The sequence below is a fragment of the Antedon mediterranea genome, chromosome 9 (genome assembly GCF_964355755.1).
Source record: "Antedon mediterranea chromosome 9, ecAntMedi1.1, whole genome shotgun sequence".
NCBI classification, from domain to species: Eukaryota; Metazoa; Echinodermata; class Crinoidea; order Comatulida; family Antedonidae; genus Antedon; species Antedon mediterranea.
The window spans coordinates 20153848-20225936 of NC_092678.1; the positions used below are offsets into that span (position 1 = coordinate 20153848).

Consider the following 72089-nt stretch of genomic DNA (forward strand, 5'->3'; position numbering starts at 1 on the left):
CAAGGTGATATCAGAAGTCATGTATTATCAAATTCGTAAATTAAAATAATGAAAGTGTTTTAATAAAATCATAGATACGATAATACGTTTTTAAAAAGATTATAAATTATGAAGCGCATGAATATATTACATTTTATGCAAATTCAAACGATTAAGGGTACTTAGCTACGATCAAAGTAATTAAGAATACGATCTAGTGAATGCAAGAAGTAGGCAAATGGTTTACTGTAAACATTTATTTTTACGACCTAAGGCGTATTGTTGCTGTATTTCAATATTCGCGATACAAAAATATTTTTAGATTAGGCCTATTGTTAAAAATTGCAAAGAGTCTGTAACCCAATTTATATTTTGCGGATATTAATGTTTGCTATTTTATAAAATCATCAACGTTTTACGCGGTCTTTGATGTGTCACAATAATTTCATGATTTTGATAAAAAATATTATTATTAAGAATCCATTTATTTTCTTAAAGGTAAAAGGTAGGCCCTAAAGGTAATTATCTTAGTCCTCAAGCTTATGGAACTGAAGAGATTCGGATTAGGCCCTCTACGGACCCACGGCAGCCAGAAGTTTAGCGCCTACCACCAGATCAGCACACCGGGAGACGATCCCCATCTCTTTTCGAATAGTGTACTAAGTTTTTTAACGTGCACTGTTAAGTACACGGGACCTTTATGTTGGTCGCGCGGTGCGCAGATATTTTGCCAACGTTGTCATGTTCCAATTTTATGTATAAAAGGTGTTTATTGTGTTCATTTTCTAAATTTCACTGGGCAAATTCATTCAATAAAAGTATACCCAAAGTAAGGATCATACAAAAACAAACGGTGCATGCTGGGATGAGGTCTAAATGTATTTCGGAAATCTGTAGACTCTTAGTATACAACTGTGTGAATTGATGATAAGCACGCTCCCCTGGGTTATCAATTTAAACAAAATAAATAAATATTACAGTATAATGTTAATAGTAGTTCTACCTCGCACTATTCATGTGCATGCGTTAAGTTATGAGTGATAAAACAAAAGTACAGTTACGTAATAGTAATAGTACAATTCAGCCCTCTGTAGTTGTATGTCTTTCGAGTTTAGGGAATAATCAATAATGTGCACAACAAGCAAACAAATATGGCGGCTGGCTCGCGGAGAGGAAGCGTATCACTCATCGCTTAATTTATTAACTCATTAAGTAATTATCTTGTTATATAAAGTTATTTTTAGACGAATGACAGAAATACGGAAACGAGATAATAAGACTACTAATATATTTGGTTGACGTTCATGGGAGGCTGGGTTTCTGTTGTATGTATAACGATGTGGAAAACGTTCATCTCTGGTCCAGCCCGCTGGCTGAAGAGAAAAACACTTCGCAGCAATGGCAATGGAGATGATTCGCCTCCGCCCGGTAAAGATAAACGCAACAATAAATCGCTAGCTCGTGCAAAGGCTGCCCCATGGGTGAGGAAACGGAGAAGGTTAGTTTATCAACATGATTGTATTTAATGTATGCCAACATTTAAAAATGTATGAACAATCTTTGACTAATAATTATTTACATTTACATATAATTAACAGTCTAGCTAGGCATCTCTCTCTAGGCTAGGTAGTGGTAGGGGCCTAGCCTCTCTATTATATTATAGGCTGGTATGATAGAGAATAGATTATTCTAGAAACTAGACTAGGCTAGCCTATCTTTAGGCTGCTGTAGTTAGCGTAGCTAGTATCTACAGTACAGTAGTCCAGTCTATTATAAGGACTTTCCTAGATAGATAGATTGAATAGAATATTTTCACCTACAAATTAGGCCTAGGGTAGGGGGTGCGGTACTCGGACGGTTAACACTATAATGTACACAATTGCTAAAATTGTACATTTAGACAAACTTTTAGAATTTTAATAGAAACTTACAAATATAACTGTAATAATAATTTAGTGTCGCCAAAAACAGCAACTAAATTCATATCTAGAAGGGCCCTGGATTACCTAGGCCTTCAAGGATCGGTACTCGGACGCGTTTTTTGGTACTCGGACGCCCTCAATGTTTTGTTTATATTTCACATTATTTCATTAAAAAAAATTTTTTTTTTTTTAAATATACAAATATAATCATTTTATTCTTTATATTTACAAAAAATTATTTATAATATTTGATTTTTATAGAGATATTGAATTACTTTAAAAAATGCGATCCACTAATTAATTTTAGTGATTAATGAGCTTAATTCAATGTTTTTATATATAGCGCCACCTACTGTCCGACTTCTAAAACAGGGGTACCATTTTGGTTCTTGGTATTTGAAGCCCTCTATCAGCCATATCCACGTGTAGCGTGTAGTATTAAAATCAAATTTTGGGTTACTTTTATACATTTTAAATAAGTTTGGTGTAGATTTTATAGACCTATGACCTTATAAGTTTCTTTAAAAACCCAAAATCACGTGTGACCTTGAACTTTACCTTACATAAATTATTGGTTTTAGAAGCGATGTTCATGGAAAATTGTAATTTTTTTTGGTTACCCAGCGACGTGACATCGGTAATGAATAATTCATGAGGAAAAATTATTTGATTGGTCAATATTTTATACATATTCATAAGTAAACAGTGTCACGTGGCCGACTAACAACAATGTCCGAGTAGCGCGCCCTCTACCCTAGGCCTAATGCTTTTCTTTTAATAATAATTAATATATACTTTATTTTACAGTTATTTTTATAACAAAAAATGTGTAGACATTTTTACATTGTTTTTGTTTTGCATTTTTAACTCTACCAAGCACAAACAGGAAGATCCCTTTTATTTACAATCTTTACCTCAACTCTCCAATTTTTACTGACATCACTGCGGTGACAATTATATGTCTTTTGTGTCTAATTATTGCATATAATTATGACATTTAAAATCATGTTCTTTTACAGCAACATCATGTCAAGATGATTTATACACAATAATAGTCATTAGTTAATAAAGAATGTCCTTAAACTTGCTGTACAAAATCTCTTAGATGTTGTGTGGGTGGAAGTTGGCAATGTCCAATATAATGTCATTAGTCATTCTAAGTAGCAGTAGCCTGTTCACTATTTATGACTTTTAAAATACATTTAAAATGCATTGTTTATTAATAAAAATGTCAATTCTAATTACTTTTAAAATGAATAACGTTGTATGTACCCACTTCTATTAAAGTATTATGATGTCATGTCAGGGATGAGTTGAAAAATAGATTTAACCTTGCCTTGGTTGTTTACTTTTAGAATTGAATATTTTCATTAACCTCTGCCAAAATACTATCAAACTTTATGTGCAAAAACAAATTTGATGTGCCCATGGAAATGATGATGTCATGTCACTACCATATTTGGCTACATTACACTCTACTTTTTCTTTCAAAACTAGTTTGATAGTGTAGACAGAGCTTTAGGCTTACCATTATTTGATGGTTTTAAGATTTGGATGGCGCTTGACAACAAATTCCACATTGGTTCCTGTCTTAGTAACTGATTCCCAAAGATGGGATATCACCCAAGGATAAAAAATGTTGCCTTTACTCATGTGAGTCAATTAAACAACATCCCCCCCCCCTCACTTTGTTTTGCCATTCAAAATTACCAGTGTATGCTTTGTTTTATTTTATTCAATGCATAGCCAACATAGATCAAGACCTCTACTAACTCTGCTGGCGATGATGAAACAGAACAATGAATGCAATGAACCTTGGTGATCTTTTACCCCATCTTAAACTTAAACCCTATGATACAGTAGGCTAATAATAGTAGATTGATACTGTACTATAGAGATGCTTTTTGGATGTTAATTTTAAAAATAAACTTATGTCACATTTTGACAAGGAGCATCCTGTGTCCACTCTGTACAAAGTATCATCAGTTCTCCTTCAGATGTAATACTTTGTGTGATATCAGACTTTTCATAGAAAAGGGGAAATTATATTACCGTATTGACGCGGGTATAAGCCCACCCCCCTTGAACATGAAATCACGTAAAGTTTGGGGGGTGGGCTTATACCCGAGGATCCAAAAATGCAGATCGTCAAAAACAGCACATGTACACTGTGTATTCCACCATGCGAGCGAGCGCCCTCACGTGTACGACGTTGCCTCTAAAATACACGAGGTGTAGAGTGTCGGAAAATTTAGCTTATAGTTCGTGTAATTTATCGTAGAATACCTTATTTTAAACATCAATTGAACAAGAATTTATCAAGCAGAAAACCAAGTATACAATGTTCATTAAATAGAAATTTAATAAGCTTGTTTATGGCAGCCGATACCAAATAGTGGTTTTCCGTTTTGGCGACTTGTAGCGTCGTGTGTGAAGCGATCTTCGACCGCAATGGAGTGTAAACAAAACAGGACTGCTAGGCCTCATATGGCCTAGCGTATATTAGCCTAGCTTGGTTATGATCAAAGGTAGGTGTATTCGGTGTATGGACGTCGCCAAATACAAAATAATGTATTACGACACACACTGTAGATCTTCGAATTAATGGGTGAGCTTATACCCGAGTGCCTAATTTTTCATGAAAATTAGTCAAAAGTCGGGGGTGGGCTTATACCCGAGTATGGGCTTATACCCGCGTCAGTACGGTAATTACAATAATCAGGTCTAATTACAGTACTATTGGTGCCATTTTAATTTTGTTGGTAGGTTTCATGGCGACATATCAGAACAGTATTTTAACTGATATTCTGGGTTACGGTCAAGCATCAAATGTCAATGGCTTACAGTTAGATAACCATTAGCTGGACAGATGTGATTGTGAGAAAACATTGAACGTACTACAGTATACAGTACATCCCCTACTAACTGTACTAATGTGGTATTATTATTATTACTGTCTGTACAGTATAAAGACTAATAAAAAAAAAACGTTATTAGGTTTAATAGCATACTGTAAACATTAAGAACAAAAATTATCTGCTTAAAAGTAGACCCGTTATGTTTATTAATACTGTGCAGTGTTGTATGTGCAGAAGTACTATATATACTGTACAATTGTTTTTTCAATTTTTATTTAATTATAGATCTTTATTAAATACTTTGATTAAATGATCAGCAATTGTTGGATGGATTCACCCTCATTAAATATGGTAATATAAAAAACAGTATATGTTATTATTGTTATAAGTACTGTATGAGAGGTAACTGGCTCATTTTAATTACCTACAGCGAAATTTATTTTGCTTAAGCTACCGTACCCTTTCCCTGCATTTTTCCTTATTGCAATGTATTGATATTATTATTAGTATTATGCTTCAAGTCGAAAAATAAACGAAATGATTCTACTAGTGCTACTAAACAGAACCTACCTTGTTTTTTGAAAGTTGTAATTAACCAATAGGGTTATATCATACACCCTAATAACTATTATATTTCCCTGTGGAGAGATAACAGAGTTGTACATGCCTCCAAATGCATTCCCTATATGAAAGTAACATGAACGGCATTGTTATTAGTATTACTACAGTATACAGATTGCATGCACATTGTCTGCTGCTCCATTAACAGATCTATCTTCATCTTAATAACCAGTGAACCGGAACAAACGTGGCTCTATACCACCAACAAGCAAGACATTGATTTTTTATAATCAAATAAGTGTTGCAGTGATTGTATTACACGAATGCGAAAGGTTACATCTGTTAACAATGTATGTACATTTGTTGTGTCACCAGTGGATGATAACTTAACTCCTTGCAAAAATAAAACTAGGTCAACATTGGAATGAGTTTTATTGCACTGGCTTGTTTTGTTTTAAATAATTGGGGGTCACCCAATTGGGGATTTAACCTTGGTGACCATACTTGGTAGTGTAACTGTAACTTACCTCTGAAAACCTAAAACTCTCCCAAAACTGGAAACTCTCCACAAACCGGAAACTCTCCAAAAACCGGAAACTCTCCAAAAACCGGAAACTTTCCAAAAACCGGCAACTCTCTAAAAACCGGAAACTCGCCATAAACTGGAAACTTTTTCAAAACTGGAAACTCTCTCCAAACTGGAAACTCTCTCCAAACTTGAAACTCTCTCAACACCGGAAACTCTCCTCTGCTTTAATTTCTTTTTCATTCAGTTGGTTAATAAACTCCACAATGCTTTCAGTGAGATGGAACAAATGTTTATTGACGTTTGTAGCGACATCAAATATTAGTTCAGAGTCGTGTCAAGGAGTACTCCACTCCTGTGTATTTATGTACCTAATCAACTTTAGATATTTACTCTACCGTCATGTGTATGATACAATGTTTAATACGCATGTGTACAAGCAAGTGTACCATGTAGATTGTCATGTCAGCTTGAAGATCATTCTCGTGCCCAGTAACGCATTTAAGGATAACATTCTCTTCATTCCATCTCTCCAGGTTTCTTGCTTTATAGTTACTCTACCGTTATAGATGATACAATGTTTAATACGCGTGACTCGTAAGCCTACATAATGTACTACAAGCAAGTGTACCATGTAGATTGTCATGTCAGCTTGAACAACCTCATATGGATGTTCTATCCATCTCTCTTGGTTTTTTGCTCCTGTTTCTACCTCCATCCCTGATCTCCACCCCGTTTCCATTCTTTCCTGGTCAATTGGTCATCTCCAGTCCACGTCATCTTAGGTCTGTCTTTCTTTTCTTTGCCATGTCATTGTCGGCGCAATTCTGCTTTTGTCGTTTGCTAGTTTTAGCACATGTCCGAGCCATTTCCACTTCATCAGTGTGATTTCACTGCTGGTTTTAATTACATTACAATGACTTTTGTAAAGTAAAATATAGTTAAAAACCTATTAGTAATAGCTATTTTTTTTTACCATATTTAATGGGGATGATCCATCCAGCAATTGCTGATCAATAGGGACTCTCAGAGGATCACAAGACAAACAATACACAAGATGCTCTACATAAACAAAATCTTATTACAAGTCTTTGAGAGTGGAGTTGTAATTTTGTCCTTGGAAAAATCCTGACATGTGACGAGACTTGAACCCATGACCCTCCACTCTAATAGTAACAGTTTGATGCATTCACTGTTTTGTACCAGCACAAAAAAATCTCCTATCTGTATATCAAACTTTTGAATTTTTATTTTCTTTTTTTTTACGTCAGAACATTTTTTTTCTTAAATTGTTATTGTTTTCCTTTTCCTTTTCAGTAACAGAGTACAGTAAATTATGTGACATTTGAGAAGTAATTTTCATATCCATACTTGATAAAAACATGTTTCTAATTTCCATTATGAGCAGACTGTTCTAATTATTTTCCCCCTAAAACATATTGGAATGTATTTGTGTTTTTGTTTTTGGATTGTAATTTCGGCAAAATAAGATGAATGTTAAAGGGAAAACAGAATACAATAATCTTTCAACACATTTTCAAAATTAGAGTTATTTTTTTCAAATTCAAAACACTGACGATTGTTTAATATTTTCGGAAATAACATTTGCTTATTGTACTCATTGTAACCACTATAGGCAATGAAATATTGTTCTATATTTCAGTATAGAAATGACAGAATTTGCCTATGATGTTTTTACATACAGTAACACAATCGGATACGGTGTGTATTATTTTTTTCTGATCAAATTTATTTAAATTAATAGTTAATACTTTTAATAGAAACACAAACCATCCTGCCATAAACAGAAAAAAATGGAAACAAATTGTGGAAAGCGTAATGTCGGAAGACGGAAAACGTTAGCAACTAACTAATACTTTTTTACTTTTTAATTTAAAGATGTATTGTCCTGCAAAAACATGAAAAATGAAGATTAATTTAAAAAGACTTTGAATAAGCAATTTTTGCAGTTTTAATGTTAATCACTTCTGTAGAAAAAAAACAAACAAAATAAGTGGTTATAAATTTAACCAAAATCCATTCACTTTCACTTCAGTCAATTTGGCCTTTTTTGCGTTAAATTACAGTTTTTTTCAGGTAAATAAGTTTTTTTCCAATTTTTGGTCAAAGTGAATACAGTAGAACCTCCATTTTACGTACGGTACGGGACCGAAAGGCGTACGTAAAACAAAGGATTCGTAAAATCAAGGTTGACCTTAAATTGACCCCAAATACGTAGAGATCGTAGCTGGCCGTGTTTGCCTTCTGTACATTATGCAGGTGGTCACTAGCTAGGCCTTGCTTAGACTATTCAGGCCAGGCTAGCAGGCCTAGCAAGATGTGAGGCCTAACTAGAAAAGTACAGTCTATACAGGCTGTGCGATGTTTAAAAAATATAATTGTTTTCTATAAAAAAAAACAGTCGCTGCTTTATGGGGAATGCACGTGCGTAGCTTGTCCCACACACAGCAGAATTCCTCACACAGCGATACGGGTTGGGTAGGTTTGGCCAGTATGCGTACCTTTTTATGGCCAGCGGGCGTCCCGGATATTGCGCAATATGGCCAGCGGGCGTCCAATTATTGCGTAATATTTTTTCAATGGCAGCGTCCGCGCGCTCCGTGCGTATGAAATACGTACAATCCGACAGCAGAGGGCGTTATATTTAAATTTTCCACGTGAGATGCCGGCCGGCCACGTAGTATTATTATTTATCAGAAAAAAAAAATTAAATAATGTGAACTTTCATTTATAATGTTTTTTGATTGACATTATAATAGTTTAACTATTAAGAATTATTGTTATTAATTAGGCCCTAAAATAATTTATTAAATCAGTTTAGGGCTAGCCTGCTCTGAACAGATAGATAGGCTTTTAGAGGCCTCGGTTCAGGCTTGCCCTATACTTGCAAATGCTGTATATATAAAATTAATTATGTATATAGCGCTCTCTGTCAAATTGTACGTATTTCACACGCACGGAGCGGACGCTGCCATTGAAAAAATATTGCGCAATAATTGGACGCCCGCTGGCCATATTGCGCAATATCCGGGACGCCCGCTGGCCATAAAAAGGTACGCATACTGGCCAAACCTACCCAACCCTGTAGCACACAGCCATGCTTGTGGCTTTGTGTGCTTTGTTGTTGTTAAATTGCGCCCTCAATGTAAGAAAATGATGACGTCATCGGTTATTTTTAGCGTACGTAAAATCGAGGGAACGTAAAATCAGGGTACGTAAAACACAGGTTCTACTGTAACTACTATGTGACATTAAAATGGCATATTCAACAAAAACATTAATTTTAAAACAAATTATTTTTTCAGGGGAGACAATATATCTTTAAACCTTGCAAAATATGAAATGTTAGTTATAATATTAAGGAAAATTATTCTATTGGCTCAAACAGTAGGCCTACTTCTGTTTATTGTTAATGTATCTTTAACCCTGACATAGATCTTCAGCATTTTATGAGCAATGATAGTTCAATATTCACAATTATCATATTAATTGTAAAGTAATTCTTAACAGTTGTGAATTTCAATTATTTTTGTGCAGTTATTTTTCGAAATTGAGCATTTATTAGACCTTGTAAAGTTGATGCCATAAATCAAGCTGCTAAACATATTCAGAATTAGCGACAAATCTCTCGCTTATCTACTCCTTCCATTATTCATTCAATTTTGTATTGATGTGTCTTGATTTTGTGCCTCTCTTTTTGCATATTTTTAAAGGGTTTCACTAGGATTATAATTGTACAGTAATTAAAACACACAACATTTAATCACTTAACAACCTTGATATTATGCAAATAATGAATGTTTATGAGTTGAATAGTTAGAATATTTCATAAGTTGAAAAATAGAGCAGTTTTTCAAGGAATGAAATATTCTCTCCATTCAACGAATACAAAACATTAATTATTTTTTGTAACACATCTACTTGTATTCAATTTATTCATCGTAAATCATTGACAAATGCTAGGCCGGGAAAGCTAGGCCATTAAAAAAGGCAGTGGTCCAACCTTAGATGCGGAGTAGATTGGCGCACACAGCAAGTTGAATTCCGAACGTGATCAGTCAATAACGTCGTGTAGCAAATAGTTTTCAAAATGTTTACAAAAGCTGAACGTGCATTAGAGCTGAGCTGTTCATTATCACCATTTTAGATATCACTTTTCCATGAGATAGTTCCAAATAACACCTGATGCGTAATTAACCAATCAAATTGCATGAATACAATCATGTGCTAGATATTACCTGGGGTGATAATAATACTTTGTATTTTTATCGAAATTTTTACAAATTAAAATGAAGAAAAATCAGAAAAGCAAAAGGTTTTTATTTAAATTATTAAAGAAAAGAAGAAACACAATTACAAAAGTCTATGTTAGCAAATGTCAGCTATGATAGAAATCTAAAGATATTAATAGCTGTAGTACTTTAGTACCCTAGAGGAATAAGTACTGTGGAGATCTACATAATATCAAGGACAATATAATATGATAAGCAGGATGCTATTAGCAAATTAAATGAAATGATTCAACAACAAAATATGAATATTATGTAAATAAAAACAAGATGTTGTAGCACGATAGCAAAGCATACTACATTACCACCAACCATTATACAATACATGAGCCCCTTATTTAGAACACATGGGGATAACCCTCATGGGGAGACACTTGCCTATGAAATTAGGGAGAATTTGTTGTGACGTTTATGGGCAAAACAAAAGTGATGTGCCCATGGACATGATGATGTCATAGCACTACCATATTTGGATATATCATTACCATGTTTGGGCACATCACACTTTTTACAAAAAAAACTAGTTTGATAGTGTAGACAGAGCTTTAGGCTGCTTTATTGTCCCAGTGTCTTTAGTATTTGCATATTTTATAGCTCACTGAAAGGAATAATATAATATTTAGTTATATTTTGTTTTGTTCAATGTGTTAAGCCTACACAATTATACTGTGACAAAAAAAAATGTGATGTCCATATATGGACATGATGATGTCATATCACTACCATATTTGGGTATATCATTACCATATTTTGTTTTGTCCTTATAGTTCAATGTGTTACGATGAAGACGGGCACGTTGCTCATGAATTTTACGTGGAAGATTCCGACAAACACAACGGCAGAAGGAAAGTTGGTATGAAGCGTATTCTAGCAAACATAAAGCCTTTGGTACGTATAACGATAACAAATTTATTATCCTTTGGCAGGGCTGAGCGAACCCACTTGCCCGACGCCCGGGACAAGTGGTTTTTACGGTCGGACAACCACATTTAACGTATCCTCTTGTCCGAGGACAAGCACTTTTGAAATTCAGGAAATTAAACTAAGAACACAGAAAACCATGTGCCAACACAGTTAGCCATGTGCATTAATACAAATAGCAGGCTTCTTCAAAGCACATTAAACCCAGTGCATTTAATACATCACTGATTGGTCAATGACCTGAGTCACATCATTATAGATTACACGATTTTCTATTTAGGGAGGTAATGAAAACATTTTTGGACCATGCAGTGGTTGAGACATAGGTTAACTGGGTAATTAAAAAAATGCCCAGTTAAAAAGAACCCCCGTAATTAATGGACTCTACCAGGTATTGTTGATCAAAAATACCATGCATCAAGATGGAAGCTGTATACACGCGAGGAGGTGGTAGGCCCAGTATTTTAATTTTTCTCTGTACATCGTGCATGAAACGGACAATTGATAAAGTGGTTTCATAGGGAAAAGAATGTTTTTTATAAATTTACCTGTGAAATGCAACAAGCTATTTTATTTAGTGAATTGGATAATAACAAAAACATCCTCTCTCCGTCCGTTGTAAGAGTAGGAGGCCTAACTTCTAGAGTAAGGATGGCCTGGGGCCTGGAGGTATTTTTCTCTCTCTCCATGGTGACGGTCTAAGGCCTAGTGTCTGGATGGCAAGCTTTAATTAGTAATTGGGCCTAGCCAGACCTACATTAATTCGGTATTATTTGTTAACTAATTATGCCTGGACAAAATAACAATTATTTAAAAAAATAATTTTAATTATGCCTGGACAAAATAACAATAACAATTATTTAAAAAAATAATTTTAATTATACCTGGACAAAATAAAAATTATTTAAAAAAATAATTTAAATATACCTACTATCTAGCTAGCCGGCATAGCTACAGTAGGCAAAGATCACTTCACGACTAGGCTATGATACGTTTGTATATAATAGACACCACAGTTTTTTTGGTAATTCAATTCTTTTATTTTTTATTTACTAACTACTATTTATTAATTAGGCCTACAGTACTCTACACACTGTTGTGTTAATAAAATAAAACCTAAAAATGACCGTTATTTTTATCAAAATATTGAGCAGGCTAAAAAAGTCTAGGCTAGGCCTATAAACTGCTGAATTTTAAATAGACAATAAACACTTGAGTGACATTTGTCGACACTTGTGTAATTTTTTGCCTATTGCGCAATAAAGAGGGACAAGTAAATTTTTTTCTCGGACAAGTGAATTCCGTGCAGGTACTTGTCCGGGGACAAGTGAAAGAAATTGAAATTCCCTCACCCCTGTTTGGACATCCCTATTCGCACCTTGTGAGACCATGTAGTGTTGGATGATGGACTACTGATTAACTGCACTGAAATTTAATATCAATTGTATGTCTATGAATAGCCACATCCCTGGATGCCTACAATACAGCATAGTTCAATTTAAAATTAAAATGAGTTTCTCAGTAGAGTTGACAGTAGCAATAGACAATCAGCACACTGCATACACAGTGGTCTAGCTGTAATTTATCTTTACCCGCATGGGGTCTTGCTTTATTATTGTCTCATCTATTTTAATATAGAATGAGTTTCTCAATAGAGTTTACAGTAGCAATAGAAAATCTGCACACTGCATACACAGTGGTCTAGCAGTAATTTATCTTTACCCGCATGGGGTCTTGCTTCATTATTGTCTCATCTATTTTCATATAAAATGAGTTTCTCAATAGAGATCACAGTAGCAATAGATAATCAGCACACTGCATACACAGTGGTCTAGTTGTAATTTATCTTTACCCGCATGGGGTCTTGTTTCATCATTTTCTCATTCATTTTCAAAGTTTATGTTTTAATTATATTTATGTTTCACCTGTCTAGTGCATTACTGTAATGTCAGTTATTAAAGCACTCTACTCCATAGGGAGAGATTATATTGGATCCACTGAGGTTACATGTCAGCCTACTGCATTATTTTTTATTGTGTACATTTCAATCTGACATTCTTAATGATTTCTTCATAAGAGGAGATTACATTGGATCCAGTGAGGTTACATATCAACATATATGTTTTTATTGTATCAATTTTAATCTGATGTTCTTTACTGCTTTTTTCTCTACAGGGAGAGATTGCATTGGATCCACCTAGGTTACATGTGGATATGCCGTTTGTTCTGTGTGAGGTCACATGATATTGGCTGATATGAAAGTTATCTTTTGATGGTCAAAGTTTTGCTGAAGGGACTTCTTTTAAAATGGCTAAATGCCATAGAATCAAAGAAATAAATTGATAATATATATGTATATATCTCTGTACATAAGAACTTAAAGCTCATTTTTATGTACTGTACACACCAGTTCAGCTGTGTTTTTTCACATTTTTTCATCCCATATTGTCGTTCGTTCTGCTCTTTTTCTACCCAGCCAGTAATTTTATGATCTGTCAAGCTATACCAAGATCAACCCATCCTATATCCAATAGTATGGTTGTTTTCTGTCATGAATACCCACCCTTTTTTTTATTACATTCGTCAGTCTATTAGTATTTTATTGCAATACCAGTAACAATATTGGCTCATTGCACCATACAGATGCTGGGTGGTTGTTTTCCATTCCCGGAGTGGTTGTTTTCCATTCCCAGGGTTGTTGTTTCACATTCCCAGGGTTGTTGTTTCATATTCCCAGGGGGGTTGTTTCATATTCCCAGGGTGGTTGTTTCATATTCCCAGGGTGGTTGTTTCATATTCCCAGTGTTGCTTGTTCATATTCCCAGTGTTGCTGGTTCCTATTCCCAGGGTTGCTGGTACATATCCCCAGGGTTGCTGGTGCATATCCCCAGGGTTGCTGGTTCCTATTCCCAGGGTTGCTGGCTCCTATTCCCAGGGTTGCTGGTTCCTATTCCCAGGGTTGTTAAATTACCTGCACAGAAAATTGAAACACTGCATGGATAGTACAGATTTACTATATTCTTTATGGAATTTCATTGATATAGCGGCAGTTTTGTCAAAACCTTCTAATCTCTGAGAAAACAATAGACTCATCACAACCATGTAATACGAATTTGATTTGATTTCAACAACATTTTCTTATTTCGTTGGTAAGAGGAATGAACAATGAATCATGGAAGATTGTAACGATTGAGATTATTGTGTAAATTGTCGTTTAATTAAGGCTTTTATGCACAAACATTTTAAGAACTTTGCAGTATTGTATCATCATAATCTTCAAAATTACTGTATAATGCCTTGTCTTGTTTGTTACTGTGTTTTAGAGTATTAAAAGATTTTATTATTAATTAGAACTAATTATTAATATTGTTTTGTTACGATTTTTCTATATGTTATGCAGTACGATACAACATTGTGGTTAAAATCTTGAGATGTACATACAATTATTACGTTTGGGGAAATAGATATATTTAGAAGTTTTTATTTCTAGAAAACTTACTATGAACAGTACTGTAGTTTTGTTTGTACTTAGTAGGATATTTATTTCACAGTTTGGCTTTTTCAATTTACTGTAAAGCAAACTAGTTTGATGTGCGCCCAAATATGATTGTAATATGCTCAAATATGGTAGTGCTATGACATCATCATGTCCGTATATGCACATCACATGTTTCTGTCACGTGACGTTTCATAGTGTAGACAGAGCAACTCTCACAAAATGAGAATACACAATTCTTATCGATATGGTTCTATATTAGATATTATATCGTTTGAAAATTCCATGTGCTCCTGTGCTTGTCTGCTCAAACAAAATTTTGACGTCTGTGTACAGGTTTTATATATATATATATTAATGCAACTCACCCGTTCAAGTTTTTATTTCTGGATGTTTGTGGCAGAAATCATAATTCATTTATTCGAAGGTGGCGCTCTTTATGGGTTTTTTTTTCAGTTTAGTTCCAGGACACAACGAAAGGACGTAAGCGCAACGCAAGCGAGTCGCCTGTGATTGGTTAAATCGCGTTCGGCTTATGTTTTTGCGTAGTCTGGGTTCCAGACGGAGTTTTGTCTTAATATCAAAAATCGCGGTCGAAATAAAAACAAATACATTAAAAAAAGACAATACAGACTTGGGGCAAGTCTAGTTTTTGCGTTGCGTCTAGAAGTGGATACGAATAGGGGTTTTCATTTTGTGCGAGTACGACATTTGATTTGTTTAAACTTGCTGCTTGTTTTCTTGTAAAGTATTGTAAAATAAAATTGTCATAATCGCGATGGTGAAGTTAATATATTATACTATCGTGATGGAAATTATCCGGCAATTTTATTATTTACATGTTCATATAAATAAATGTTATTTAAAAATAAATGTGACTTAACTATTACGCCGCAAGTGTCGAATTTGTGTGATGTCATACTCATTGTAGGCTAGGCGATAGTCAATAAATAATCGGTAGCTACTGTATACTGGTTCTTCAAAAAATGGATCCGTTTGAGAGATACGATAACAAAAATCCGTGTAAAGTGATGCAGATTTAAGAAGGTATAGCTTTGTATGGAAGGCCTTTTGTATTTTATTATATACTTTATTGTAAACTAGGCCTATAGCCTACATTTTTTAAATAGGTAAGTAAATTGACAGTACTCATCGGGTAGCATTTTTTGTATTCGAGGATCATATATAATGCGTTCGCGTTTATCATTCTCGCGCAGATAAGAGAGTTACGACATTGGATTATAGTCACGTGATATGCAGATCAATTTGTGTCAAACTTGTCTCCATTAATGCATGTAAAGAATAGGAGCAAGAAAATACTTTAAACTTTTTCTTATATTTAAAAAAATGTAATTGCACATTTTACGGTGAAATATCGATGTGTGCACAGCGTAAAGAAGTACTTGCGGCAACGAATATTGCGCGCGCGTGCGCTAGTACATTATAAAGTTCGATTGATTGATTTTGGAACGAAACATCCTATAAACCACGTCCTATTATTAATAACAATTATGTAATATTTTCAATTCATAATGAATGCTTTGCTGACTAAATAAAATAATAAAATGTCGTGGATATATTTGTTAATATATTGAATAGCGTATGAACACTATTAAAATAATAAAGGCAAATTATTACAAATGAAATGATGAACGAGTCTCTGAAAGTTTGTGTCAACAAGGCCATATAGATGGCTGCAGTCGCGTGCTTAGTGTTTATCGACCGACCGACCAACCAACCTACCAACTGACCGAAATTACTGAACATGTTTAAAAATGTTTAAAAACAGTTATTTTTTTTTAATTTACGCGTGCGTCGCGTAGCCTGTCACTTTTGACGTGCTCGTATAACGTAATTTCGAGTTGAAAAGTAAGTCAAGAAAACAGAAATCGGGCAAAAAGAGTGCGCAACAACATTTAACGCGCAGTGCGCGCGGAAAAATATGCGCACTCATGGCAATTTTGTAAACGCTTAAAGCCTATTTTCCACTAGGCGAATTTGTTCGCGCGAATCGAAAGCGTCATGCTATGCGCATGCGTATTCGAGTTTCTGTCTGTCATACTCCCTTCTTCGACGAATTCTAGTTCCTTTGATTTTTCGCTTCACGAAATTTACTAGTTCGAATTGTTTCTACTTTTTGCGAAGCGAAATATTGCGCAACCAATCAGAGCTCAGGAAATGAGCTATGACGCTTTCATGAGCACTCATGCGAATCGAAATGCTCGGCAACCACGCGAGGAACATGAACGTCGCAGCTATTCGCTCCTGTAGTGGAAAAATTTTAGGCGATTTTTTTCTCTTCGAAACGTTGGATTCGCGCGAACAAATTCGCCTAGTGGAAAATCGGCTTAAAATTGCCTGAAACGTACTCTTATTTCGTCGAAAATAAATTTTGAAAATTTTAAGCGCGCGTACGCATGCGTTACATGCGCTACGCACGTAATTGTATTGCCATATGATGATTTATGCCCTGGAATTTATGAGTACCAAATTGTATTTAATTGTGATTCATGGTTGTGAAGATATGATTACAAACGTGATTTCGTTAAATCGTGCGTAGACCGCGTAATTTTTTTATTGCGCACCGTGAAAACATAACCACATCGATTCCTGGTCATAAGGAATATACTGTGAAAAATTGACTTAGCTAGATTAAACTGATATCAAGATAAGGTCAGAAAGCGATAAAACGCATAGTGATACCGGACCGACAGACCGACATAGTGAACTATAGAGTCGCTTCCACGCGACTAAAAACACACAGAGGGGTGAATGTGTGTGTTTTTTGTATTGGTTCATGCTTTGATGTATCCACTTGCATGTAGGCCCTAGCATTTATTCTTTTGTTATTATAGACACAATATATATATGTTACCAAATTAATACCATTAATAAAATTAATTAATAAATAAAAACGGAATATAAGCGTTAATTCATAGACAACAAAATCTAAAAATAATGCATGAACTACAGGAAAACGCTATACAAAATAGACGCGCGCGCCCTCAGCGTGCGAATTCTTTGACACAAAAATGGCTTCTAATTTTCAATGTCGTAACTCTTTATATATTCAATTCAATTCAATTCAATTAACATTTTTTTCACGTCCAAAAGACAAAAGTAACAAACACAAAATGGCAAGTGATAAAACAAGAAAATGGACAAAGGCAAATCCCAAAAAGATTACAATCTTGTGACGGGATTGCCTTTATAATATAGGCCTATTTAAATTAAGAGAAGAAAAAAATATAAATAAAGAAAATAAATTAATTAAACAATAAAGAAATACAAAATATATATAAAACCAGTAGATAAAAGTTGGAATAAAAAGTAAAAAAAGAAGAACAGAAAAAAGTACAGCTGCATGGTATATAGCGAATATGATGACAACCAAATGAATAATAAAGGTAGCAAGTCACGGAACATGGAAACAACGACCATATCAAACAGATCGATCAGTAATGAGACAAAAGGTAATTTTTAATGTTATTATTGAATGAATAGCGGTTAGCAGCACAGGAAATTGAGGGGGGTAAATTGTTAAACAATAGAGGTCCAGAATATCTAATGCTATGTTGAAAATAATTGGTGTTATGGTTAGGGATAATAATATATGTTATTTCTTGTTCTAGTGTAATATTTATGAACGGTATTATTAGGAGCGAAAAGGTCGTTAAGATGGCAAGGGAGAAGTGAGTAAGTGGCCAAAAAAACAAAGACACCTTGCTGGGATAGGTTAATGTCCGAGAGTTTGAGAAGATTTAGTTTGGAGAATAAGTGGGAGGAATGTGACAGTGGATGAGCGCCAGATATAGTCCTGATAGCTTTTTTTGTAAGATAGAGAGTTTAATGATGTTTGTATGGTAAGTGTTGGCCCAGACAATGTTACCATAGCTCAAATAAGGAAGGATGAGTGTGCAATAAAGGGTCCTGAGAATATTAGTTGGGAGGAAGGAAGAAAGCCTAGAAATGATCCCAAGGTTCTTAGACACTTTGTTCTCAATTTCTTGGATATGGGGTTTCCATGAGAGAGAGTTGTCGATGATAATGCCAAGAAATTTATTATACTTTACAGAGGGGATTTCTTGATTATCAATAACGGCTTTAAGTGGGGACACTTCAATACCTCTAGTCAACTGCGGGGTTCCGAATAGGATGTAACTACATTTATTATGATTGAGGGAGAGTTTGTTGGCAATAAAGTACTGGGACAAGGGGATAACGTTGGTATTAAAGGTGTCAAAAAGAGTTTGGATATTTTTGTTGGCATGAAAAACTGTAGTGTCATCAGCATATAGAAAAACATTTAGCAGGTTCGGTGGATATCATTAATGTAAAGGGTGAACAGAAGAGGGCCAAGTAAGGAGCCCTGGGGAACGCCACAGGTGATAGGGCAAAAATTAGAAATAGAGTTAAAATATTTAGTACATTGGGAGCGGTTAGTGAGATAGCTTTTGAAAACGTTTAAGGCGGGTCCTCGGATTCCATAGTGAGACAATTTAAAAAGAAGAATATTATGATCAATGGTGTCGAAAGCCTTGGAAAGGTCGATGAAAAGTCCGATTCCAAATTGACGATTTTCGAATGCATGAATAATTTTGTTAGTGAGGTCGATCAAAGCCATGGAGGTGTTATGTCCTTTTCTAAAGCCATATTGTCTCTTGAAGAGGATGTTATGTTTGCTGATAAATGAAAATGTTCTATCATAGATAACTCTTTCCAAGGCTTTCGAAAAGATTGACAGGATGGAGATAGGACGATAGTTAGAAAGGTTGGATTTGGGGCCAGATTTGTAAACAGGGGTAACGCGCGCCAGCTTCAACCTGTTCGGAAAAACACCTTTGCAGAGGACAAGATTAAAAATGTGACACAAGGGAACGGAGACAAGGTTGATAACATGTTTAATGGCTTTAGTATGGAAATCATCAGTACCAGGAGCTTTATTGTTATCGAAGGAGGAGATAATTCTTATGATATCATCTTCTAGGACGGGGGTTGGTTAAGAACATTGATTTCGGATTTGGTTGAGGAAGAAATTCTTTGAAAGAAACATTGCTGGGAGGGATTTTGTTAGCAAGGGAGGGTCCGATTTCGACAAAAAAATCATTAAATGCTTTAGAAATAATGACGGGTCTTTAGTTGGTACTCCGTTACAGTTGACAGGGGTATTGCCTTTGTGTTGGTTTCGGTTTTTATGGTTCAATAAAGAGTTAATTGATTTCCAGGTTGCCTTAATATCATTTTTTTGCTTGGTGAAAATATCATGAAAGTGGATTCTTTTGGCAATTTTGATAGTGGAGTTAAGTTTATTACGATATCGTTTATATTTGATTTCATTGGCAGGAGAAGGGCGGTGAAGAAATTTTGCATAGCGTTTATGTTTATACTTTATTGATTTTAGCAGTCCATTGACATCCAAGATTTAATTTTTTTGTTCTTGTTTGTATTGTTCCTTTTCAGTAACGGGAAGTGTTGGTCATAAAGGGCTTTAAGTGTGTTATCAAAGAGGTCATAAGCAAAGTCAGGATCATTAGAATTAAGGATATCAAACCAAGTTTGATTAGAGACATCATGGTAAAAGTTGTTAAGAGACGTATTGTTAATCTGTCTGAGAGATGGGATCTCTTCATTGTTTGAGCTGTAGTGGCAAAACTATCAGAGAGGTTTGAAATATTAAAAACAGGGAGATGATCAGAGATATCACTATATAGCAGACCACTTATATGAGAACAATCAAATTGATTTGTAATAATATTATCTAAATAATGAGGCAGTTCGTCGACTATACTGTTCTAAGTCGTCGATCTTGTCCATCATGGTTCGGTTTTCTGCTACAAGATTTTCATTTTCGCGGCGAATTATATCAATGTCGCCCGCAGTTGAGGCGTTGTCCATGGTTACGCTGTTGTAAACAGATTCCGAGACCGCGTCTAAAATATGTTTACTAATTGCAGAAATTAACACTTTGTTGGTTGTTATGGCTCTGTCGTGGTTGTTCGCAGAGCGCCATCTATTGTTGTGACGTCACACCGCAGAACTCTATTTTTTGATGATCATTCTGGTATATTCTTTGCTCCACGTGTGCCGTGCGGAAGCCGATCACACCGGCGGCCGGCCGCGCTTCACTCTCCGGTCGCCGTATCAGTTTAGCGCGATGTTATGCACTCCGCCGGCCGCTATTCAATTCGACTTCCTGTGGTGCTAAGTGGCCGTTAGTATGGAGCGCCCATATCTACGTTTTCTATACTGTTCAGTGTTATAACAAATTCTTGGTGACCAAAAGAATTAAAAGAAAAAATAATTTAAATGGAACTAGTTGAATATTTATTAGCAACAATTTTACTTTTTTCATTAACATTCAAAGAAGTTGGAACTGCTTTTGCTTTTTCTTTCAAACTAAACTTAACTTAACTTTTTCCTTTCAAATAATCAAATACCCGTCTAAAGGGTCTTTCACACCTGTTCCGGTACGGCACCGGAAAATCCAATCGAACGTCGATGTTTCGTTTTCACGCGGCTACTCGCATATCGATTGGCGCATAGCCTCGTGGATCGTCGTGAAAAAGAAACATTGATGTTCGATTCGCCGGACCGGAACCGTGCCGGAACGCGATTTTTTTTTTCGTACATAAGTTGGGGACCCCTTCATGAAACGTCACAAAATAAACATGAATAATTCATCAGTTAAATTTGTTGTTCCGTGTGCACCCAAGCGTATAGCAACAAGAAGTGATTACACAACTGCGATACGATACTTTCTACAGTAGGCCTAGGATTCCAAGTCAATTCACGTGATTGCCTTCGCGCACTCTTCTTCACACAAAATGTGTCGAGTCGAGGCTAATCGACAGCTAGGCAAGACATTAAACTAAGTAGTAATTCATTGGACATAGCCCAAAGAAAGCTTAGACCCACAAGAATAAAGAATGTGTATAATTTGTGTACTGTATTTTTTTAATTCTGCTATTTTATTATCAAACAATATGCATGTACTCAAAGGAATTTTAAAAATGCGCGTATATGAACACATGGGATGGGAAGATTTCACCCACGAGAATAAAAAATGTATTTTTGTGTAATGTTTATTGTTTAATTTTGCTGACTTATTACTCGGATTGTGTCATACCAAAGATAGTAAGTGTAACTATCTTTGGTCATACCTAACACACACACGTCACACAGCTACTACTACTACTACTAGAATAGACATGGGTTTAGAGACTAATAATTAGGCCTAATAGTATTAATAGAAACTATAGTTTTAACACGTAATTCTTTAGTAATAAATTATATTAAAAACACCATAAACTAAAGGCTGATTATTTCGACAATCCACACAAAACGCCGCTATTCTTCTATGAAATCGCACGCCGCAACAACAGCGGAGATAGGCCTAGAATCGCACTTGTGTAATCACTTCTTGTTGCTATACGCTTGGGTGCACACGGAACAAGAACATTTAACTGATGAATTATTCATGTTTATTTTGTGACGTTTCATGAGGGGGTCCCCAACTTATGTACGAAAAAAAAAATCGCTGCCGGAACAGGTGTGAAAGACCCTTTATTAAGGCTTGAATAACAATATTTAATTTCTTTCTACAGTATGTACATTTTATAGCTTTACATTAACATTAAAAATTAGTTAAAAACCTTATTTTTATAACACTTTATCTTGCCAGTACCCATACTTACTAATTATAGTTAATAAAAATATGTAAAATATTAATTAATTTATTTCAAATAATCTTAATATCCGTCTAATTAATGTTTATTTTGATTCTCTATAAAAAACGTGTCTCGGTTGTAAAAGACTCATTGGGCGCTCCATAGCTGCGGGCGGATTGAATCGCGGCCGGATTTAAGCGCGGCGGCCGGAGTGAAGCGCGGCCGGAGTGATCTGTGTGTGCGACGTGCGTGTATTTTCATTTAATCTTACCTTGTACAAGAAATAAAATGGAATTAGACCTATGCCTCCTTCAAATCACTGTTATTATATCAATCGCAGTCATTACAGCAGCTCCGGTTGAAATAAATCATCATGTGGTGGTAAGTCACAGTCTACTGTCAGTGTCACAGGTGTTGAGTAGTAGGGGTCATGCTAATCTTTGCCGGGTAGGGTTTTATGATATATTGAATGTTATCAGGTACATGCTAAAGCTACTAGCTAGGCTAGGCTAGGCCAGGCCTAACTTAGTCTAGGCTAGGCCTAACATAATATTTAATGTTTTTTGTGATATTTACTTAATTTAATTGTACGTTCTATACATTTTTTAATGTAAAACTGTCAAAATGCTGATTGTGTTTTGACCGAAAATGGAGACCGCCCTCGAGCCCAACATATTAATTAGACTAATTAGACAATCAGGCGCATTATAAAAATTGCAGTGGCTGCATCTATGGCTATTTATTGACCCTACGGCCCTCGTAACCCAAAACAAACACATCCCTCTACTACTAGGAAAATGGTGAGAAAAGATGATGGCCAATAAAGAAGATGATGACTAAAAAAAAAAGAAAAAGATACCAACTGTAACTGCCCTAAAAATAATGCGAGTGATATTCGTTATTCAAGTCCAACACCCAAGGTGCTCCTGTATTCCTGTTTCTTGAATGTGAACCAGATTACTAAAACAAAACATAACAATGACCTATAAATGCATGTCTAGCAATATGTGTGGCTCCTTAACCCTTTCACCTCTATGCGTAATGTATATTTTAATAAATTGCAAAATACTAATTGAGATAATTGTGTAATTATTTTTGTGGTGTGTGATGGGCAAAGGGTTAGTCTATTGTTAGGTATAAAAACAAATGTAATTTGCATATTGATGACGTCATGTGACGTCATTACAGGTATTTTGGATTTCGTGTTTTTTATCAAATCAATGATAAAAACTATATTTTCTATAAGAAATTCTTATGGAATACGTTTTTCCAACTGGATATTGATAAAGATACGTATAACAAATAAAAATATTTAAAAAAATTGAATTATTTTTATTGTTTTATAAAAAGTATGCACAAATCAAAGTTTTGGGGCAAAATCGTGAAAATAATGACATTTTCCAAAAATTCACTATACGGTAGTACAAAACTAACTATTGTTTCAGATTTTTTTTTTTTGCGTGTTGTGATAAACACAATGTTGCCCTATTGGGGCTGGTAAATTTTGGTTACTTTCAAAATGGCCGCCATTACGCTACTCAAAACAACTTTCCAAGATAGAATACTATTATATACACTATACTATACATAATATAACTATAGAGGGCGCATGATTTTCAAGACAATAATACAGCTATAGAGGGCCGTTTTTTTTGCTGGAAAAATTTTTTAATGATCCCAAATGGTCCCAAAATTTTATGGAATGTAATTAAAGTCACTAGCTGTGATCATACATCCTCTCCTCTCTAATGCTAGATACCTCCTCACATGGTCCTAAAATGACGTCATTTTCTTAATAATGTGTGAATGTTTTTAAATTGGGTATGCTCAAGAGGTGCGAAAGTGCAGTTAACGCAGGCCTAGACCTACAAAATTATGTACGACGGTACGTTGTATATGCTAAAAATATATCTAGCAAACGAACACTCGTATCGTTGTTGAACGTGCAGATAATATAGGCCAAAGCACAGGGAAAAGCGTTTCTGTTGGGGGAGAAATTTATACCATCCCGGCTCAATTATTTATTACCCAACAACACAGAAGCCGGCGACCGGCCTTGCTGTTTATATAGTCCGCAATAAATGCACGTGTTTGTTTAGCTAAATCCTCGTTAGACTCTACCATTTCCCGAATGTTATTTTGTTTACTCTACTGACGCACTGCACGCACGAGGAAACTTTATTAAGGGTAAAATATGAAACTACATTATTGGAGCCTAAAATGCATAACGCATAAATATTGATTTCGATAAGATCATTCATTGAAGACTATGTTTGTTTTGAATCTGAAAAGTACACCCCTATCGAAAAATAGACAATCCCGGTAAATAGCCGACAGTCGGCTGTCGAGTCGTCAATCGTTTGTGCAGCGCAACACGTGATAGTTTGCGTAGACTCCATCATCCATGTGTCGTGTAATGTCTGTCTCTCTGTGCAGTATACCTCCATCATATTGAAATAACAAAGAGACGCCTGGTACAACGAAACAAGTTGACGAAAATGGAGCTTGAAGTAAACAACATTATAACGAACAAAATAAATGCTTGAAGATCGACAAATGGACCTTTTAGTTGGACTTTATGCTTTTTCCAAAATGATTATTTGATTATCTATTTTATCATACCAAAATGGCTAAAGTAGCCGTTTTATTTTTCGCCAATCTGGAAACGTTTTCGCCCATGGCGACTTGGCGATCGGCCAGTGCGAGCCCAGGCCATCCGACTGGCTTTACAATGCACCGATATTCATAACATAACATAACACATTAGTATTTTATCAAAAGCCATAGGGAACTGCTGCGTTGATGTTTTTGAGAAAATTGAAAACTATCAACATGTAAGTGAATAAGAAGCAAATAAACACAAAAACAAAACCATTTATTATTTTTAATTTTGTGATGAAAAACTTGATCCAGGCATGCTGATAGAGGCTGTTGTGACTGTTATCGCGACAGGCCGGTGAGGCTGCATTAAATAGGCCTAACATTTTTGCATGCGGTCATGTTTTTATTTTTGTTGTTGTTTTTGTTTTATTGTTTGCAAATTACAATTTAGATTTTTCATCCAACCTACACATTTATTTGATGTATTTACCAAAAAATTTAGCGATTTTAATGGATTTTAGATTTGCAATTTTGCGTTAAAAAAATCAACAATTTTATGTTGTTGTTAGAGGGCTTTTTGCGCATGTTTTTCCCATTGTCTAAAAAATGCCCAAAAAGTCTTTAAATGATTCGTAACTTTTGAGTGTGTGAATTGACTTCTTTTTTTGCATTGCATAGAATGTAATACAGTATGTATTTTAGTAAGGTTATTTATATTGACAGGTAGGTATTTCTGAAATTCAACATAAAATATTGTTTAAAAATGTTAAAATGTGAAAAAAATATATATATTGTGTTAATAAACTTTGTGAGTATTGTTAAATATTATTTTTCGTAAGTTTACATTTTTTTTATAATTCTACTATTTAAATTTATAATTGTAATCATATATTATTTTAATTGATTTTTGAAGCGCCAAAACTAAAAATTAAGCCTGTGCGTATTATGTGTTCGATTCCATTTCGAGCGCCGGGCCGGACGTAGACGCGGCTGCGCCTACAAGTTAAGTTACTGTATATAGGCCTAACGCCTAGATTTTTTTCCTTTTTTTTATTCCTGATATTTTATTACAAAAAATACATTACCGTAATACAAAATAATAACAAATATGATCCTCCGTCACCAAAGATTGTATAGCGCCCCGGGCGTAAGATAGATAACTGCGCAAGATATTTGTAATCCCTTGGAGGCCATTCCGGCGGACAACTTTAAACCGGGTACTGTAAGTCGTTGTCAAGGCAATATTGTACTACAATGTTTTGGTCAAAGACGGAGTTGTCTAATGTCTAGTTGTCAATGTAAAGTAAACAAAGGAAACTTTTATTTTACTTGGTTTACTGTACATAATTTCTTCCCTTTTTTGTGAATCAACCCTCAAGATGGTTAACTACAGAAACTTCAAGGCGGACCGCAAAATTTGAACCATTTAGATATTACGGTAAATCGAAATAGAAGGTGCTATGTTAAATGCATTAAAATGTGTCATTTTTGTTAAAACATGTTGAATTGTACAAAATAAAACCTCCAGAAATTAACTTGGGTTGGAACGTCTTCAAGTTGTACCTACTGTACAGTAGTTTGCTAGATATTATATCAACTGATCTGATTTAAGGCTAGTGTTTATCAAATTAAATTAGTCGAAATGATGACACAGTAGGCTAAAACCTTTACCCAGCTGCAATTTTGTTTTCTAGAAAAGATCTGTTTGCAAAGATTTTATATGTCCTCCCGGATATGAGTGCTGTGAGGATATAGATTTATGCGGTGGAGCTAATTGTCAACCATGTATAGGTATGCTATTTATTTAAATAATACGGCGTGGCTAGAGATACCGTACCATATCTTATGTTCTGGCTGCTAAATGTAAGTAAATGGCTTACGTCATGGCTATCTAATAATAAATGATTAGTTCGTGACTAATGTAATAATAATGTTGCTAGGTTGTCAACATGGCCCTAGGCTAGGTTAATTTAGCCTAGGCCTGGCCGTAGTATGCAGGGGCGGTCGCAGGACTATTTTAAGGGGGTTGCCCAAGGGTCACCAGAGGGCCGTAGATATTGAGTATTTGAATTTGTCATTTAACAAAAATTCGATGGAATTTCTCGCACATAAAATTCATGATAAATAGAAATGAGACTTTGGCTACAGTAGCAAACAGATCGTATCACGCCTGTTTTTTCCGCTGGGAAAACACAAGCGACAAACAATAGGCATTTTTTTCGTACAATGCGAAATTCAAAGGAGATCCCAGACGAAGGTACTTCCGGTAATGTGATAGATTCTAGCAATTAAAATCATTAATACAATTATTATTATTATTAATTAATAATTAAAACAATTTAGAAAAAAAGGTGAAGCTGCATCATTTTTGTCTCATTAAAAAGATTCATTCGGTTGGAATTACAAATAAAATGTAATAGTTAATTATATCTCAACCGTAATAGTAAATAACGATTATTTATTTACTTGACGTTTCGCCCACTATCAGTTGGCTTTCTCAAAGTGTAGTGACACGTATGTCACAGTTGACCTCTAGATGACGGGGTCAACACATTGGTCCACACTTGAATTTGTACCCGCCCTCATCTCTATTAAAATTGGGGATCTTCCTGATCCAGATGGATTCCTTAACCCAGCGTCTTAATCTGCACTATGTTTGTGTTGCATGCTGTTTGGTGGTTTGTTGCACTGAATAATGATGTAAAAAATGAATTGCCATTCCTATTGGATAGCCATGACATACCATTTACCATACAGATAGAAGATAAGCCATATCTCTAGCCACAGCATAATAAATTAAAATATTATAAAATTATAGACTATAAGAAAGTTAATAGCATTTATGATTGCTGCTCTTGGCAAGCAAATAATTGTTCAATTTTGTTCAGTCATTGTAGCATTTTGTTAGGAGCTTGGATGCATAGTAACACACTTTTACTTAATTTTCTTATCTCAATAGATGGCACATTCTCTTCTGGTAGAGAAATCTGCCAAAATTGTAGCAATTGCCTTCAAGGTGAAAAAATGATTGAAGTGTGTACTCGTACAAGTGACACGATTTGTGAATGCCCTGCTGGCAATTATATAACCAGTTATAGAGTCTGCAAGCCATGTAGCACATGCAGTGAGGGAGAAGACTGTGGAAAGTGTCAACTCACAATAACAATAAGATCAACGTTAATAACCGCAAAAACAGCAGTACCTGGTATGTTTCAAATGACCTCTTTTCTTTAGTATTCTTCTTTCTTTCTCACATATCTTTAAAATGTGTAAACATACATTTCACAACTTTGTCAAAATATGTATCTTTACATGTTTTGAAATTGCTATCTTTATATGTAGTATCGTCGTTGAAAATTAATTATTATATAATTATTTTCTTTTGGCATAATCTTTTTCTATTGTGCAATATTCTAATATGACATGCACGTGGTGTTTGTTCTGCTTCAAAGTGTTCAAAATCGATTTTTTTTTAATGTCTTCAATTTTGTTTTGTTGATTTGTCTTCAATTCATTATTTTATTTTGTAACATTTTTTTTACTGCATATCGTTTGATTTATTATTTTTTATTTTACAGCAAGTGAGACGTCTATAGCCAAACATGGATCACCTTGTCAGTGCAACTGTAAACAAGATACCATGGTACCATGGTATTATCTGCTTCTAACGGCTGTTTGCAGTCCAGGTAATGAACTTACACTGTACTATGATTATAATATTGTATAATAATTCTTTCTGTAGACCAGGGGTCGGATTTATCAAACTTGCTTATCTTTAATTTGCCTTGAATCCTTGATTTTGCAAAAATGTTTGTGAGGTGCTCAGGTACTTTGTCCGATTATGGCTACGGCCCTGTAGCCAGAGGTTTCTTTAAAATTATTGTAAATTTTCAAAAATGTATCAACCCAAGGTGTAATAGACAAGGCAGTAGTAGTAGTAGTACTGTATGACTAAAGTTTATAATAATCAAAAGTGTTTTTTTCTGTTATTTGTTCAATTAACTATGACTATATTACACAGTCCAGTCCAATGCAATCTGTCCAGGTGCATGTTTTACTTGTGGTTTTATATTTCTAGTGATTGTACATGCCATCTTGAAATGGGGTAAAAAGATTGTTTGTTGGTGGACTAGGGATTCTAAGCAATATTACGCAGATAACTGTTCATGTTGTCCATGTAAGCTATGTTTCCATTGTGTTATTTTAGATTTTTAAAGGAATACAGTTCCTGAAAGATTTATAGTTGGGCAGTAACTGTTTCTACAAGCATTCATACTTTTGGGAAAATTTAAAGTGGAGCTCCACCCAGAAAATTACTATTTTTCATACATTTCAACTATTATTTAAAAATATCATCCCTCATACTCCATATTTTTTTGGAATTTTTTTCAATGAGAACGATTTTCTAGAAAATCACGCCTTTTTGAGTTTTGGGGGGATACCTTGTAATTTCCTATTCATTTACATGCAAAAGGGGGGTATATTTGAATAATCCTAAAAAATTAATTTCTTCACTAAAAAAAAATTTTAAAAGTATTTTTATGTAATTTTTCCAGATCTTTCTATTTCTGGTATTTTTATCGCGTATACATTGCGCAATTTTGCGTAAATAGACACTTTCCCCCGTTCGGGTCCAATTTGGGTTTTTTATTTTGCTAGGGAGTCTGATCACGTGACATTTTTTCACAATCACACTTACTGCAGCTGGCGATCTGTTATTTTGTCGCGATGTTATTTTTGACGGGCGAAAAGTATATTGAAACATTCTGAATGTGACCCTATCATGTTTCAGTGTAATAATGTGATTATGAGACTATTACTAAAATGTCAAATTTAACGAGATTTGAGAAAGACGTGGCTATATATTCAATAAAGCTAGGCCTAGGCCTACTAGAGTGTAGGTATGTACCGATGCTGCTTGGCCTCTATCTAGCTAGGCTGACAGCAGTGAAGTTTGTTCTGTTGACACCCAACTTCGGCCTACCCATGGGCCACGATAGGGTGCCTGAAAAGTTGCTATTCAGTCAGGCCTAAGCTTCCACATCGGTCATCGCTTTACTACTCTTGTTCTGTATAGGATTTTTTGTTTCACAATTCTTGTGAATGTGCGAGAAAACCCAGGAATGATAAATGGGGCGAAATGACCAAGCATTTTCAAACCCATGAATGCCATTATAGGCTTAGACAAAAATTCAAGGCTAGCTAGGCTGAGCAGACGGCTTAGCTAGGCCTAGCCCTAGCTTAAAGTTAATAAGCAATCTGATAAGATTATTATGCTGTTGTTGTACATTGCAAATCATGAGGTTATACATGTAAATTATACTGACATTTTTATCGGAAATATTACTTAGGCCTAAACAAATCGTATTAATTGTGTGTATAAAATTTATTCCCCATTTTTCGACACATAATTTACCAAAGGGGAGAGAGTTCACCGGCGACTAAAACGCGTCAGTCGCTAAGTGTAACACGTTTCGCGACGTATTGTAAACTAATAACCCCTAAGTTACTGAAAAAGTGTAATGTATTGTTACGACCACTTTTGGCCTAGGCCGAAATACCTAAATAAATAGCAACAACGAGGCTTGGAACAAACAATAGTCGACACTCAGAGTATTATGCAAAGAGCACGAGCTCCATTTATTTCCTTTCACGAAGCACAAAATACATAACAACACAATTATAGATACGTATGATACCAAGTGGTTGGTTTGCCTGGCCATCTGTACACATCACAACCTCCCCATTCTTATTGTCCTGCCTTGCTTCCAGTCTCAAGCACAGTTCTAACCGCAAGCGTCCTTAGCTGGCCCTCTCCTGAGTGACTTCCTTCTTTGTATCACACACCCAGCACAGCTTTCCAAAATACCGCGCACCACCATGCTCCATTCTGATTCGTCCACTTGACCACCGACGACTTGATTCATTTGCATGCGACATGTGACACCTGACTCTCGTCACACGTAACACTCTCCCCCTTAAAGTTAGTTTTTCGTCAGGAAAACTTTTGGTGCCTCCTCACCAACCACTGGTATTTACAAAAACATCTCTAATTTATTACACAATTTCAATTTCACATTACATCATATATTTTCATTTTATTCATCTATTTTTTTTTTTTTTAACACTTCCATTTTTATTACATTTCCTACTTTTCTTTACCTTAGGGCTACATATCACTATTTTAACTTGTATTATTTACTATTTTTTTTTTTACACAAGTATACATACATTATTCTTAATTTTACACATCTATATTCATTTGCATTACATTCTTAATATTTATATTCATTTGCATTACATTCATAATATTTATATTCATTTGCATTACATTCATAATATTTATATTCATTTGCATTACATTCATAATATTGTTCACACCCCACGAGACAGAGCATCGGCAATCACATTTTCCTTTCCTTTAACATGCTTAATCTCAACATTGTATTCTTGTAAAGTTAGTCCCCACCTCAGCAACCGCTGATTTTTATTTCGCATTTTATAAATAAAGGTAAGTGGGTTGTGGTCAGTGAACACAAGTATTGGGTCTACGGTAGTGCTTAGATATACATCAAAATGCGTTAACGACTCCAATAGTGCCAGACATTCTTTCTCAATAGTCGAATAATTCATTTGGTGTTTACTTAATTTTCTAGAAAAATAACATACGGGACATTCTATCCCATCAACGTTCTTCTGCATGAGAACGCTACCAATCCCCACATCACAGGCGTCTACATACAAACGGAATTGTTTCTTAAAATCCGGTGCTATAAGGATTGGTTCACACATTAGCATAGACTTAATTTTCCTAAAGGCACTTTCACATATATCCGACCACTTAAATTTTACATTCTTCTTAAGCAATTCTGTAAGAGGACCTGCTACGCTAGAAAAATTGGGACAAAACTTCCGATAGTACCCCACCATCCCTAAAAACCTCATCAACGATTTTTTGTTTGTGGGTGCTGGGTACCGATAAATACTCTCAACCTTAGCCCTGATGGGTCTAACCCTTCCCTGCCCCACAACATGACCAAGATACGTAACCGTAGCATGACAGAATTCACTCTTACTTAAGTTTACAGTTAGGTTTGCTTGTGACAAAGCTTTAAACATTTCATTTAACTGTTGCATGTGTTGCTCCCAAGTTTGACTGTATACAATCAGGTCATCAACATACGCCTCGCAGCCTTCTACGTTAGCTACAAGTCGATTTACCATTCGTTGAAATGTCGCGGGCGCATTCTTAAGGCCAAACGGCATCACCCTGTATTGATAAAGCCCGAACGGGGTACAGAACGCAGAAATTTCCTGGGCGCGCGGCGTTAGTGGCACTTGCCAGTAGCCTTTTAAAAGGTCAAATTTACTAACAAATTTTGCGTTCCCCACCTTATCTATTAAATCTTCAATTCTCGGAATTGGATACGAGTCTGTTTTTGAACAACGATTAACTGCTCGCATATCCGCCACGAGTCTATATGAACCATCAGACTTGGGAACAAGCATGCATGGCGAACTCCAGTCGCTTTTACTAAGCTCAATTATACTATTTTTTAACATATATTCAATTTCCTTATGGAGATACTTCATTTTAATTGGATTCACCCTGTAAGGATGTTGCTTAATAGGTTGTGTATCCCCAACAATGATATCATGGATTGCAGCATTTGTTACACTAGGGGTGTCAGAAAAGATACCGTTCCATTTATTCACAAGTGTACTCAATTGACTCTGTTGTTCTATTGATAAATGAGTTAACTTTTGTTGTAAATTGTTCATTACATCAGAGTTGCTTAGTTTTAAATCATATTCCTTGCCCTTTTCTTTTAAATCATTGTGAGAGCCACCGTCATTGTTACAAGCTACAGCCGCACAATTTGGTTTTACATCGCGAGAAACATGTTCGGCATATTCTTTAAGCATATTAATGTGACATAATTGTCTACTCTTCCGTCTCCCTGGTGTATTTATGACATAATTTAGATCATTTATTTTTGAGTCGATTTCGTATGGACCGTGAAATCGCGCTTGCATTGGGCTCCCCTGAATGGGAAACAACGCCAAAACCTTGTCCCCAGGTTTAAAAACCCTGCTTTTTGCATTTTTATCATACCAAGTTTTCATCTTAGTTTGTGCTTTTACTAAATTTGCTTTAGCAATGACGGTCGCCCTGTTAAGTTTATGCCTAAAGTCACATACATAATCCAATAAATTTACATTATTTAGTTCTCCTTGGAGCCACTTGTCTTTCAGCAATTTTAATGGTCCCCGCACGGAGTGACCGAAGACCAACTGAAATGGGCTGAAACCTAATGTTTCTTGTACAGATTCTCTGGCTGCAAAAAGAACTAAATGTACCCCTTCGTCCCATTCCCTTTGAAACTCTACACTATATGCCCTTAACATGTTTTTTAACGTTTGGTGAAATCTTTCTATAGCACCTTGAGACTCTGGGTGATACGCACTAGATGTTGATTGCTCTATGCCCAATTGTAACATAATTTGTTGGAATAACCCTGATTTAAAATTAGTGCCCTGGTCAGATTGAATTGATGTAGGCAAACCAACTAATGTGAAGAATTTAATTAAAGCTTTGACTACCGTTGCTGCCTTAATATTTCTAAGTGGGACTGCTTCGGGAAAACGCGTAGAGCAGCACATAATAGTAAGGAGATATTGATTTCCGGACTTTGTTTTTGGCAATGGACCAACGCAATCTATCATAACTTTGCTGAATGGTTCCCCAAAAGCGGGTATTGGCTTAAGCGGTGCTACCGGAATTTTCTTATTTGGCTTTCCCACAACCTGGCATATGTGGCACAAACGGCAATAGCGTGATACTTCCTTTTTAAGAGATGGCCACCAGAAATGTTGAATAATTTTATCATGTGTTTTTCTAACACCCAAGTGCCCTGACATAGAGTTGTCATGGGCTATGCCTATTACATCGTCGTGATAGACTTTCGGGACTACAATTTGATGTACCACAGCCCACACATCATGTACCTGTGCATGACGTGGCCTCCATTTTCTCATAACAACGTTATTTTCTTTATAGAAGCAGACCGGTAGTTTTGCCGCCTCCTCCTTAGGTAACACCCTAGACCCCAATTTCTGTATAAATGAATCATCTTCTTGTTCCTTGATCAACATTTCTGTACTTAAAGGCTCTCTTTTTCTACTTTTGGGTTCACCTGACCCTACATTTAAGGAAGTGTCGCACTTTGTCTTTTTGATATCTTCACCTGGGTTATAAAATTCTAGATTTGACATGAATGTCCCCTCTAAATCTAATCCATCGTTATCGGACATTCTATCTTCAATTTTCTGTGTCATTGCACGTGTTACAGCGCAGGCGGGGTATTCCCAATCATTGTCGGGCGTACCAGTTTCACATAGCACATTAGACTCTTGTAGTGTGCGAGTTAAATTATCGTTAATCATTAATTCAGGTAACACCCTACCGCCAGCCAAATCATTACCCAAAAGCATATCAATACCCTTTACTGGAAGCTCCGGTACAACACCTATTATCGCTTCCCCTTTAACTAATTCAGAATCAATTATTACTTTGTGTAACGGGACATTAATAACATTCATCCCCACACCTCGAATTAACGCGGTCATACTCGTAGAACTACTTTTACCGAAAGAAAGAGCTCCTTCCAACATCATAGATTGGGCACAGCATGTATCTCGCATGACCCTAATGCGTTTAAAGCAATCATCACCTTTTAGCGATACCCGTGCCTCTGACATAAATGGTGCAAAATTTTCATTAGTTTTATTACATTCAATTTGCTTATTTACTTTTGAAATGTTGTTGGTGTCCCCTTTTAATGTAGCACATCCTACTGGAAGAGAAGATTTGTTACTTGAGTTACGTTTGAGAAAATAACATTGAGACATAACATGTCCTGGTTTTTTGCAATGGTAACATGTTAATACCTTAGGATTATCCCAACGCTTACTCTTAAACGGACTCTGTCTCTTAGTATCAGATACCCGTTTGTAATCACGTGGTTTATCCTCATGGTTAGGATTATTTATGTTTATCGCACTTAATTTATGAGTCAATGCATAGTCATCGGCATATACTGCTGCGTCTTTCAATGTATCAATTTTACGTTCATCAAGGTGAATTTTAATATCAACATGAATGCACCTTTTAAATTCTTCTATTAACATCATTTGCTTTAAATTATCATAATTCAATTCTACATCTTTAGAACTAACCCATCTATCAAACATTTGCTCTTTAACTCTGGCAAACTCCACATGCGTTTGTTCACACTGTATCCTCGCATTTCTAAATCTTTGTCGATAAGCTTCTGGCACAAGTTCGTAAGCACTGAGCACTGCTTTCTTCACTATTTCATAATCACTACATTCATGAAGGGGTAGAGCCGAATAAATTTCACGTGCTTTCCCTATGAAAACACTCTGTAACAGAAGGGTCCACTTTTCTGTCGGCCACTTCATACTGTACGCAATTTTTTCAAAGTGTTGAAAATATTCATCAACTTCGGTTTCCTGAAATTTTGGAACAAGCCTAATGTGTTTAGACGCATCGAAAGCATTAGGCGCACTAGCAACATTTACTTTTCCTTCTCTCTCTCTCTCAATAATGTCTCTTTCAATTTGGTACTGCAATTTCGCAAGCTCTAACTCTACATCTGCTTTTTGCTTTGCCCTCTCCATTTCCATTTCCATCATCATTCTCTCTTTATCAATTTCCATCTTAGCCATTTGTAACTCTAATTCTTTTAATTTTACAGCTTCACTCTCTACTTCCTCAACCACAATCACTTCCTTTAAACATGATTCTTCTAAGTATTCTTCTCTTACAAGGGTTTCAATTAATTTATTTTTAACAACTTGTTTTCTCGTAGACTGTTTTAAATGCAGATCAAAATACCTTCCCAACGCCAACAAATCTGGCTTTTTTAACGTATTAAATTTTTCCCAGGAAACACACTCTGCAAGGTATTTTTCAGCCTCAAACTCCATTATAAACAAATGGTTAAAAAAAATTACAATAGTGTAGCAGTGATTGTTTGTTCCAAACCCCGAGTGAGTCCGATAACTCCGGTTTTCCCGGACGAGCCCCCAATTTCTGTTACGACCACTTTTGGCCTAGGCCGAAATACCTAAATAAATAGCAACAACGAGGCTTGGAACAAACAATAGTCGACACTCAGAGTATTATGCAAAGAGCACGAGCTTCATTTTTTTTCTTTTCACGAAGCACAAAATACATAACAACACAATTATAGATACGTATGATACCAAGTGGTTGGTTTGCCTGGCCATCTGTACACATCACAACCTCCCCATTCTTATTGTCCTGCCTTGCTTCCAGTCTCAAGCACAGTTCTAACCGCAAGCGTCCTTAGCTGGCCCTCTCCTGAGTGACTTCCTTCTTTGTATCACACACCCAGCACAGCTTTCCAAAATACCGCGCACCACCATGCTCCATTCTGATTCGTCCACTTGACCACCGACGACTTGATTCATTTGCATGCGACATGTGACACCTGACTCTCGTCACACGTAACAGTATTAAAAAACACTATTTTCTGACCGATTTATTAGAAATGGGTTTTTGAAAAATATTTCCGTGTTTTCCCTGTTTTTTTTATATAATCACTTTCAATTAAATATACTTAAACATATTATAAGCTGAGAAAGTCTGAGTGTAGCTCCACTTTAAGCTTCTACTCAACTAATTACCGTAAAGCTTCTAATAGTAACCCTGTATTGTGTGCTTTTAGGGTGGATTACTAGTAATGGGTTCTTTACCTTTTTTTTGACACTAATTAAAAATAAATAAAGAACTACATCACAAGTAAACACAATTTGCTGATTTAACTTTATTAACTAAAGAAAAGAAGAAAGAAAAACATTAAAAAAATTTTGCAAAAATGTAAAAAAATTGGTAAAAAAAAATTTGTACTTGTTAAAAAATATAATTAAATAATATCAATCGATATTACTTTATAATAATGATTTCTTCTTCATATGTTGAATCATTTGTTTAAAAACAAGAATTGTTATGTTATTTTGCATTAGTAAATCAGATTTTATTACATATTTACTTTCGCTTGTGGAATGGTCAACCATTTTTTTACTTTATTATGCTTACAAAATAAATAAAATTACATAATGCAGAATGAGGTAAATTCATAGCAAATTTAATCAATTAATTTAAATGCAAATTAATAGCCTTGTTTATGCTGATTTTTAGCAGTTAAGCAAGTAAAAAATGTGTTGTTTTCTTTATAGCATGCTGCTGTTTTAGAGGTGGCCAGAAAGTGAATCAGCCAAATTCAGGTAAGAAGATTATTTTGTCATATTTGTATTATTTTATCAAAGAATCATTTGAGACCTTGAGATTGAGAGTGTGCGAGAGATGAAGTATAGGGTACAGGGAATTGTGTGAAGAAAACCATTGTAACATAAACAAAGATAATTACTCTTTTGTTGGTGTTGATTGATAAATCATGTTTTAAATTTGTTTAATTGTTTAAATATTGTTTCTAAAGGTCCTAATGGACCAAATGACCCTAATGGAAGGAATGACTCTGAGGCTAATGAAACAATTGAGCTAGACGAAATGAATGAGCAATATGAAAGAAACGAGCAGAATGAAACAATTCAGCCTAACGAAAGGAACGAGCCAAATGAAACAATTGAGCCTAACGAAAGGAACGAGCAGAATGAAATAATTGAGCCCAACGAAAGGAACGAGCCAAATGAAACAATTGAGCCTAACGAAAGGAACGAGCAGAATGAAATAATTGAGCCTAGCGAAAGTGGTGGTGGAGAAGAAGAACAACCTACCAAATGTTAATCAGTCACTTTCACTGTCAAATGTTGACTTAAATATGAATGGCAGAGAACAAAAGAGAGAAAAGTCAAAAAGACAAACGGTAAAAATACAGTAATACTAACACTATAAAATAAGTAAAACAGATTTAAGATAAATAGCTGACCTAAAACTACAATATGATAAAGGTTATTCCCTACTTTCTTTCTCATGCATGCAGTGAAGAAAAGCAAGTATATACAAATACTCGATTGTCTCTCGTTTTGAAAGCTTGTGGAAATATAAAATATATTTCCTTAGCGGGATTCTTGTTTAGGTTTACGTTTATTATCAAAGCACTAAAATTATAACCCTTCTTAAATTTCAGAAATTGGAAGAGGATGAACTGTTTAAGAAGACGTTGGCCATCTGTAAAGGTATTTATATACTGTAAAATGGTTGAATAAGTGCCACAAATGAATAAAAGTTGTTCAATCATACCAGAGAGGTATACCGTTAATTTACACCTCCCTGATCATACTTTTTATTTAATATTGCATTATGAAGACATACAGTACAGATAATAAATACTGCAACATTTGGACGTGTAGACTACGTTTCGTACGCGTGGCAACTTCGTAGATTTCGCGTGGCATAATCTACGCAAGCTAACATGCTACGCGTAGTCTACGAAGCGATAGCTTGGAGGGGAAATTCCAATGTTCAGATTATTGTGTACTGTGCTGCATGCACCACCACACGGAATTAGTTAACGAATTTGAATACTAGTTTTCATCAAATTTAAAATGCGAGTTAATTACTGTGAAGTAATAATAAATGTATTAATATTCTGTATTAATTACTGTGTGTTGTGTTAAAATGGGACATTTATTTTTATGAAAGAAGAACAAGTGTACATCTATCGCCGATCGGCCAACGTACGGACGGCGGTCGTTGTCAGTTTGTGTGAAATGGCCTCCGACTAGGCCAGGCCTAGCTAGCTAGCTAAAAAGGTAGGGTTACCTACCGACAGTTTAATTTAAAAATAAGTGGTATGCCTATATAGTAGACTACGTTACCTACGCGTGGCAAAAGTTGCAGTAGTTTTTATCTGTACTGTATTTCAAATTCTAGCAAAGTTATTTACTCCCTGACTGTATATGAATGATAAAGTAATTGTAATGTAAGCAAAAACTTGCATGATTTTTTAACTCCATTAAATTGTTTTGCTAAAATGAAAACTTTTAAAATATATTATTAACAAAAAGCAACTGCTCAATATTTTTATTAATATTTCTAATCTTTTTATATTATGATGTTATATTTAATTATTGATTCTGTTAATTTAGAAGAGTTGATAACCAGCTTTACTCAAGCTATAAAAAGACAAATATGCTATGCCCTAAACCCAGATAAGAGCTCATCGTGTCTACAAAACTGGCGAGAACTGGCTTTACTTCTAGGTATTGAAAAACACATCATGGAAAATTTACAGAATAAAATGGAGTCTGTTTTTGACAACTTAGCTGCTACAAATCCTGATGCAACAGTGAAGTGTTTTGTATGTAATCTGAAAAAATTGAAAAGGCCAGATGTTATAAAAATTGTGTACAATTATTTATTGGATGATGATGGGTCGCAAAATTGTTTCAGATGCTGAAACTTTTTATCAATTATAGTACACTGTTCTAAGATTCTCATTTTTGTAGAATCTACAAAACTGTACTTAACATCCTAATTTTGTACCTTTTTAATGTTTTTTTTTTCCTACCTTTTTAATGTTCTGTCATCAGTGTAACAGGATGAAAATTGATCAGTCTTAGGGTCTGATTCTGCTGAAAAAAATAAAAATAATCGATTTTAGTACCACAAACCACAGAATTGACCGCGTTGCAACTGAAAATGTTCTCCGGCGTTAATCGGTTATCTGGTAATCGCTTTTTAAAAATCACGTCATCCATACCCACAGCGCAGTTCAAGTTATGGAAGGCCGATGAGAGTTGGTTTGTTTACATCCTATCGCTGCCTAAAACTCTCATATGTAGGATTAAAAATTAAAAACTCGTACGTAAAGCTATATTATTTGTAAAATAAACAGCAGGCCTAAAAAAGGGCATGCAAAACATCGTTAGCCAGGACTGGTGGGATGTAACGGTGTCCTGGAGTCTCTCGGTATAATTCTCCCCCACAAAATAATAACATTTAACATTTGATTGTTATTATCTCATCATCGGTCCACATCGTTGTTTTGCTGATCGTCGTCGATCGCGCAAATAAACAGCATGATTTGTGAACAAGGGTTGCCATACTCTAAAGGTCAAAGTGTGGTCAATAATCGCTATTTGTGTTGCGGCTCAAAACTGCTCCGCAATAATCGGTTAAAACATGCGACGGATTGAGTGTTTTTGATCGTTTATTTTTTAATCGGTTATTTCATTTTGCACCGTTTCTGCTGCCCAAAAATAATCGATTAAAAAAATAAACGGTTAACAATCGATTATTTCTGCTCACCAGAAACCGGCCCTAAATGCCCCATTTGTATAAAAAAAGTTATTGTATTGTTAGCCATAATATATGTATAGAAATGAACTTTTTAATACTGATTGTGAATATTACAATGTTTACATTACATTTTTTTAAATATGTAAATATTTGTAAAATTATAATTTCATTATATTATTGTCTGAAATTTGTGACTATATTATTTATTTTTATACAAACACATTAACCGCAATTGCCAGATGAAATATTCAGTGTTTGTTTTTTATGAGCAATTATGGCAGTGACTGTACTCCATACATGATGCAATACACAGTATATTTAAACCAAATTACTGTACTATGTAAATAAAACATATGTATACAAAACGAGTATGCTATTTTAATTCTTTTTCATAGCTGAGAATTTTAAACATACCGAAACCACATGACAATAGTACTGTGTTATTTAATCCTTCAAAGGAAATAAGTAATTTAATGACACAAAGAAATATGACGGTTAATAATTTGCGCCAGGTTTGCAGAGATTTTGAACAGTATGATGTTGTTAGCGTAATTGAAAAATATTATCAAGTAGATTCCTAAATATGAAGTGGAACCGCTTACTATTACTGTGCAAAATTAAATTTCCAATATAATTAAAGGAATAAGTGTATTTTTAACGACCTAGCCAAGAAAATTGCGAGCCTAGCATTGTTAAACACCAGCTGATTGGAAGCATTGCACAAATTGTAACAGATGCGGCAATTGACGCAATACGTTTTCGAGCTTCACGATATTAAAGATAGTCTCAGCAAAGTCGAACAACATACTTGCAAAATGAGCTAGATGAAGAACAGTATTCAAGAAGGAACTGTTTGATTATTCACGGAATAGAAGAGAAACAAGGTGAGATAATAGACAATGGAGTCATAGATTGGGGCCAAAAGTTAAGAAAAACGGAAGAGCAAGAAAAATAATCGTGAAGTTTAGTTCGTATAATGTTTGAAATGAAGTAGGCCTATATAGAGCAAAGAAAAAACTAAAGGGGAGCCATATCTACACTCGTGAAAACTTACGAGCAAAAGATAAAGTTTACTACGTACTGTTAAGCAAAACTATGCATCAGTGATATCTGGACACAAAATGGTCGCATACGTACCATAATCACTAGCAGTAACGAGAAGTTTTTATTCAGAACTTCCGACCTTCAAAATTGCATAAATGTAAAAGGTAATGTGTAACATAGGGCATTTTAATTTGTAGGGCCTATTGTATTGTAACAACTCTATTGTTTATCCTGTTTTAGAAACAGTTCCAGACATGCTATGAAAATTATGCGAGATTGATTGTACAAAAGGCTTTATACAGTAATTGGTCACTTAAATTAAATGTCAGAAGTCTCTATAATAAGGTAGATCATGTTTGGAATTTACTTTCGGAATTCCGTTTCCATATATTATTAGTGACATCTGGCTAAATATACATAATCTTGCAATCCCGGGATACATACTAGTTAGAACAGACAGAAATAGACACGGAGGTGGGGTGGCTATCTATGTAATGAAAATGTTGATTTTGATGTCATTATTATTGGTGAAAATACAATTGAACCGGTTAACACTAAACCGTTATAGGTAGGCCTATATGTTTATAGACCACCAAATTCGTGTGCTGAATTTGTTGATAATGCATCAAATATCTTTTATCCTGAGATTATTGTTGCTGGTGATTTAAACTGGAATATATTTTTATAAATGGCATTCTCGGAACATGGAGCTATTCTAATTTTATAGCTCCATGCTCGGAACATTAAAATTTCCAATTAAACCAGTATAAAACACCCGGACGTGCGTAACGGAAACATAGTAGTTGTATTGATTTAATTTTTAGTCGGTAGTCGCATGCAACGCGACTCTACTGCTCACTATGTCGGTCGGTCGTTGGTCGGTTGGTCGGTCGGTCGGTAAACACTAACTTGAGCACGCGAATGTAGCCATGTATATAGCCTACCTTATGAATTAAGAAAACAAAACGATTATGACCGTTTTAAAACACTTGTTAAGATTGATATAATTAAGTCTAAACGGCCAGCCTAGTAATATTTATTCAACCTATTTGATTATTATGAAAAAAAACATTTGAAACAACGAAACACCTATGACACTACAGCTGTGATCAAGGGTTATGTTGTTGAGGCGACCATGATCTATGATCTGTGGTCTAAAACGTTCAGCTCTGCCGCCTCAAAAATACAGTACAGTACATTAATTTAATAAACTAGATGGTACGCTCGCTTCGCTCGCGTACCATCTAGGTCGTGCCCACAGATTGTTCTCGAATACATAATAATTTCAGCGTTAAAAATCTGGCGATTTCAAATGTACGTACAATAATACATGTCGTTTACAGGAACGAATAAATAGACACTGATTTATGTACTCAACGAAAATTAGCACCCTGAGAATTACTTCCGAAAGAGAAACTTGTCACAAAATGAGACCAATTGTTTTTAAGTCAAATTTAAACAAACTTAATTTGTGTTTTGTATGTAACATTAGGGGTGAGGGATGGGGAAGAGGATTGGTGCAAAGAGGAACAATTTTGAAATATATTAAAAATATTCTTTATCCATTTAGTAACGAAATATTAATTGTTTTCATGTTTTACAAATAATATACCACTAACAAATTGCTATGTAATACTTTGTTGAAACTATCACCGTCCTAGTCGATTGAAATAGTACAGTACATGTAACGATACATCACTACGACGTGTATGTTTATATAATGTAAAACAATTTGTGAAAACCACCTCTATTCGCGGAAAATCATAAATTCGATTTAATCGTCAATAAATATTAAATTATCTAACTCAACTTAATTAGTATAGGCCTAATGGTTTTCAATTGTTTCTTAGAGCCAATTCATACTTAAGTTGGTTCCTACCCTACCCACCAAAGTTTGTTCTGCGTTTAGGGGATGTGATGCACCGTAGGCTTATCCTCTACTGGCTTTACAACGCTACTCATGCCAGTGAGGGAAGGGTGATGATGTGGGTGGTTTAAATGCAATAATAAAGATTTGTACATAATATACGGCGACTGAAAAAGCTAGCTCATTATCTGTTTAAAAAAAATTATATCCAACCTCTGCAGCACAGATTGAAAAAAAAATGGATCGAATTTCTGTTATGAGTATACAGTACTTGCCTTTACGACACCTGAAGGAATAGACACTTGTGGAACAGAGATTGGAATGTTCCATTCATCGCAAATCAATACATTTGTATAAACGTATATTAAATCTATCAAAATAGTATTTTTTAAAGAAAAGCGGCCTGTCTTCAACATTATGATGCTGTACTCGAGCTGTTCAACCGGTTTTCAGCCATTAAAAACAATTATCGTAGGAGGAGATAGGAAAATGCGAAGTATCCTCGTATTATTATCTGTGGGTATTTTTCAAGACGGACATCCATTAGACAGTGTATACCACGATCGAAAAACACCCCTATTTGGGGCAAATGGTTGAACCTAAATTCGTTTTAATTGTCAATAACTAATTATCTAACTCAATTTAATTAGTAAACAGGGTTACATCAGGTGGTTAAAATCAGTACCGAGGTTCTAACCAACTTTATATACCATCGAGTAAACATTCTAGAAATAACGCGCGATTTACCGAATTTTGCCCTTACGTAAATTTATATATAGAAGAAACTTCCTTTACATAGAGGGAGACGTAACTCTGTGACGTCATGTCACAGTTATTCTTTGTTATAATAACTGCTACAATGACGAATAAACTGTGTCCTGACTAGAATATGCATAATAGAAACGTGTATGATGTATTTTTCCAATTTCATTATTCTTGTACTAATATCTTGGATTATTCAATCTTCACTAATTTTATCGAGTCCAGTTCAATCTAAGGTAGGTAGGGTTCATAAATAAAGTTTAATTAAGTTTATATTTATTATTCAACCTATTGATTATTATGTTCTGGTTACAATATATGAAAGTGAGGAAAATTTATTGAAGGAGTGAACCTTTTAAGTTAATGACGTAGAACATTCCTGAAGTGTTCACGCTCCGAGAATACAATTCTATTGTTTATATATAAAATGTTTTATTATAAATGTCGCACAACATTGCTACATACCTCACGTATTTTTCACCAACGGTGAAGCAGAACGGGCATAGTGAAATAAGCCTCCCTTTTAAAAAGTTGTACACGACTTTTTATAAGCAATTTTAAACATTAACATTAACGCAACAAAATGTATTATTCATGATCTGTGTCCTGACTAACAATAAGTATATATTTCAGTGTAAGACTAGGTTAAACAGATACTAAATGAATGTACTGGTCTATTTCACTTATTAGTCTGATGATCTATTAGATGTATAATTAATAGTGAGTAGAAGTTGTGAGGAATCCTTTTTCCCCCGTGAGAATCGCCCACCTTTATTATAATGTATTCTCATTATCAATTATGAACGTATTCAATTACAAATCGATTTAATGTATAATATTTATAAAATGTCATTCTTAAAACGATATAGTTGACTACATATTGGCATAAAGATAAATAGACTCTATAAAGATGAAGCTATAGGCCTCGAAGAACCGTTGATAATAAAATAATTATATATATTTTATATTTAAAATATTACTGTACAATTAATAATATTTTATTGAAACAGTTTTATGAAATAAAATCAAGGTAGGTGTTCAAAATTGCTAGTTTTTACATTTTTACATTTTTTTTGTCCGCTTTCATAAAATTGTATCCGTATTCATTCATTCATTCATTCACAAATTCCATATCACTTTTTCGTATTTTATAATTTTTCCAGAAAGCATGATTTATAATCATGTGTGAGAAATTCTTAATTTATAATGGTGTCAGATTGTTATGGTTTCCATACAAATCAACGCCATCTTCCATTCCTAAAAACCGTGTACTTATTGCTCGAAGAATTCACCCTCAAAGTCACTAGCATTTTACTTGTTTAGGCTACTGTAGATCTGTTATAATTGCTATCGTGTGTTGGAAGTTTACATAGCTATCTGTTCCTGCTTGTTATTTTTTGAAAACGTAACTACTCTATTTTTAGTCGCGTGGACGCGACTCTATAGTTCACTATGTCGGTCGGCCTGTCGGTCGGTCTGTCTGTCTGTCGGTCCGGTATCACTATGCGTGTTATCGCTTTCTGACCTTATCTTGATATCAGTTTAATCTAGCTAAGTCAATTTTTCACAGTATATTGCTTATGGCCAGGAATCGATGTGGTTATGTTATCACGGTGCGCAATAGAAAATTACGCGGTCTACGCACGATTTAACGAAATCACGTTTGTAATCATATCTTCACAACCATGAATCACAATTAAATAAAATTTGGTACTCATAAATTTCAGGGCATAAATCATCATATGGCAATACAATTACGTGCGTAGTGCATGTAACGCATGCGTACGCGCGCTTAAAATTTTCAAAATTTATTTTCGATGAAATAAGACTACGTTTCAGGCAATTTTAAGCGTTTACAAAATTGCCATGAGTGCGCAGATTTTTGCGCGAGCACTGCGCGTTAAATGTTATTGCGCACTCTTTTTGCCCGATTTCTGTTTTCTTGACTTACTTTTCAACTAGAAATTACGTTATACGAGCACGTCAAAAGTGACAGGCTACGCACGTGTAAATTAAAAAAATATAAATATTTTTAAACATTTCAACATTTTTAAACATGTTCAGTAATTTCAGTCAGTATAGTTCACTATGTCGGTCGGTCTGTCGGTCTGTCTGTCGGTCTGTCTGTCGGTCCGGTATCACTATGCATTGTAGCACGCGACTTAATGGCTGTTGGCCTTGTTTAACTACACTTTTACCTGCCAATTGTTTATAATAATTGATTTAACAACATTTTTATGTCTAGTATTTATTTATTTACCAGATGTCTAGAGCGCCATTTTCATGAATACTGATGCTCAAAGGCGCTTCACATCATAAAGATGACCAAACAAATTGTAGTAGAAAAATACAAGATTACAAAAAACAACTCTGTCTTCAATTAAAGTATAAAGTATAACTGCATTTCATTAATACAAATATATTATTTCATTTGTATCGTAAAATAAGGTTATGACATAAATTCGTAAAATCCATGTATGGTTTTTAGAATTCGGAAGTAATCCACTACAAATGACACACAGTTTTTATGTTAAAAACGACTGAAAGGGAAGCCAACAACAGTACAAGGATCTCGTCACAGGATCCATTAAATCACCACAATAGTCGGTTATTTGTGGGCTAGAGCTTAATATGTGTGTTACTTTTTTAAAAGTTGAAATTTAATCAAGTTCAACGTTTTGTATATTATATCGTTACATAATTATATTATTGGTCAAAGGTCATATAGATAAATTATAGTTATTTTTTTTATATATAACTAAACTAAACTACATTGAGATAAATCTGATCCAGAACTAACTTGGTTAGTAAACAGCGACGTTTCACGACATATCCAGTCCAGTGAATTAGATTTTTATACTTACTACTACCTGGATGAATGACAATATACATATGCTGTGTTTGTGTGTTTGATACACGGTATATCTTTGTCAATCAATATATAAACAAGGGTGTACACGACTTGTTTCTGCTGCGAAATAAATTAATGATTTAACACTAGTGTGTGAATAAATTACCCCCATCAGAAACAGGACACATTTTCTATTAACCGGTTAAATGGCAGCTAGAAACGGAAACACCCAATCGAACGCCGATGTACAATTTGTATCTTCACATTTGCGAAATAAACTTTTATTTATAAATACGTACGTACGCGCTGCTTGAGTGTGCAAGAAAAGAAAGAAAATAAACACTTCACAACTTCCTATAAAGAAAAAAGTCACTATAATATCTATCAAAATGTTTAAAGACTTTTTTCTTTGTCAATTCTTTTTTTTTATCTACAGGCGAAAAGATCTGATAACTGCGTAGGTGTTCAATGCCTTCCTGGGGAGCAGTGCTGCACGGTTAGAGACGGTTGTGGTGGAAAGTTGTGTGTTGGGTGTGCAGGTAATGCTATTAAATAATATCCTGTGAATACAATCACTGATGGTAATCTGTAATTAATATAGCCTTCCCTCTGTAACCAAATCAAGAAATTATCGAAATCTATGCTGCCTCCTGAATCTGGTGTAATTCACGCTGACGAGTGTTTAATAATTATAACATTCTTATTGTAGGCAGATTGTTAAAAAGTAGAAACATTATTCACGAGACAAATAATTATATTATGGCCATATATATGGTCGTGTCTAGCTTGATTGTTTCTAGCTTGGTTGTGCCTAGATTGGTTGTTTCTAGCTTGGTCGTGTCTAGCTGGGTTGTGCCTAGCTTGGTTGTGTTTAGCTTGGTTGTTTCTAGCTTGGTCCTGTCTAGCTTGGTCCTGTCTAGCTTGGTCGTGTCTAGCTTGGTCCTGTCTAGCTTGGTCGTGTCTAGCTTGGTCGTGTCTAGCTTGGTCGTGTCTAGCTTATAGTCGTGTCTAGCTTATAGTCGTGTCTAGCTTGGTCGTGTCTAGCTTGGTCGTGTCTAGCTTGGTCGTGTTTAGCTTGGTCGTGTCTAGCTTGGTTGTGTCTAGCTTGGTCGTGTCTAGCTTGGTCGTGTCTAGCTTGATCGTGTTTAGCTAGATTGTGTCTAGCTTGTTGCATTAACACATCTAATCAAATTCAACTCAACAGATAAAGAGTTCTCTTCTGGTGAAGTTGGAGTATTTTGCAGAAATTGTACCAAATGTCAAGATAATGGCATGGTCCAAGTTGAGGAGTGTACGCCCGGAAAAGACGCAGTTTGTGAATCATGTCCACATGGCGAATATATTACTAATGATGACACGTGCCAACCATGTGGTGACATCTGTGAAGGAAAGGAGTGTACAAATTGTAACATAACTCCAACACCAACCCCTTCGGAAAAGTCCACACCTGGTAAGTTTCAAATTGATAAATTGTCAAGTTGGTAACCAAAATAGTATTTCCCAAGAACGTTTAAACATTTTTTATTTCTTATTCAATCATTATATATTATCATTGTATACCTTTTGTTTTATTTCTCCTCTGTATGTTTTCTTTTACAGCTGGTATCACTGGACTATCAACAGCAAGTCAAACGTCAATGATAACATTCACATCTCTACCAAACATCGATAAACAAGGTTCATCATGGAAGAGTATATACCTTCTGCCGATAATTGGCGCTCCAGGTAAGGCAAACCTTTTAACAAATTAGTTCTCTGTCGACTTTTTGGCCATAAAAGTTCAAGTTCAAAATCGTTTATTGCAATCAATTAATTGTAACTGGATATTCATTTTCGACAAGTTATTAAAAAGAGTAAAACATTAAGACAAACAAGTTACACCAAAACAGTTTTATATATTAATACATTTATGAGTCAATACACAGAAATCAATGAAATGTTTAAAACATTTGGTAAAAACATGAGTAAAAACATTTTATAAAATGTATACATTTTTGGCCAAACTATTGAGATAGAAGAAGCAAGCTTATATTATATATTTGAGAGAAAGTGTGTTTAACAAAACATAATATATGTATATAATTTTTAGAAAGGTAGCCTAATTTATTTATATAACTATTTATATTTCAATGTTTAGGGGTTGAACTTGATTATATTAAGTTTTATTTATGTTGTAATTTTTACTTTATATGTATAGGTAAATAAATAAAGAAAGAAAAAGGTTTGAAATAAATTGTTCTACCATTGGTGGAAAATTCAAAAGTGATGAATGTTGTTGCTCTCTCAGTCCTAAGATTATACCAATGGATTGGACAGGAGCATGGTTAAGAGGTAGTTTAGTCCTAAAATACTTTTTACAGAGATATTTAATAGTAGGCCTTGTCGGTCTTTAAGCGAACGAAATCCAAGAAATAAGAAAGCCTCTTCCTGTGGCAATCCAGTTCAATATATTTGTTCCGCTTTATCATTCTGACTGGAATATAATATGTATGACCCAGCAATAAATTATAACCACTTCTTTTTTGTGTGTACAGTATTCAACTCTTGTTTGTTTGGTAAAATAATAGGCCTAACGGTATGCTCCAATTACCTATGGTACCGAGCACATGCTTTCTTTTGGCTTAGTTCTGTTTAGTTTAGTTAGTATTGCCTTGTTTTCTACTATATTCTGTTTTTAAATATTTTGTTTAGTTTTATTTTAATTCGTTTACTATTAGAAAATGGATGTCTTTTTCTTTTACAAAAGGTGAACTTTCTACTTTACAATTTCCTACTTTACAATATTATTACAGATGCTTTATTTATTATGACTTCCAACTAATCCAGACAACTACATCACCACAGGTCTAAACTAAGAACAATCAGTTGCTAAGTTGGGGTAGTAAAAAGTATATAATACGGCCTTACCATGTTGAAATACCGGTTCTCGTCAGATCACCGAAGTTAAGCAACGTTTAGAGCTTTGATGGGAAACCATCTGAAAATACCAGGTGATGTAAAGAGCTGGAGTCCCATTAGGCATTTGAAAATCGCTAACAGAATTTTTTTTAATGTATTGAATTTCGATTTATATTTACTGTATAGTGTTTGTCATCTTTGTTATTGGCTGTTTGAAAAAGATTTTGTGCTGTTGGACAAAGGAGTCTCATGACTTTTGGGCAGATCATTTTTCATGTTGCTGTAAAAAATGTAAGTTTCTTATTTTTATTTATTTTATTTATTTATTCATTTCCCAACCAACAGTGAGCTCATGGTTCACCACTTACAGGAGGGAACACAGACAAACACGTACATATACAATAACAAACATTAAACTAAACTACTAACAATGTTACGAAACTTACGGAAATTATTACTAAAAATATCTAACTCAGGGTTTCTTAAAGTAAAAGAATTGTAAGTTTGACTAATCTACTAATAAAACCATTTTTTAAAACATTTACTCTACTAAAAGGAATATGAAAAGTAGTATTTCTTCTAAGACGACGACTAGGGACTCTAAGATAAAAATTTAAAACAAAAATTGTTTATAAAATATGATATTATATTTCGATTTATTACCAGGTATCTTTTTATTCTGAAGGATTTCAGTGATATGTATCATCATCTAGATTATACCATCTTCCCGTTTGTCGACAAATACATATTCACAATCGTTGCTGCAATAAACATCTTTGAGAACATCAATTCAAAATCATTGAAAAAACAATTTATACTTTCATCTGTAGTTAGTGTCCTAATACATTTTCCAGTGTGTTTTAATAGAACCAAAAATTTGTATAATAATTATCAATATTTTGACTTTAATAAAAGACCTGCTAACTCAATGTATAGCAATCTATCATGTAAACATGAAACAATTACAATTGTAGATATCATTTAATAATACCATTATCCGTTTATTTAAGTTTAACAAACCATTTTAACTTAACATAAACTGACCATGGCATTTCCTTTTTTTATATTATGAATATTTTGAAGTGTTTACACATTTCAAATATTGATCATTTCTTTTACAGGTTGTTGCATATTTATACATGCACATGACACATCAACGAATAATAATTGTTGTTTTTTTTTTTTTTTTTAAGTAAATTTGTAAAAAGTGGATGTATTATTCCAATTTTTTATTTAATTATTACATTTTAATCGAATTCTATTACATTTAGCAAATGGTGATTCTGAACAACAGTCTTTTGTTAATCCTAATGTCAGTTCCAAAAAGCAGGATGATGAGAAAACAGTGAATTTAGCTGTAAAACAGAAGTCCACAGAAGATCCTATCGGCTGTTCTGATGATCTTATTGTCTCCTATAAACGTAATATAATTTTATAATTTGAATACTGAATTCATATTAATCAGTTTTCCATTTAAATAGCTATAAATTTACATTAAATCTAACATTTTAATATTTACCCAACTTAGTATTTTATTATTATCATTTTAGGTGAAGTTGAAAGAACCCAAATGGGTCACAATCCATCCAGCACAGGTAAAACTGTTTGATTTTTTTGATAAAGTCAAAAAGGTTTAATATACCTATATATTTTTAAGTTGATTATTTAAATCAAAATGATTTTTTTTTCAATCAGATCAATTTGGTAAAGATGAATATGACATGCCTGCAAGAAGTAGGTTGATATTATCAATTTTTTTAAATAGTTTTTAATATTTCTTGTTTTATTTTTAAAAAAAACGAAATAACAAACCTTGATCACAAGAAAAGAAAGGTGTCCTTATTTCCACGATGACTACATAAACTGAACAATTGCACAACAAATAAAAAATAAAAATAAAAGCCAAATAAGTTATTTCTTTAAGAATTAAAAAAAAATCAGTATTTCAGTTACAATTCATTCATTTTAAACTAAATAAAAAATAAATATCAAGATTATTCGTTTTTGAGAATAAGTTGATTTTTTTAATAAAATGTTTATTACTGTTTTAGGAACTGAGATTCCTGAGCAAAATGTACTTATGAATCCTAATGGAATCCAACCAACTAATGAAAGTTCAAGTAAGGGTGTAAAAAAGGTTATGAGAGGGCGTTCCTCCACCTCCAGCCTTCCTGATGTTTCTGAAGGCACTCCACTATCATGTGATCTTCCTGAATGGTGCAAACGTAAGAATTCAAACATTAACAAAATTAAATATCTGTGGATATTTGGACATGATGGTATTTAAGTGTGTGGTTTTTATTATCGACGACTAAACTATGTCATGTTAATTCGTTGTGCGCATGCGGAAATGTGTCGATGGTCAGTTTAATGGTTTCTGGTTCATTCGACGACCAACGACTTGACTTGACTATAATCTTTTTGTTTGTTGCGTTTGTTAGTGGAATAATAATATGGTATTTCAAATGGCAAATATATATTTAACATAATTTGTTTTAAAGATTTGGCCACACTCGATCCTCAGTCGTCGCAAATCAAAAACTCACTAATTGTGTATACGTTTTCATTTAGTTTACTTTCATATGTTTTTGTAGATGATATTACAATGGTTGGATGTGAAGATATATCAGACATCTCACGACACATTGGGAAAGAAGTAACACGGATTGGTGGTATTCTCGGATTAACAACAGGTGAAGTGGAAACCATTAAGCATGACCACAAGTTCGATATATCGAGACAGAATTTAGTGGTTTTACAGGAGTGGAAGAGAATGAAAGGTGTACATGCTACGAAAGGTGTTCTTGCACGTGCTCTTGAGAGTATTGGAAAAACAGAAATTGCGATAAAATATTTATGGCCGGAGCAAGAATGGGATCAAGGTAGTTTAGTTTTAATGTTCTAAAACAGAGAACATTTTTACACAACAAAAAAGAAATATTACGTTGGCAAGCACGTTGGTCAATTTATTCTTGAGACTATCCGAACAAGGCGTAATTTTCTATTTACTGTGAAAAAAAAAATGAGTTTTCCCGCCTCCATCTCATGTGTTCCTCCTACTACGATACACAAAGCGGGGTTTTGGGGAACCATGCACTGGTACTGGTACTGGTTCAAATAACCGTCTCACAGAGACATCTGGTAGCCATTGACTTGAAGTTGGCATTTGGATGTGTTACTTTTAAATGTAGGCCTACAGTATGAGAGTGACTACTACCAAATTACACAGTCACAAAACAACTTATAAAACAGTTCATATAACAGTTAAAACATGGCTGGGAATTATAAATTTCTGTTGAAGCAGGCTCTAATGAAGTTGTATCTAGTAAGTTGACTTTGTTTACAACTCTATCAAGTACTGATGGTATCTTCCGACCTCTTCGTTTACTTTGCCCTTCTGTAAAATTTCGACTACAAGAAATTTTCTAGCACATCTAACACATCAGCAGTAAAATATACACACACAAAAACAACAAAACATATCTTGATCACAAGGAAAATTTCCACAAACAATTGTATAAAACAATAGTTATTCTAAATGCCATAGAAATTACATATTAAATTATTTCCTTTAAAATAAAAAAAAACATATTTAGGCCTATAGTTACTTTATTCAAAATAAACTAAAAATTAATAATAATAATACCAATAATACTAATAACAATAACAATAATATTAATATTATTATTAATATTAATAATAATAATAATATACATCTGAATTATACTATGTGTAGTAAACGTTTATCTCAGTTGATGAGAACAAAACCTGATAAAATTTAATATGAATTTTAAATATTAAAATTGTATTACTGTTATTTTAGGGACTGAGATTCTTGATCCAACACAGCTTATGAATACTAATGGAAGTTCCATACACCAAACTAATGGAAGTTCAAGTAAGGGTGTGAAAAAGGTTAGGAGACGGCGTTCCTCCACCTCCAGCCTTCCTGATGTTTCTGAAGACGCTCCACTATCAGGTGATCTGCCTGAATGGTGCAAACGTAAGAATTCAAACATTTAAACAATTTAATATCTGGATATTTGGACATGATGGTATTTATAAGAATGATAGTGTGGTTTTGACTTTCGACTACCGAAGACCAAACTATGTCATGTTAGTTCATTTTGCGCCTGTTGAAATATTGGGACGTGTCGAGTGTCAATAGTTGGTTTGATAGTTTCTAGGTCCAATCGACGACCGACGACACGATTGACCTATAAGTCGCTAGTCCTCGGTCGTCGCAAATAAACGGCTTAATTCACTTGTGTATAAAGATTGTTTTCATTTAGTTTACTTTCATATGTTTTTGTAGATGATAATACAATGGTTAAATGTGAAGATATATCAGACATCTCACGACACATTGGGAAAGAAGTAACACGGATTGGTGTTATTCTCGGATTAACAACAGGTGAAGTGGAAACCATTGAGCATGACCACAAGTTCGATATATCGAGACAGAATTTAGTAGTTTTACAGGAGTGGAAGAGAATGAAAGGTGTACATGCTACGAAAGGTGTTCTTGCACATGCTCTTTATAAAATTGGAAGAGGAGAACTTGCAAAGAAGTATTTATGGCCTGAGCAAGAATGGGATCAAGGTAGTTTAGTTTTAATGTTAATGTTCTGAAACAGAGAACATTTTTACACAACAAAAAAGAAACCATTGTTTTGTCAGCGAATTCTGGTGGTATTACTTTGACAAGCACGTTGGTCACTTTACACTTAGCCTAACATTATCCAAACAAGGCGTAATTTTCTATTTGCTGTGAAAAAAAAAAGTGTTTTCCCGCCTCCATCTCATGTGTTCCTCACAAAGCGGGGTTTTGGGAACCCAACCCTTCTACCCATGGTTGTGTTTTAGCTCAAGTTATCTGGGTTATTGGTTATGTTCATATGTTATATGATTTACGTACAGTATAACTTCAATATAGAAAAAAATTATTTTTAATATAGTTACTTCAGGGAAGATTAAACATATTAATTAAACTTACTCCTCCTTAGTTTATTCTGCCACTATGGCATACTTTGTGTCTCTGCCTTCTTTATAAATGTCTGCTAGTCCGCATCACCGACGCCGTATCGTTGTTCAACACGGCAATTTGTTTTCCATCATTTTGAATTCTTTTTTTATATTTTATTTAGGGATACTAATAACCACTACATTTTGGGGAACAAGAAAAAGTCAGGAGTTGGAAATCAATGATTCTGGTTAGTACTTGAGGCTGATGCAAGCTTTTCAAATAATTAAATTGATATTAAAAACGTTTTTTTTATTCATTATTTTATTTTTACGCCTAATGATTTATTTCCTGACTGCAAAAAGGGACTTATGATCTTAAGTATCACTGATATTAAGGGAATACTTTGGGCTTTCCTGTATATAAAGGAGAAGCAGTGCATGTTGTAATACTATAGGGATACCCTATAATTGCACACTTTATTGAGTAATCAATTATTTTATTTTATAGGTTATTTTCGTAATAAAGACTGGACAGTGCAAAGAACATGGCAAGGGATCTGGAATATTATGTTAGAAAACAACTTTGGAAGTTTCAGACAACTAAAATTAGCTTGCGGCACTGTAGAGTTACAACAGCCTCACCTTAAATGTATACAACGATGTCCACTTTTTCAGACGTCAATTCATGGTTTGGATCGAAATGCGTTAGGCCTATCCCCGATTTATTATTCATCATTCAAATATCTATTTCCCGTTAGTGTTTCACATGGGGTAAACTGTTTATTCTCTGCTGCATCTGTTATCTACTATGGTTCAGAAGATAATTTTCTTGAGTTAAAAATACGAACAGTCGTTGAGTTAGCTTATCATAAAGATTACTATTTGAATCAAGAAACACTTATCAATTGTATGGAGGCTGAGTATGCACTGACCAAGTTAGAAGAGAAAGATACATCCTTCAAATCTACAGATATAGAAGCACGCTTTGAAAATTTAGTCAGAAAAACATTAATTAAACAAAATGTTTTTAGCCTACAGGGAAACTCCATGCATTTGTTCGGCTTAGCGTCAGTTTTTAACTGTAACATTCAGTCCGTTTACCCTACGATTGGTGCTTCGCAACCAAGTCCTTTAAATGTACTTATCACTCCTCGTAAGAAGATAGAAAATCCAGCAACAGTTTTCATTATGTGGTCTAGGCACACACCAAAAGCAGAATATGAACATTTTATTCCTAACCACTTTGTGCCTCTTTTTCCCTGAAACAACAATATACATTTCAGATTAGGAAGTCTAAAATCGTAAAACCGTAAATTCTTTTTTTTTCTGGCATTCCAGTTTAAAATATGTTATTTCAAAATTGATTGTGATTTTCGATTTGTTGTAATGGTTGAGACTTTTACGCCTTATAATTAGTTAAATAAGCTTATATACTTTTCGATTTCTTTACAACCCATATTACTATTACTAGCCAAGCATTATATTGTTATTCTATAGTTTAAGTTTTATTATTTACTTTATTTATTTTTCTCTCAGCATTTTAATGATCGGAATTGTACTGTGAAGATTTAAAACTTTAGGGCGTATATACTTGCTAGTCATCAATGTTTTAAATACTAGAGTGCTAAGTGAACTGTATTTATGTGCAGTTTTCTTAGAATAATATAAAATGAGGCCTAATCCTTTTAATGTAATATCGTATAACAACAACTTCTTATTACACAATAACAAATACTGTTATGTACAGATGGGTTTCATTTACGTTTGACTTTCACTTACTTTTTTTGTAAATAAAAAGATTTATTTTTTAGATTGTTTAGTATTATTAAAGACCCCTTCCCTGCAATTTTGGACGTTTTTTGGAAAATAATACATATATATCATTTTAAAAACATTAAACCATGTCATTCCTTGTCTTAAATGTACGTTTTATGGTAAATTATGATAAAAAGTGAGAAACAATGCACTACCTAAGTAGCTCGCGGCGATCGACCTCTCGTGGACGGTCTCAGGCCTAGCCTAGCTAGGCTTAGTTTTGTAGGCCTAGCTGGTAAACATCGGTAACGTACGAACATCGTACGCTAGCTATATACCTAGCCTGACGTTGTATAGTTGCTACATTAATTGTCTTTCTATTTTTGCCAGACTGCGTTGATACAAATTGGGGAAAACCCGGTATTTTCGCTGAAAAGTTAGGAGTCTTCCATTTGTTTTGGCTTCACGATCGATCGAAAAGTGGGCGAATTACAGGTGAAAAACAACAATATCAATCCGCGCGCAATGCATTTTGGGATTTATAGCGGGCCGCTATAATTATTAAAATCGATTTATTTTTCACATTTTTAACCGTTTAAAGACGAAAAAAGTTATCGCAATAGGACCATATAGTATTATTTTTACATTAAATATAGTTTGTGATCTTAAATTAGATCTAAAAAACGTAGGGAATGGGGCTTTAATTAATTCATATATCTGGTCCTATACTAATATCGCAAACACTTTTTGGAAGCGTATTGGTACCACTCCCTAAGGCTAAATTTATTTGAATTTCCCGCTCATAATCTCAAAAATTATATCTCGGAAGTATGAATTGATTTCCCCGACTGAAAAGGGTCTTCGCTTCCGGACGAACCCCAAATAAAGGTTAAACGGACTACTTTTTTAAGCCTCTAGGCCTGATGTTTCCAAAGTATAAGACAATTTTTGGAAACCTGCAGCTCTAGTTCTAAAAATGTTCTTAGCTCAGCCCCAACCATAAAGCTGGTCATATTTCGAAGTAAAATAAGTGCATTTTCTGGGACCTAACAGCTTTATTTTTCAAAAATGTCTTAGCTCAGTCACATGTATAATTGCAACTTCCGGAGACCTAGCAGCTCTATTTTTCACAATTTTCTTACAGATCACTCAAGGCACGCATTTACAAGTTTTGCACCCCCAGACAGCAACCAGCCTACGCGTCTGCGATAAACAATATGCCTACCTCTTGGCTTGTGAGTACGTTTTACGTTCGCGTATGTATATAAATATATAGGCATATTTTTAACTTTTATTTTTTTTAATGAAAAATATGAATTGAAACAGTCATCGCGCATAGTTTTTTTTTTTTGCATTATAAAAAATGGAAAACGTTGTTTCCGCTCGCATAGCTCCCTCGTTGGGGAATGTAGCCCCCTCGTCGGGGAATGTATCCCCCACGTCGGAGAGATCCAGGCGCCACCACTGGCCTACTGATGACCCCAGCAAATCACTGAGCCTCCAACCCCTCTATCCTCCGCACTCAGTACAATTGCGGTCATACAATCACGCGCTACTTGATCCTGCCCAAGAGTGGGTGGGCAAGGAGAAAATGAAGGCAAAAAAACACTTCACAACTTTTTAGAAAGAAAAAAGTCACTATTATCTATTTAAATGTTCATGTTTAATGACTTTTTTTCTTTATCTTTTTTTATGTATAGGCGAAAAGATATCTGAGAGAGTGTAGAATGCCTTCAGAGGCGGCTGTGGAAAGGTGTGTGCCGGGTGTGCAGGTAATGCTATTAATAAAGAATATCCTGTGAATACAATACATTAATTGTAATATACGGGTGGTAGTCTGTAATTAATAGGCCTACAGCCTTTCCTCAGTCAACAAATCGAGAAATTTTCGAAATCTAGGCTGCCTCCTGAATCTGGTGTAATTCACGCTGGCTGGTGTTTAATAATTATAACATTCTCATTGTAGGCAGATTGTCATTTCCACTTGCTTAAAAAATGCAAAGGTTATTCACGAGACAAAAATATTATGGCCATAATGTACAACTTGTAAAACCTGGCCTCTGACAGGATTTTGAACTAGGATCGATAGCCAAACATAATATACAAGAATCTGTAGTAACCCGGTAGCGTTTGTAAATCATCAATAAAAAACTATTTTAAAAGGCCCCTACATTCATGACGCTCATCATGCGGTTATATTGATTGCTGTTACAACGATTCATTTGATAATAAAGATAGACATGTTAAACATTGAGCTACACTAAGTTGGCTAGGGTGCATGTTTTTTCTCTTTCTAGCATGTTGAGGTCTAGCCTGATTGTGCCTAGCATGAGTGTGTCTAGCTTGGCTGTGTTTAGTTTGGTTGTGTTTAGTTCGGTTGTGCCTAGCTTTTTTGTGTCATAACATTGTGTTATAAAATGCAACTTCGATGTAATATGTCCTAGTAAATGTCACGACAGCTGAATACTGTAGATCTGTTATAATTGCTATCGTGTGTTGAAAGTTTACATAGCTATCTGTTCCTGCTCGTTATTTTTTTTAAAACGTACTACTCTATTTGAACTACACTTTTACCTGCCTGAATTAATAATTGATTTAACAAGATTTTTAAGTCTAGTATTTATTTATTTACCAGATGTCTAGAGCGCCCTTTTCATGAATACTGATGCTCAAAGGCGCTTCACATCATAAATATGACCAAACAAATTGTAGTAGAAAAATACAAGATTACAAAAAACAACTCTGTCTTCAATTATAACTGCATTTCATTAATACAAATCTATTATTTCATTTGTATCGTAAAATAAGGTCATGACATAAATTCGTAAAATCCATGTATGGTTTTTAGAATTCGGAAGTAATCCACTACAAATGACACACAGTTTTTATGTTAAAAACGACTGAAAGGGAAGCCAACAACAGTACAAGGATCTCGTCACAGGATCCATTAAATCACCACAATAGTCGGTTATTTGTGGGCTAGAGCTTAATATGTGTGTTACTTTTTTTAAAGATTGAAATTTAATCAAGTTCAACGTTTTTTATATTATATCGTTACATAATTATGTTATTGGTAAAAGGTCATAATAGATAAATTATAGTTATTTTTTAAAATATATAACTAAACTATATAAATTAACTAATCTGAACTAATGTAACATAAATTCGATGTAATATGTCCTAGTAAATGTCACGACAGCCGAATACCAGTCGAATTATACTGGCCAAGCTATATGAATAATCTTTGGTTCCCACTTTCGAACGCGACGTGAGTGAGTGGACCAATCACAAACGACAGTTTTGATGATCCGTCGCGTCGTCGCGATTAGTCACATTTCTTCCGGTGCACTTGCGTATATTACGCCCACGTTTTAGGGTAAAGTAAATTGCGGTCTGTGGATTTTTTTTTTTTTTGGCTAAGTCGCCATATATTGTGATCCGTATTTTTTTTGGCTAAGTCGCCTTAAATTGCGATCCGTAGTGGTTTTTTTTTCGTTAGTCGCCTTAAATTGCGATCCGTAGTTTTTTTTTTGTTGGTTAAGTCGCCTTTTAAAGCGTGGTTCCCATTTTGACGCAACGCAACGACGCATGCGCAAATAATATGAGTTAGTCAATCAAAAGCGACAACGATGGTCACCTACGTCGTGATAGGTCATGCTCAGTCGGCCCGGCGAATAATGTTTTTGTTGCGTGTGCGTTTCCTCTTCATTGTATGGTGATACGGCCTACATAAAATCAAATATTTCATTTCCACAAACACGTGTACAAAAAAATTTGAAACAAAGAAAGACCTATGACACAGCGGTGAACAAGGGTTATGCTGTTGACCATGATCGTATGATCTGTGGTTTAAAACTTTCAACTCTGCCACCTCAAATAAAACAGTACATTAATAAAAGAAACTTCCTTTACATATAGAGGGAGACGTAACTCTGTGACGTCATGTCACAATTATTATTTTAATAACTAGCTGTTACATGACGAATGAACTGTGTCCTGACTAGTAAGGCTGTTAACATAATAGAACCGTGTATAATGTGTTTTTCAAATTTCACTATTCTATTTGTACTAATATCTTGGATTATTCAATCTTCACTAATTTTATCGAGTCCAGTTCAATCTAAGGTAGGTAGGGTTCATAAATAAAGTTTAATTAAGTTTATATTTATTCAACCTATTGATTATTATGTTCTGGTTACAATATATGAAAGTGAGGAGAATTTATTGAAGGAGTAACCTTTTAAGTTAATGACGTAGAACATTCCTGAAGTGTTAACGCTCCGAGTATACAAGTCTATTGTTTATATATAAAATGTTTTATTATAAATTTCGCACAACATTGCTATATACCTCACGTATTCTTCACCAACGGTGAAGCAGAACGGACATAGTGAAATAAGCCTCCCTTTTAAAGAGTTGTACACGACTTTTATAATAATATGAACACCTACCTTGAAGCAATTTTACATATTATGCGATGACATACGTAACAACGTAACAAATGTCACAGTTATTATTGATTATCTGTGTCTGACTAACAACGCAACAATAGGTTTCAGTGTATGTGCTCTTTCGAGAAATAACAAGTATATATTTCAGTGTAAGACTAGGTTAAACAGATACTAAATGAATTTACTGGTCTATTTCACGTATTAGTCTGATCTATTAGATGTATAATAGTGAGTAGAAGTTATGAGAAATCCTTTTTTTCCACGTGGGAATCGCCCACCTTTATTACAAATGTATTCTCATTTTAAATTATGAACGTATTCAATTACAAATCGATGTATAATATTCATAAAATGTCATTCTTAAAACGATATAGTTGACTACATATTTGGCATAAAGATAAATAGACTCTATGAAGATGAAGCTATAGGCCTCGAAGAACCGTTGATAATAAAATAATTATATATATTTTATATTTAAAATGTTACTGTACAATTAATAATATTTTATTGAAACAGTTTTATGAAATAAAATCTAGGTAGGTGTTCAAAAATGCTAGTTTTTACATTTTTACATTTTTTTGTCCGCTTTCATAAAATTGCATCCGTATTCATTTTGATTTCAATTCAAATGCAAACAAATTCCATATCATTTTATGTTTTTTTCGTATTTTATAATTTTTCCAGCATGATTTTATAATCAAGTGTGAGAAATTCTTAATTTATAATGGTGTCAATCAGATTGTTATGGTTTCCAAATCAACGCCATCTTCCATTCCTAGAAACCGTGTACCTATATAGCTCGAAGAATTCACCCTCAAAGTCACTAGCATTTTACTTGTTTACTGTAGATCTGTTATAATTGCTACTATCATGTGTTGAAAGTTTACATAGCTATCTGTTCCTGCTTGTTATTGAAAACGTACTACTCTATTTGAACTAGTACACTTTTACCTGCCAATTGTTTATAATAATTGATTTAACAACATTTTTAATTGTTTGTTAGTTCATTTTTATACTGGGTGACCTCTTCAGTCACAGACTGATCTCCCAGAGGGCCCAGTTGGTGATCAGTGGCTGTGATGTACTAATACACCGGGGTAACCCCCTACTCGTCTCGAAAGATGTACTAGGTTCTTTAAAGTGCACACGAGCTAGTTGTGTACACTGGACCTACGGTTTATAGTCCTTATCCGAGAAGACTCGTTCTACCACCAGAACCATGGAGTGAGTGAGCCTCGAACCCTTGCCGATGTTATGGCTACGTAATTACGGTTCCACTGTCTTAACCGCTCGGCCACTCACTCACTTAAGTATAGTATTTATTTATTTACCAGATGTCTAGAGCGCCCTTTTCATGAATACTGATGCTCAAAGGCGCTTCACATCATAAAGAAGACCAAACAAATTGTAGTAGAAAAATACAAGATTACAAAAAACAACTCTGTCTTCAATTATAACTGCATTTCATTAATACAAATCTATTATTTCATTTGTATCGTAAAATAAGGTTATGACATAAATTCGTAAAATCCATGTATGGTTTTTAGAATTCGGAAGTAATCCACTACAAATGACACAGTTTTTATGTTAAAAACGACTGAAAGGGAAGCCAACAACAGTACAAGGATCTCGTCACAGGATCCATTAAATCACCACAATAGTCGGTTATTTGTGCGCTAGACCTTATTCTGTGTGTTACTTTTTTTAAAGATTGAAATTTAATCAAGTTCAACGTTTTGTATATTATATCGTTACATAATTATATTATTGGTCAAAGGTCATAATAGATAAATTATAGTATTTTTTTTATATATAACTAAACTATATAAATTAATAAAATAAAGGCAAAATACTGAAAAATGAAAATGCAGTGGCTGGATCTCAATGGAGAAAAAAAAGCGAAAAGCTAAATCAACACTATAAAGTAAAACAGCCAGAAAATTTAGCAGAGCTTTCGGACAACACTAGCCCTTCATCAGTGCAAGTGAAGGTAGGCTACTTGGACAAGATAGATAGATATATAAGGCAAGCGCTGCCTGAGTGGACAGGAAAAAACGAAATAGAACAATTTAAGAGACATAAGGCTGGTGAATAGAGTAGTCCAGTCCCTAAGGGGAGAAAAAGGGGTGGGATGTTACCAGACTGGATACAATTTTTTCAATATAGCAGTTTGGTACAGTATAGTGTGGAGATGCCAAAACAAAGTTACTGGAAATCTGATTTGACCTCTGTGACCTCTGACCTCAATTTTTATATTTTTATATTATATAACTAAAAATCACCATATCTTGACAACGCAGGGACATTTTACATTTATTTTTTTTTTCAAAATGCTTGGAAGATATATATTTATATTCGCTATAATGAAAAAAATTGTACGAAAATGGTCGCAACGGCTTTATTTTTCAGTTTGACCTTTGACCTTGATTGCCTAATATCTCAATAACACGCAATCTCAAAGATTTGAGAATGGGCTCAAAATGTTAAGAAAATAAATCTAATATTTAGTCTAATAGAAACTTTTTTCAAAAAATTACCATAAATTAAGCTTTTTTGACCCTTGACCTCTAATGTTTGAATATGTCAATATCTCGGTAACTATTTGTCCTAAAAAGTTCAGTTTGGTGTCAAATTGTTTAGAATATACACATTTATATTTGCTTTAACAAAATATTTTGTCAGAATTCAATTGGAAATGTCATTTTGAGCTATGACCCATCGTTTTGCATATATTTAGCAATTAATAATCTATAAAAAGAGATCGAGAGAGGGGAGGGGGTTGGGGTGGATGGAGAGACACATATTTTGGTTACATGTTACACAAATGTTAAACTCTGTCTACACTATAACATTTTTATGCGACAAAAAATGTGATGTGCCCATATATGGACACGATGAATGACATATGACTACCATATTTGGGCACATCACACCTTTTTTGTTAAACTAGTTTATAGTGTAGACAAACATGTAAAAAATATGTGTCTCTCCATCAACCCAACCACCTCCCCCTCTCTCGCTTTTCCAATGCTACTGCATGCATCTATACACATCAAAATGGCCGGAATTGTACTGGAAAGTTTTTAGCTACATTTGAAAATAAGTCCCAGAGGAGGGGTGTATTGTAATGTTATCAGAATTATGGCAATTGTTTGTAATGGGAAAGTTTTAAAACTACATTTGAAATATTTGCTAATAATATCACATGCTATTAAAGATATACTTATTTTCCCCCTGACAAAAGTAATTTTGAAAAATATTTTTGTTGAATATGCAATTTTAATGTCACACATAATAGTTTCACCAAAAATTGGATTGAAAAAAACTGATATAGTGCATACCCAGAAAAACTAATTCAAAGCAAAAAATAGGCTGGAAGTCAATGTGATTTTGGTTAAATTAACTGTTTATTTTGTCTTTAAAGTGATATTTACTCTATTTTTTAGATTAGCTCTTTGATTAAACACCTCTTTCAATGCAGTGAAGATCGCCTTGTCTTACTAATCTTCCTTAACTTCTCTTTGAACGATCGTAATCAATATTTGTTGAGGTATAATATTTCCTTCTAATATGGTAATGCCTGTTTTATTGAGTCAAATGCTTTCTGATAATCTCTAAATCAAAGATTTGGTGATATTCATTTCCTTTTTATTTTAGTTGATTGACAAACTGTATAAGATGGTCCTACTGTATAAAGCCTTATATATTGGTTTATTTACTTCTAGTCGGTCTCTGATTTTGTTTTTTGATTACTTTTGTAAATTATTTGTGTACATGTGATAATGTTCGTTTGGTCGGTAATGGTTGATGTCAGTTTTGTCATGTTTTTGTGGATTAAAGTATAATTATCATTGCTTCTCTTAATTTCTTCTGGTTTCAAAGATTTTGTTGTATTGTGTTATGAGCTGGATGTGTTATTGCCTCATCAAGCCAAGATGGTAATTTTGACTGCTCACTGGTTTGTTTTCCTTTTATATTCCACTACAGTATGTTCTTGAAAAGAAATCAGCTTTGTAATTAATTTGTCTTTGATCCTTTTCAGATTTCTAATATTTTAAACATATGTTTTTCTTTTCTTCGCTTTTTCCTCACTGTTTCAAACATTTTATTTTTTCAGCATACTTCAAGCAATTAATTGATAATTAGGTCATTGTTTTATGAGTATCAAATCGCATTGGTTAATTCTTCTTTTCTTTCTTTAAGATCCTGATTTTCTTTCTTTTTTTTAAATGTTATTTAACTTTAAGTTTATCTAATTTTTTGTTGATATTAAGTGTTGCTCTTACGATGTAGGCCTACCATGCGATGGAATTATATATTGAAATTAAATTAAACATTAAGTTTTAAGAAAATTGTAAAAGGCTAAATAGGATATTGAATATAGTTCTGGTCCATTAAATCTATATTTTAGGTATATTATTATAAGTATGACACACGCACGCTTAACAGTATATCCTGGTCATACCTCAAATTGGAATTTCCAGTAAAAATATGATAACATCTTCTATTAGAGCTAATATAAATGTTTACATTTTGAACATTTTGACACCAAGTTGAACTTTTTATGACATTTGGTTACAGAGATACAGACATATTTAAACATTAAAGGTCAAAGGTCAGTAAATGACATTTCCTGTGGATTTGGAAGAACATGTTTAATTAGAGTATATATAAATATGTATGCTCTTAACAATTTGAAACAAATTTCAAGAAATTTTGACCAGTAGTTATTGAGATATAGTAAGCCAAGGTCAAAGGTCAAAACATTGAGAAATTACATTTCCGGTCGTTTTTTTAAAAAAAGTTCTATTAGAGCGAATATAAATATGTACCCTCTGATCTATTTGACACCAATATCATTTCAATTGTCAAACCCGTTGCGGAGATATGGCTGTTTAAGATACAAATATAAAAATTTAGGTCAGAGGTCACAGAGGTCAAATCAAATTTCCAGTAACTTTGTTTTGGTATCTCCATATCATGTTCTATCAACATGCCAAAGGGCACACTTGTATCCACTATGGTAACATCATTTCCCCTTAGGGACTGGACTAGAGGGTGTAGATAGTATTGGGTAGATATAAACAATTTTGGAACGACACTACAAAACAGAATATGGTGGTTAATATTGAAACTTAAATTTATGTAGTCAATTACCGATCTGGCAGTATGTTCCTAATGTTAAGTTCAAAAGGTTTTGTGGTTTTAAGTTGTATTTCCCAGTGGTTTTCTTTTTCCTTTTGCGAGTTTTGTCTCTCCACTATCCATTGGTCTAAACTAAACTATATAGAGATAAATCTTATTCAGGACTTCCTCAGTTAGCGACGTTTCACGCCCTATCCCTCAGGGTCCACTGGATTACTAAATTTATCTATTTCTAAACTTACTACTACCTGGAAAAATGACAATATATAGGCCTATCCGTAAACTAAACTATAGTTTTAAAATGCTGTATTTGACAGTATAGGTCTTCGTCAATCAATATAACAAGGGTGTACATGAGCCTAGTTGTTTCTGCTGCGAAATAAATTAATGAATGAATTATATTTCCAGAAACAGAATACATTTTCTATTAACCGGTTAAATGGCAGTTTGAAACGGAAACACTCAATCGAACGCCTTTTAACTTGTTACCGATGTTTTCCTACAATTAATTGTATATTCATATATATATAATACGTACGTGCGCGCTACTTGAGCTTGCCCAAGACTAGTGAGTCAAGGAGAAAGAAAGAAAATAAACCTTCACAACTTCTTTGAAAAAAAAAGCCACTATTGTCTATCTAAATGTTCTTGTTTAATGACTTGTTTTCTTTGTCATTTCTTTTTTTATCTATAGGCGAAAAGATCAGATGAAAAAGTCTGCGCAAATCTTACATGCCCTCCTGGGCAGGGGTGCTGCACGGATAGATCATTAGATGTTTGTGACAATTTCGGGCCGTGTATTCCGTGTGGAGGTAATGATATTAAAGAATATCCTGTGAATTCAATAAAACATTAATTGTAGTATATACGGATGGTAATCTGTAATTTCAAGCTTCCCTCAGTCAACAAATCGAGAAATTATCGAAATCTATAGGCTGCCTCCTTCTGAATTTGGTGTAATTCACGCTGACGGTTGTTTAATAATTATAATATTCTCATTGTAGGCAGATTGCCCTTCGCTGCATGGCTTAAAAAAGTGGATAAATTATTCACGAGACAATATATTATGGCCATAATATACAAATTGTTATGACAAAAACCCGGCCTCTGACAGGATTTTGAACCCGGAACAACCTAGGATCGTTAGCCTAGCATATAAATATGCCTATAGTTACAAAGCATCTCTAGTTACCTGGTAGCGTTTTAAATCATTAGAGGCCCGTGTGCATGACGTTCTGCATTTGCGAAAATGCTGTTGTAGGCCTATAGATTGTTGTTGCAACGGTTTGTTATGTTTGTTTCTTTATTAAATTTCCCACACACATCAAATAATACAGTTGTACATTCTAATTAAACATAATTATACATTAGATTAAAAGAAAAATGTATGTGGATAGAGGTCAAATAACTTTAAGGCTGACCCCATTTCAAATATTATTATACATATTATATTATTAATATTATAATATTATGTGATAAATAAAGATAAAAAAGAAGTAGAGAAAAGGATGAGTTAAAAGCCAAAATAAATAAATAAGTAAACAGAGTAGTATTCGGATAGATATAGGCCCATGGGATAAAAAGCAAATATGCATATGGCAATATGTAAAATCAATAAAAATAAAAATATAATGAAAATATAATGGATAATACTAAATAGAAAGTTTTGAAAATGTTCTACTACGACTAAATGTTATCTCAAGAGTTACTGTGTCAGCATGTACTGTTCAACCTTATGGTGTAGGTATAATAAGAGCACTCTGAGATCACTGAAAGTATGTTATAACGTTTGCTGCTGAAGAAATTGTCAAGTCAAGAAATTGTAGTGCAAGCATGATGTTTGTCTTAAATGACGTCCCATCCTTTGATGAGTTCATTAGGAAGTTTTAAAAATCGCGTGAACGCAAGCAAGTAGTAATTAATTCTTTGATCATGGCCATTAATCGTTCTTAATGTGTCAAGAATGCACATACAATGGAATGCCTTGTTGCATTGACTTTATATATTTATACATTTTTGTTTTTGTTCTATATGAGCTCTTAGATTAAGATTTTTTCTTTTTTTTTCTCTATTTTGCGATGAATATATTATTTCACCATGATATTCGGAAATAAAAAGATGAATGAATGAATACATTATTTGAGATAAGGAAATACATAGGCAAAATAAATCAGATGGTGCATGTTAGGCAATTACTCACCATATGTATGAGGTTTCTTGATGTTATCTATAATTTATATAAATTATGGTTAATACTGACATAGGCGAGCACAATGGAAAAACTTCGGTACAAATCTCCGCCTTGGATACCTACCTTGTCTATCTCCGATGTACCGCGAAACGTAGATTGGATAACATTAGTTTCCACTATTACGATATTGTTCCATATTTCTATCTTAGGAAGATATTATAAAGGGTTTTATAACAACATTTTTGATTTCATCAGTATATTTTCAATTCAATTTCAATTGTACGCGGGGGTCGAAGTAATTTCCGGGTTCACGATAATATTTAAAATTAGCAATGGATGGTTTGTTTTTCAATTCAATCGAAAGAGAATTCCAAAGTCTGGGACCAGCGAAACAGAATTACGTCTAATGGTTTGTTGTAAAAGCTTCGGTAACATAATTATCAGCATGTCTAATATATGCTTGTCATATGATTTAACATATGAGGTGAAATAATTAAATTGGGAATATGATACATGAACAGAGCCGTTTTGGTGTTTATTAATATCGTAGATGTTCAAAACATTAAACTTAAAGAATTAAGGTTTGGTATGAGATGGAAATGATGAGCCATCACATATTCTCAAGGCTCTCTTTTGTAATTTGAACAGATTGTGCGGAGTGTATAAATTGTAACATAACTACAGCAATGCCAACATCAACACCAACACCATCGGAAATGTCCACAACGCCTGGTAAGTGTTTCAAACTGAGAAATTAATTGTCAAGTTGGTAACCAAAATAGCATTTCCCAAGAACGTTTAAACATTATTTCTTACTCAATCCTTATATATTATCACTGTATAATTTTGGTTTAATTTTTTTTGTTTCTATGTTTTTTAACTACAGCAACGCCAACACCAACAACTTCGGGAAAGTCCCCAACGCCTGGTAAGTTTCAAATTAGGAAATTAATTGTCAAGTTGGTAATCATTAATTTCTAATATTTTGTTTCCCAAATATCAGCCATATCTCAAATATAATTTAAGGAATCCACGCACAATTCATGTTCCATTTACCAAACTTACTAAGATTCAATTATTTATAAGTGTTGCTGGTTCTAAACTATGGAATGAGCTTGATGCAAACTTATTTATACAGTTTATAGAAATATTCTACTTTTTAAAAAGCATGTTAAACGTCACGTTTTATCTAAATAGAATTAATATTATTGGGTTTATAGTTTTTGCGCAAACAATTCGTTTTATTAAATCTTCTTTTATTCATTCGCTGAATTGGTCAAACTTTTGAACTTCAAATTATTATTATATCATATTGTATCCGTCCCTGGGTCATTTTGAGACAAGGTCATTGAACTTCTAATTATGATCAAGACCGATAAGAACATTTCATTGTATCCAAATGTATTTGTTAACTTGAATTATTATTTATGTTGTTTTTATTATTGACAAATATATTTTTTTTTCCATTATATTATCTTCAAATTATTATTATCATTAATATTATGTTTATTATTGTTCAAATAAAGGTTACCCAACAAAAATAACCAAAATAGCATTTCCCAAGAACGTTTAAAACATCATTTCTTACTCAATCATTATATTATCACTGTATAGCCTAATTTTGGTTTTATTGTTTTATTTCTATGTTTTCTTTTACAGCTGGTACCACTGGACTGTCAACAGCAAGTCAAACGTCAATGATAACATCCACATCTGTACCAAACATCGATAAACAAAAGGAAGGTTCTTTATGGAAGAGTATATACCTTCTGCCGATAATTGGCGTCCCATGTAAGGCTATCTCTTTAACAAATTGTTCCCTGCCGTACAAGTTCAAGTTTAAAATCGTTTTTTTTGCAATCAATTAATTAACTGGATATTAATTTACGATCTATAGAAAAGTTATTAAAACATTAAGATAAACAAGTTACACCAAAACAGTTTTATAAATGAATACATTGTTGAGTCAATTTGGATATAATATATACAATATATAGAAATCAATAAAAAGTTTAAAACATTGGGTACAAAATGAGTAAAAACATGTTATAAAATGTATACATTTTTTGCCAAACCATTGAAATAGAAGAAGCAAGCTTTGAAATAAATTGTTCTATCATTGGTGGAAAACTCCAAAGTGGGTTTTGAATGTTGTTGCTCTCTCAGTCGTAACTTTCAGTGTGCCTTCATGTCCTGAGATTATACCAATGGACAGGGGCAGGGGTTAAGAGGTAGTTTAGTCCTAAAATACCTTTTACAGAGATATTTAATAGTAGGCCTAGTCGGTCTTTAAGCGAAGCGAAATCCAAGAGATAGGAGAGCCTCTTCATCAATCCAGTTAAGAATTGTTCGCTTTATAATTCTTACTGTAATATGTATGAACCAGCAATAAATTATAACAACTGCCTTTCTTGCGTACAGTATTCAGCTCATGTTTGTTTGGTAAAATAATAGGCCTACGGTACCGAGCACAAGCTTTCTTTTGGCTTTGTTCTGTTGCCGTTGTATTGCATTGTTTTCTACTCTGTTCTGTTTTTAAATATTTTTGTAATATTTTATTTTAATTCATTCACAATTATAAAACTACCGATTACATGTACCTCCTTGGCGGAGGTAAATGAATGTCTTTTTCTTTTACAAAAGGTGAACTTTCTACTGTAAAATATGAATACAAATGCTTTATTTATTATGACTTCTAACTAATCCGGACAACTACATCATCACAGGTCTAAAATAAGAAGTCAGTTTTAAAGTTGGTAAACAGTACAACAGTATTCGTTAATGTATTGAATTTTGATTTCTTTTTAAAGTGTTTGTCATCTTTGTTATTGGCTGTTTGAAAAAGATTTTGTGTTGTTGGACGAAGGAGTCACATGACTTTTGGGCGGATCATTTTCCATGTTGCTGTAAAAAATGTAAGTTTCTTATAGATTTAAAACAAAAATTGTTTATGAAATATGATATTTTATTTCGATTTATTATCAGGTATCTTTTAATCGTGAAGGATGGGAGGTAGTTATACAGATAACTAAAGTTATTAAGTATTTTAGATAAACATCTACATCATCTTCGACAGTCTTCCTTTCGTTGACCAATACATATTCACAATCGTTGCTGCAATAGACAGTTTTGAGAACATCAATTCAAAATCAATATAGAAAAAAAACATGTATACATTCATCTGTAGTTTGTCTGTGTGTTTTGATAGAACCAAAAAGTTGTATAATAATTATCAATATTTTGACTTTAGGCCAAAACCCCGAAAGTGAAGATGGAAATAAGGGTAATAAAAGACCTGCCAACTCAATGCTTAGCAATCTATCAGGTAATAGTAAAACAATTAAAATTGTAGATATCCTTTTATAAGTACCATTATCTGTGTATTGAAGTTTAACAAACCATTTTAACATAACACAAACTGACCATGGCATTTCCTCTGTGTAATGTAACAAGGCCATATACATATCTGCAGTCGCGTGCTCAAGTTAGTATTTGCCGACCGACCGACCAACCGACCCACCGTCATAGTGAACTGTAGAGTCGCGTTGTGTACGCGACTAAAAATATGCATTGGTAGTAACATAATGCTTTTATATATGATTCTTTTTTACACAGCTTAAATATTTGGTAATTTCTTTTACCGGTTGTTGCATATTTGTACATGCAAATGACGCATCAATGAATGGTAAAATAAGTATTTTTAAAATTAACTTGTAAAAAGTGCATGTATTGTTAAAAAAGTTGTATAATGATTAAAATGTAATCTTTTAAATTTCTAATTCTCTTACATTTAGCAAATGGTGATTCCGAACAACAATCTCTTGTAAATCCTAATGTCAAAAAGCAGGATGATGGCAAATCAGTGAATTTAGCTGTAAAACAGGAGTCCGCAGAAGGTCCCATCGGCTGTTCTGATGATCTTACTGTCTCCTATAAACGTAATATAATTTTTATAATATGAATACTGAATTTATATTAATCAATTTTCCATTTAAAATAGCTAAAA

General features: G+C 34.1%; 5 protein-coding genes across 5 annotated transcripts in view; all 5 read left to right on the forward strand.

Annotated features, from left to right (window-relative positions):
* The first annotated feature begins 1111 nt into the window (after nt 1-1111).
* LOC140059123 (tumor suppressor candidate 2-like) lies at nt 1112-14424 on the forward strand. The gene is made up of 3 exons (XM_072104963.1): nt 1112-1477; nt 10924-11044; nt 13253-14424. Exons 1-3 carry the CDS (start codon nt 1284-1286, stop codon nt 13319-13321), a joined length of 384 nt encoding a protein of 127 aa, XP_071961064.1. The 5' UTR covers nt 1112-1283; the 3' UTR covers nt 13322-14424.
* Nucleotides 14425-22470: 8046 nt separating this feature from the next.
* Nucleotides 22471-40507, forward strand: LOC140058869 (uncharacterized). Its single transcript, XM_072104638.1, has 9 exons — nt 22471-22621; nt 26536-26632; nt 27801-28046; nt 28420-28527; nt 28920-29018; nt 37130-37177; nt 37390-37776; nt 38041-38089; nt 39002-40507. Exons 1-7 carry the CDS (start codon nt 22529-22531, stop codon nt 37695-37697), a joined length of 999 nt encoding a protein of 332 aa, XP_071960739.1. The 5' UTR covers nt 22471-22528; the 3' UTR covers nt 37698-37776; nt 38041-38089; nt 39002-40507.
* Nucleotides 40508-47950: 7443 nt separating this feature from the next.
* On the forward strand, nt 47951-56287 carry LOC140058304 (uncharacterized). The gene is made up of 11 exons (XM_072103868.1): nt 47951-48128; nt 48278-48403; nt 50848-50997; nt 51127-51171; nt 51272-51310; nt 51628-51801; nt 52171-52458; nt 53400-53579; nt 53892-54179; nt 54724-54789; nt 55050-56287. Exons 1-11 carry the CDS (start codon nt 47951-47953, stop codon nt 55802-55804), a joined length of 2289 nt encoding a protein of 762 aa, XP_071959969.1. The 3' UTR covers nt 55805-56287.
* A 4008-nt stretch (nt 56288-60295) lies between these two features.
* LOC140059256 (uncharacterized) lies at nt 60296-70465 on the forward strand. Its single transcript, XM_072105124.1, has 5 exons — nt 60296-60421; nt 66587-66704; nt 68732-68815; nt 68970-69011; nt 69743-70465. The coding sequence occupies exons 1-5, from the start codon at nt 60332-60334 to the stop codon at nt 69949-69951; spliced, it is 543 nt and encodes a 180-aa protein (XP_071961225.1). The 5' UTR covers nt 60296-60331; the 3' UTR covers nt 69952-70465.
* A 212-nt stretch (nt 70466-70677) lies between these two features.
* LOC140058305 (uncharacterized) overlaps nt 70678-72089 on the forward strand; it is a 6781-nt gene continuing 5369 nt past the window's right edge. Inside the window, exons 1-4 of the mRNA XM_072103869.1 lie at nt 70678-70696; nt 70894-70998; nt 71334-71408; nt 71878-72021. Coding sequence (XP_071959970.1) covers nt 70678-70696; nt 70894-70998; nt 71334-71408; nt 71878-72021 — 343 coding nt within the window. The remainder of the gene's footprint in view (nt 70697-70893; nt 70999-71333; nt 71409-71877; nt 72022-72089) is intronic.

What these genes read in the sequence shown, in the direction of transcription:
- LOC140059123 (XM_072104963.1), top strand. Translation starts at nt 1,284, where the DNA reads ATGGGAGGCTGGGTTTCTGTTGTATGTATAACGATGTGGAAAACGTTC. An exon ending in TGGGTGAGGAAACGGAGAAG is followed by an intron (nt 1,478 to 10,923) that starts GTTAGTTTATCA and finishes TTGTCCTTATAG; the next exon opens with TTCAATGTGTTACGATGAAG. An exon ending in TAGCAAACATAAAGCCTTTG is followed by an intron (nt 11,045 to 13,252) that starts GTACGTATAACG and finishes TTTTCTCTACAG; the next exon opens with GGAGAGATTGCATTGGATCC.
- LOC140058869 (XM_072104638.1), top strand. Translation starts at nt 22,529, where the DNA reads ATGGAATTAGACCTATGCCTCCTTCAAATCACTGTTATTATATCAATC. An exon ending in AAATAAATCATCATGTGGTG is followed by an intron (nt 22,622 to 26,535) that starts GTAAGTCACAGT and finishes TTTGTTTTCTAG; the next exon opens with AAAAGATCTGTTTGCAAAGA. An exon ending in AACGGCTGTTTGCAGTCCAG is followed by an intron (nt 28,528 to 28,919) that starts GTAATGAACTTA and finishes TTATATTTCTAG; the next exon opens with TGATTGTACATGCCATCTTG.
- LOC140058304 (XM_072103868.1), top strand. Translation starts at nt 47,951, where the DNA reads ATGGTCCAAGTTGAGGAGTGTACGCCCGGAAAAGACGCAGTTTGTGAA. An exon ending in TTCGGAAAAGTCCACACCTG is followed by an intron (nt 48,129 to 48,277) that starts GTAAGTTTCAAA and finishes TTTCTTTTACAG; the next exon opens with CTGGTATCACTGGACTATCA. An exon ending in ATATGACATGCCTGCAAGAA is followed by an intron (nt 51,311 to 51,627) that starts GTAGGTTGATAT and finishes TTACTGTTTTAG; the next exon opens with GAACTGAGATTCCTGAGCAA.
- LOC140059256 (XM_072105124.1), top strand. Translation starts at nt 60,332, where the DNA reads ATGTGTTTTTCAAATTTCACTATTCTATTTGTACTAATATCTTGGATT. An exon ending in GCCGTGTATTCCGTGTGGAG is followed by an intron (nt 66,705 to 68,731) that starts GTAATGATATTA and finishes TAATTTGAACAG; the next exon opens with ATTGTGCGGAGTGTATAAAT. An exon ending in GGGAAAGTCCCCAACGCCTG is followed by an intron (nt 69,012 to 69,742) that starts GTAAGTTTCAAA and finishes TTTCTTTTACAG; the next exon opens with CTGGTACCACTGGACTGTCA.